This window comes from Streptopelia decaocto, assembly GCF_964273445.1.
Source record: "Streptopelia decaocto genome assembly, chromosome: 10".
NCBI lineage: Eukaryota > Metazoa > Chordata > Aves > Columbiformes > Columbidae > Streptopelia > Streptopelia decaocto.
Window position 1 is genome coordinate 18,352,140 of NC_138665.1, and position 64,229 is coordinate 18,416,368.

General features: G+C 53.8%; 4 protein-coding genes and 1 long non-coding RNA gene across 8 annotated transcripts; 1 reads left to right on the forward strand and 4 right to left on the reverse strand.

Moving 5' to 3' along the window:
* Positions 1 to 19,331: 19,331 nt before the first annotated feature.
* CNGA2 (cyclic nucleotide gated channel subunit alpha 2) lies at positions 19,332 to 26,955 on the reverse strand. Its single transcript, XM_082061841.1, has 7 exons — positions 26,936 to 26,955; positions 25,876 to 26,032; positions 25,575 to 25,685; positions 24,895 to 25,059; positions 22,453 to 22,560; positions 21,908 to 22,014; positions 19,332 to 21,228 (listed from the first exon to the last, which is right to left on the reverse strand). The coding sequence occupies exons 2-7, from the start codon at positions 25,986 to 25,988 to the stop codon at positions 19,805 to 19,807; spliced, it is 2,028 nt and encodes a 675-aa protein (XP_081917967.1). The 5' UTR covers positions 25,989 to 26,032; positions 26,936 to 26,955; the 3' UTR covers positions 19,332 to 19,804.
* A 3,502-nt stretch (positions 26,956 to 30,457) lies between these two features.
* LOC309444314 (mitochondrial fission factor homolog A-like) lies at positions 30,458 to 39,856 on the reverse strand. Of its 3 annotated transcripts, XM_082062024.1 has the most exons (8): positions 39,734 to 39,856; positions 36,540 to 36,768; positions 35,800 to 35,966; positions 34,958 to 35,046; positions 33,873 to 34,034; positions 31,575 to 31,588; positions 31,161 to 31,239; positions 30,564 to 30,697 (listed from the first exon to the last, which is right to left on the reverse strand). In XM_082062024.1, exons 2-7 carry the CDS (start codon positions 36,733 to 36,735, stop codon positions 31,169 to 31,171), a joined length of 699 nt encoding a protein of 232 aa, XP_081918150.1. In that variant the 5' UTR covers positions 36,736 to 36,768; positions 39,734 to 39,856; the 3' UTR covers positions 30,564 to 30,697; positions 31,161 to 31,168. The 3 variants fall into 3 exon arrangements, with proteins under 3 accessions (XP_081918148.1, XP_081918149.1, XP_081918150.1); XM_082062022.1 differs by lacking the exon at positions 31,575 to 31,588 and having other exon boundaries at positions 30,458 to 30,697; XM_082062023.1 differs by lacking the exons at positions 31,575 to 31,588; positions 39,734 to 39,856 and adding an exon at positions 37,352 to 37,530 and having other exon boundaries at positions 30,458 to 30,697.
* Positions 39,857 to 42,544: 2,688 nt separating this feature from the next.
* On the reverse strand, positions 42,545 to 44,634 carry PRRG3 (proline rich and Gla domain 3; the record flags this gene model as incomplete). The annotated part of the gene is made up of 3 exons (XM_082062198.1): positions 42,545 to 43,130; positions 43,647 to 43,807; positions 44,544 to 44,634. The coding sequence occupies 3 exons, from the start codon at positions 44,632 to 44,634 to the stop codon at positions 42,594 to 42,596; spliced, it is 789 nt and encodes a 262-aa protein (XP_081918324.1). The 3' UTR covers positions 42,545 to 42,593.
* A 925-nt stretch (positions 44,635 to 45,559) lies between these two features.
* Positions 45,560 to 51,145, reverse strand: LOC309444040. Of its 2 annotated transcripts, none has more exons than XR_014184911.1 (4): positions 51,082 to 51,145; positions 47,792 to 47,833; positions 46,975 to 47,152; positions 45,560 to 46,154 (listed from the first exon to the last, which is right to left on the reverse strand). It is a non-coding gene; the product is annotated as an uncharacterized lncRNA (long non-coding RNA). The 2 variants fall into 2 exon arrangements; XR_014184912.1 differs by having other exon boundaries at positions 46,975 to 47,588; positions 51,082 to 51,137.
* Positions 51,146 to 55,719: 4,574 nt separating this feature from the next.
* On the forward strand, positions 55,720 to 56,415 carry CLDN2 (claudin 2; the record flags this gene model as incomplete). Its single annotated transcript, XM_082061706.1, has 1 exon — positions 55,720 to 56,415. One exon carries the CDS (start codon positions 55,720 to 55,722, stop codon positions 56,413 to 56,415), a length of 696 nt encoding a protein of 231 aa, XP_081917832.1.
* Positions 56,416 to 64,229: the final 7,814 nt, after the last annotated feature.

The following is a 64,229-nucleotide window of genomic DNA, read 5'->3' on the forward strand; positions in this document are numbered from 1 at the left end:
TGTGGGTGATGGCAGGAGCCCCCCTGAAAGAGGACAACAGAAGAATTTACGAGCACAGCAATAATGAAAGCCAGTTATCCGTGACCATCTTAAATCTTGTCAGAGGTAGGATGAGAGGGGCTGTCTCCAGCGGACAGGTTGGAAGATTTAATGCCGCTGTTCAGCAACGTAATTACAAAATGAGTCCCCCCACACTGGCTGCCACTCTGTGGGCAGGGGCTCATGCTCCTGCCCATGCTTTCAGAGCTGGGTAGGGCCAAGCATCGACCACCACTGTCAGGGGGCCAGCTCTCGGCCAGCTGCAAAGAGAGGGAGAATAACACATAAATCACTGCGGAGAGGCTCAGCATCTCTCCCAAAGACCAGGAAGGGTCAGGACGCCACGAGGCTGCTGCAGCCCAAATGTAGGATGCACCAAAAGGCTCATCTCAAAGGTTCAAAGTACTCAGCTACCGAGGACATCACACCAGTCCTGTCCCCTGGCACACACCAGTGGCCCTGCACATCCTTGCTCCCACAGCCTTGATTAACAGCACTGCATTTCCAGCCACGGGAAAGAGAACACAGCCTTGCAGCAGCTTCCTAGGGCTGGAGAGGGACAGGTCCTGAGACTGTCCTTTTCTCACCAGGACAAGCTGCACATAACCTCTTCCCCATCTCATCTGTCTCTGCATCACAGGGGCGCAGCTGAGCAGAGTCCAGGCTGGAGTGCACACGCACAGCTCTGCCTGCACCCTGCGTGTCCCCCAGCCCCCATCCCAGCCCTCAGCTCCTCACACAGCTTGGCAAGCTCTGGGCAGGGCAGACATGTCCGGTGGGCAGAGCCTTCACAGCAAGGACTTGGGGAGCATGAACTCAGAAGTAAGAGCGCAAACCCAGGAGCCTCCCTGCAAGCCTGAGGTCCACATGGGGTGACTCTCTGCCAACCGTGGGCCAGCACCAGCAGCAAGGAAGGAAGCCCCAGGCTCCAGCCAGGGACCCCAGGGTACGAGGGGACAGGGGAAGAGCAGCCACAGCCACTGCAGCCCCCATGTCCCCAGAGTCCAGCCACAGAGCTGCCTGCCTCCCCTGCCACAACCAAGCAGCAGTGGCATGCTGTCCCTGAGAGAGAAAGAAATCAGGTGAGCGATGTCTACTCCATATGGAGTGGCTGTGATGCTGCCCAGGCTCCAGCTCAAAAAAGTGCACATCTTATGGTATAAATATTTTGGTTTGCCTCCTCCTCTCCAGCCCACAAGCTCCAGCATGAGAACCACAACAGCAGCCCTCATCACAGCCGTTTTGGCAATCTGCTCCCTCTGATCCGCACAGTAACCAATGTTTGCTGCAACAAAAGCCCACGCAAACTCACCTGGCTGGGGCAGAAACCCCCAACCCTACATATAACCCCCCCCACACTTCCTGTATTTTGAATCATCATTCCATAGTTTTGGGATCCCTCAAGTCTGAAACAGCTGTGTATCCAAACTTGTGTTTTATAATGTTGTTGGAATGCTGAATAATTTTGGACAAACCCTCTTCCCAGTTGGTTCTCTGATAAATAGTTCTGGTTAGAATAAAGTCTGTTTGGAGCTTATTGTCTGCCTAAATTGATTTTTGGGGTGGTTTTGCAACACCATTGCTGAATGCAAAGAGGCATGAGCTGCCACCTCCCACAGGTGCACAAGGAGAACTGCGATTAAGCTCAGACGCCGGCCCCAGAACTTTCTTCAAAGACTCAGTGAAGTGCAATACGAATTTGTTGGTTAGTATGGAAAGACAAAGAAATCCATCAGGGGCTTTCTTCAACGAGTCCTCTTGGAACAAGAAAAAGAAAGGGAAAGAGAATTTGTCTAATAACAACAATATTAAAAGCTATTTTTCGCCAGTATATGTATTATGTCTTTTGAAGTCTTGATAAATGAGATGGTGTCCTGCCTCCCTCAGCCCTGCTTTGGTTGTGAATGCAGCCCCGGCCCTTCATCCCACTCCATCTGCACCTGGGGAGAGACCTGGGGCAGCTCTTCAAGCTGCTGCTTTGCCTTCAGACGTCCAGAGCAGGACACTTAACCTGCGGTGATTGCTCAGGCAGCGCCTGCCTGCGTGTAAGCTCCAAAGCTGCACACCCAATGCAAAACCTGAGCTTGGGATCTGCACTTACCTGGGCAAACATTTGTTTTGTGCTCTAATAGCAAGGTGAACACGCAATTCCCGTGTGTAAACATCCACTCTCGAGACATAAGCACTACTGAGCTGTGCTGCACTCCTCTGTTCAAACAGCCACTTTCTAGGTGAAATCTGCTGCATTCTTCTCTGTCAACAGAGTCAGTGCTTGGGGTTATCCTGGTCTCCTCTGAAACGTCCCTTGTCTTGGATGAGAATGGTCCAAAGGTGGCTATTTATCCATGTAAACGCAACCCCTGGTTTTTAGGTGTGCTCTGTTACTTGTGCCATCTCAACAGATGGAGTTTGCAAAGCAGGAGTGGGAAGTAAAGGATGACAAACAGCATAGACACAAAAGAAAACGTTAAAACACATAGTGGGTTCATTCTCTCAGGCTAATGTGATAACTGTCTTCAAAGAGAAAGGCAAAGGGAATAGAGCAATCTTACCTCTCTGGTCTTCGTGCTGATGCTCCATGGGGGATAGTGACCAAAGCAAGAACATATGGGGAGTGGGAGAACCCAAAACTAGCCAAAAATGAGTCCTGGAACAGAAAGAATGAGGCTGGAGGGAAGGTACCAGCAGAGCAAGTTTGTGACCCATACCATTTTTTTCATTTGTGACATCATGCTGATGACTTTTGATGCTGGTACAATGCCAGGAAGCAGCAGGAGCACATGGAGGGTGCACAGCCCATCACTGAGCAGAAGACAGCTTGGAGCCCACCAAGAGGTGGAATGAGGAGCACAGCATGCAAGGCTCAGGCTCCCGAGCATGGGGTTAGGAACAGCTGTTACCATTGCCCATCAAGAGCTCATCAGTTGGGAAGGGCCAAGGAAGAAAATGATCTCATAAACTATGAGTGTGATGGGACCCCAGAAGAAAGAAATGCTTGTCTAGGGGACACATTACAATGCCACTCACAGCAGTCTATGGGGCACTGGTTAGACCCTCAGGAAAACCCTTCAGCACCAACAGATTGGAAAAGTGGCATCACACAAGTTCCCAGCTGCTGTTGTTTTGCCTGGAAAACTTTTTTATCATTACTTTTTCCTCCCAATTTTAGGTTTAAGGCAGGACCTAGGATGTGTTTGGTGACGTGTGGGTGGGTCACCAGCATTCAGCCTACTCTGGATGCTCGTTTGGACTACTCAGCTATTCTGAGACTGCTTGCAAGTCTGGGATAGCACTCATGTCGCATATCACTTCAGTTTATGTTTCTGTTGAGATATAAGTTCACAGAGTAATGAAATGAGCCCTATCCCCATAAAGGACCAGGGCTGGGAAGGAGAAAGCTTCTATACCTCCTACAGCACCTAACCCACCCCATGCCACAGGATGGTGCCACTGTCTTCTCTCTATAGGTGGAAGGAAGGTGAGGTAAGACAAGTGAAATGACTTGCTCAGGGTCACTCACCACGTGGTGGCTAAGCCAGAAGGCTACCCACAATAAAGAAGGTTAAAGAGGAACAGCGAAGGGCTCCTGAGCGAGCTGGTGAACGGAGGGCATATGGTATAAAACGGTATAGAAGAAGATACCTTGCTCAGCTTTGGTAGAGCAAACTGGCAGTGATGTGACTTTTTTCTCTAAAAATGCATCTGCACGATAAACACCAGGGAGGTCAGAAAAAGCTATTTAAGCTGAAGGACAATAGTGGCACAAGAAAACAATCCATATTAATGTTTGCAGAAGGAAAAGAGAAGGTTATGGGGAAAAGGAAGAGAGGAATGGGTGGCTTCAAGGAAAGAGAGGAGATACAGGCAGGATAAACCACAGAGCTGCCAGGCAGGGCCAAGCAGGAGCTGCCTCTCACAGGGGAGGATTCCTGCGGGGTCGATGCCCTTGCAGAGCTCAGGGTCCATGCACTTCCCCCCTGACAAGGTTAAACAGTGAGGCAAAATGAGATGATCACTGCACCAGGTGTGATAAGCGGAGGGGAGGGCAGGAGCAGGGTTATGGAGGTGTTGCAGCAGAGACACCCAGTGCAGGACCTGAGCAGGGAGCACTGGGGAGCTGCTGCCCTGCTCACGGACATGAGGGGCAGGAAAACAAGTGCCTGGGCTCACAAGCCAAGCTGGTACCTCCTGTTCTCATCCCCTGGGCTTTCCATACACACTGGCAAGTGCTGGGGAGAGCCACAATTCCCCTGAGCTGTGCATGGGCCAGCAAGGGGTACAAGTCCCCCAAAATGTCACCAGCCAGTGCAACATCCCCAGCAGATCCCATGTGCTCTGCTGTCCACTTGGCTCGGAAGCAAGAGGCAGACATTGCTTTCTCATTTCTCCTTCCAGGAGCAAGTCTTTGTTATTAGCCCTGTGAATTATTTATTCTATCATAATTAATGCAGGACTGTTAACGGCCACAGCAAAGCTCTGCAGCTCACCCGTCTGCAAACACTGCTCCACTTCTGCTCACCATTTTGGCATTAAATATGCATCAGGACTGATAAATTGCTCCAAGACACTAGTCACCGCGAGCCTGTTGAACAAAGTGCTCTGAGCGTGGATACCTCCCTCGGGAAGGGCTGTGCTGGGGCAAAGCAGAGGCAGCCGGGGAGTGAGGCATCTCCCAGACAGGACAGGCTCACTCACCTCTCACGGCTCACTGTGTCCCTTGCTCTTACCACTGAACAGATACACCTTACCAGAGACAGCATCCGAGCCGTCCTCAGATAAATCAGTCCCCTCAGGCTCTTACTTCACATCTACCCTCTCTCTTTTCAGGTCATGTTTAGAGCAGATGAACCCCTCCAAGTCCTCCTTGCTTTTCAGACCCACTAGGTTTGCAGAGACATCAGCCAGGGTGCAGGGCTCCACGGACAGACACCATGAGACACCAGCATGCTCCAATGGATGGGAGGAGCTGGAGGCTTCTCCAGACTTCCCAAGCCTTGCCACAGAACTTGCAGCCACGTCCCTTTATCATCACTTTCAAGCACTTCTGCAAACGCTTCTTTGGCATGAGAGAGGATCTTGTTCCCCTGTTCCCCCATCCCTTGTCACAGAGGACTTGGGTGCTCCCGGAGCAGCACCAGTGCCAGTCGCTCCACCGCTCCTCACCCTCCCAGCCAGATGCAGGGCAGTGGAGAGAAGCCCACCCCTGCAGAGCATGGCTCACCATCACTGGTCCCCATCCACAGCCGTTATTTTCTGTCTACCAGTCAGGCTGCACATTAGCAGAGCTGGAGGCTGTGGGTCTTCTGCTGTGGAGGAGATGATGGAGAAAGGAGCCTACAAAGCCAGAGAAGATTCTCCATCGCAGCCCCTGGAGGTGGATGTCTACTCTGGCAGGGCCTCCTAGGACACATGAAGAGAAGGGGTGGTTTCACAGGGTTTAAGTAAGTGCCCAGAGAGAAGGAGGAAGATGGGGAGTAGTTGGCCTAATTAATGAAAACAAAAGGAAATTAACAGCTGCTCTGAAGCTGCTGAACAATTCTGCTCCTTTCTCAAACCAGCCCTTAGGAAGTAAAGCAATTTCAGAGTATGAGGCTTTCTCAACCTCAATTGGCTTTTAGGCAGAGACTTGTACTGGGAATACCTGGGCAACTGGGACAGGTATTACAGGATGCCTCAGGGACTCCCCAATAAGCTCACTCATCATTAGGTGAAAAACAAACCAATCCAGATTTAGTGCAACAAATCAGCTTGCCAGGGATCAACACCTGGGAAGCCTTCACTCCCTTATCCATCAAAATCCTCTCCCATTAACATTAACATCCCTTGGTTAGGCTGTGTCCCCAGGACACACTGTACCTGAGCACCCCAGTGCTGCTTATTTTACATTTTTTCTCCTTTTCCAAAATTGCCACTCCTTCCAGTTGGCAGTGTCAGGCTCAAGAGAAAGGCAGGTTTCAGTTATGGCTAAACTGGATTTAAATCTGGAATATGGCTACACTGCACATAGGTTTGATCAAGAGACCATAAGAGCGGCAGTTACACAGCCCAGCTCCATGAGATTGCTCCAAGCAGCCTTTCACTGGCTAAAGTGGTGCCTGAGAAAGGATCTGACTCTAACATGAAGGTCTGAATCCAGTAACTGAAAGTGGGGCTGGAGGAGCTGCTCCATCCCACCACTCAGGGGTTTAAAACAAGGAGAGAAAAAAGGAAACATTAAACATGTATAGTCTGGGCTAATCCTGGCCCAGCAGTGAAGTGCATTTAAAATGACCCTTCTCTAAGCTTCATCTCTCTCATTTGATGTTTCTCTTGTTCAAGGATGTTTCTGGCTGCAACACCTATTTCTCTGTCAACAGCCCTCAGTGCATCTCTCTTGCTATCTTTAGTCTCGGTTTATCGATCTCTCATTCCTATCTATCCAATCTTTTGTGCTTATTTCTGCCTGTCACTCCTTTCACCACAGAATACCTGTCCTGCTTTACAATGTGTAGCTCATGTAAGCCTCCCTTTTATGAGTTCCCCTCTCCCGGTGAGGAGGGACACCAAGCAGGGAACCACGTGGTGCCCACATAGGTCTTGGTAAGACAGACAGAGATGCTTTCTGTCAAGAATAAACTCCCCCTTGGCAGGGCTGGAGCATCCCCTTGACTGTGCTTGGAAAGGGGATAAATACAAATCAGGCAGAGCCACCTGAGCTGTGGTGTTGGACCCTCTGTCCTGCAACTCTGTTGTGACACAGCTTATCAGAGGAGATTAGTCAGAACCTCAATCCTAATGCCGCTTCTGAATCCAAAACACCAGCAGTACCCTTGGAGATAAGGGCATCTTTGACAGCGGTGTCAGCTCTCCGTGCTGGCTAAATCAGGGCAAAGCAGGGAACAGGGAAAGGCAGCTGAAAGGAGAAAATAAAGACTGAGCAAAGGGGGAGGATGGAGGTGTGCCCTCAGAGCTGCTCTTGTTTTATTTTCTCCTTTCATGTCTTTAAAGGTGAACAGGGAACAAAAAAAAAAAGGCCAAGAACAAAGCCCTATCACTTACCCTGGCTTGTTAACTCATTATCATTAATGTGGACCATGCTGTGGCAAGCAGTACAAGGAGCAGGAGAAGGATTTTCTGTCTCAGAGCAGGTGAATAAAGTCCCTCCTTACTCAGCAGGCAGTCAGTTTTCAGAGGGCTTGAGCTGATGGATGGCCAAGCATCCCCTGGCAAGCCTCTCCAGGGCTTGGCAGGGCTGAAACCCTCACAAAGGGTATGGTCCACATTTTCATGCTTTTTTTGGTGGGATGAAGCATGCTGGAGACCCCGTCTCTGGACATGGCCGAAGCACACCAAAGCATATCAATATTGACACCCAAAACCACTGGGATGTCCATCTGCCATGAAGGTTGACAGTTGGAAACTGGCTTACCCTCTGCTAAGGAACTGAGCTTGGAGCACTATCAGGGGCTCAAACTCATCAGTGGCCACCACAGCCACGTGTGGTGGACAAAGTGGGGTTGGAAACCCATGCCCTGGCCAGAAGACAGGTCTGGATCCTCAGCAAGTCTCAGTGTTCTGTGTCTATCACAGCTTTCGTAAGGATGGCTCCTAACTGTAAAGTGCCCTGTTGTTCTCCAGGCAAAGCTAAGCAAGTACATGGACAGAGTGTGGACTCACCTGGAAAGCCAACAGAAAGACTGGTGCCCTTCCTGAGTGAGGCTGAAAATCCCCAGAAATCCCCAAATCCTGACCCCACCAAGCAGTGCCAGGTGACTGCTCCCAGGAGCGCTCATAAAGGCTGAAGTGGGAACATGTAGCTCCATGAAAATATGGCCAAGGGAACATCCAAGACTGACACCCTTCTCAGGAGTGGGGAAGGATACACACCATGGTGATGATATCCAGGAGGACAAAGCCCTGCAGACGTGTCCTGAGTTACAACAGCCTTGTGCCGTAGAAATCCTGGGGCTAAACCTTGGTTACTTCATGGCCCATAGCAGCTCAGGGACAGAAAGGCTGCTGTGCCTATTTCTCTGTCTGAACTACTAGATTTCCCCTGCCTGGGCAAGCAACAACCAAGACACTGATGCAAAGACCATTTTTTGCCCTTCTGCCACAGCCACAAATGAGAGAGATGAGAAAACAACCACCAGTATCAGACAGATATAGAAGATTCATGCCTCCAATAAAAACTGTCCCCACGTTGTAGTCCCAGCACTTCAGCTGGAAATTGCTTTCACAGAAGAAGGATAATAACAGTGAGGCTGCAAGGGCATGTCCTTATTTAAGAAGTTCTGTTGGGTTCTTGGGAAGGTCAGGAAAAAGGCACAGGATGCAAAGAATGTTTATGCTCTAGCTTTGGATACTCTAGTGTAAGACTACAGTCCAGGGCTTCAAAATCAATGGTTCAAATTACTCCCATGCTCTTTGCAAGCTGTGGTCTTTGAAAGTGCATGCTTGGACTTCCTGTGCAGGAGTTTCACCACACCTCTCTGGTGCTCTCCAACATGCTCCTGGGCAAAGAAACTGAGGCCTGGATGGGTGACAGTGTCTGGAGTCCACCATTGTCCCAGAGGGATGCTCCATCCAGGCTTCAGCAGGCTGCACAGCAATGGTTACTCCCAGTACTGCCAGCACTCACCAGACTCCTCATATCTCCTTGGCCTATCGCCAGCAGCAGAGCAAGGCAAGAGGAGCCAGATCCCACCAGGCGCAAGTGCAGGCTCCCCTCCTCCCTTATCTGGCATTGAGCCGCCCATTATTGCACTTTTTCCACTGTAAGCTTGTTGGCACCTCCAGTGTTGCCTTGTGCTGGAGTGGAAAAGCCCTACAGCCTCAGGGCATGAGTCTCTCAGACACATCTCACCTTCTGTGAAATGGTCCCAGCAGCTCTTCCCTGTCCTGCCTACCAAGTTCACATGTGTTAAATGACTTGGTTGTCATAAGTAACCTCCAGCTTCACGTTATAAACACAGCTCTGATGTGGTAGGGAAATCCTTCCAGGATTCCCGAAAAGTGCCAGGTCTTGTCTGAAATAACTGCTGCAGCAGTCAAAGGCTGACACAACCTTAAATCTCACCAGTGCAGAACAAGGACCCTCAAAATCTGAGGCTTTATAACAGGCCCCAGGAGAAAAACAGGATGAGAATAGAAACAGAGCAAGGGGGCACGGAGACTTGCCCCATGATCCCAGCCTCCAGCAAGTTGTGGTCTTGGGGACTTCTCAGACTTGATTTCTTTGGTTTAAAAGCTGCTATGCTCCAACATGGGACATGGCAGTTCATGACCACTGGAAGACCAGGGCTTTTGGGACAGAACATATTAGGGAACCCAATGTTTATCCACACAACAGAGGAAAAGGAAGGAGGAGTGTGGCAGTAATTCAGCCTTAATTAGCCTCATCAGATATTCATCTTGTAATTTCTCTGAATTTACAGAGAACGTTAATAACATGAATACAATTCATTGACTCTTTGAAGACCCTGAAGCATAAAGCTGACCCACTCCAAAACAGAGAACAGACTGGGAAGGAAGGGCATGGGTTTAAGCTGGCAGTCAAGTGCTGTGTGGATGGGAGGCTGCAGGCACTGGGGTTTGCTCCAGCAGGGCTTTGAAGACGCCAGGCTTAGCCCAGGGCCTCCACCTGACATGATCCCTCTGCCCTGCATCCCAGAGAGCTCACCAGTCCTGGCCAGAACTGGGTTTGGGGGTGGCAGCTGAGAAGTTTTCTGGGTTTGGCTCCTGAGATAACGTGACCTGTGCTGATGAGCAGATAGGAAATGTCTCAGCCTGGGGTCTACCAGCAGCACAGCTGCTGTCCTCCTGGTCTGAGACCAAGGTTGGAGAAGGGAAAAGGAGTAATAACCAACTACTCCAAGCAAATAGTTCCATAAATCTGAGTCCTCACAGAAAGCAATAAAGCTAAGGCAAATTTACAGGGAACCTTTGCCATTGCTTTGCAGTAGAAAGATTTCCATAAACTGCTGGGGTCTGGTGCATTTTGTTTGTTTGTTGTTCTGTGGGGTTTTTTCATGAGACATTTTCCCTCAATTTCTCTTTTACAAAACTTTGTTTTTAAAGACAAGCAGCCCACTGGCACCCATCATTCAGGGGGGCTCTGACAAGCCAAAGCAACTGTCAGATCACATTTTGTCTTCTGGCTACATTCAAGGTTTTGCATTTCAACGGTTTTTATTTTCCTAATGGAGTTTTCTCTCCAAGGCCAGCACACTATCAGAAACCAGAGTGCACCAGTACAAGGCAGAACTTCACACAGGAGAAGTCTTCCAATTCAATTTACTGCCAGGGAGATGCTGCAGCGTGTGGCCACAGCAGGAATTCTCAAAGCAGACGTTATCCAGGTAGCAGGATATAGAACAGACCCAAATTTAGGAGCATCCAGATTACGGTGAGATTTGCAGGGATCACAGGGGGTTGAAAAGGAATAAGACCCACTGTGTGCTGGGCAAGCAGGCAGGGGAGAGCATTGGGAAACAGCAGGGCTCCTGAAGCCTTTCCTCAAGGATGGAATGTGTCTGCACCATCTGCGGGCTGCAGAGCAGGCAGGAGAGCCCGGCTGCTGGGTGCTGGGTCCTCCTCCAGCCCTGAGCATGGAAAAGTGGGCACAAGCCATGCCTGGGCGCTGCAGCTCACGCCAGCCCAGATTCAGGAGTGCACTGAGGATGCAAGGGGTGGCCCAGGGACACCTGCTCGGGACAACCATCAGCCAGGGACTGCAGACCAGGCAGAAGGAAGAAGGGACCACCAGAGCAGGAGGGGAGTAGAAAAGGCTCGTTGTGGAGTATAGCAGCTGTTACTCATAACTGTGATACAGAAAAATTATTTTAAAGTCCTTAGTTGAGGTAGGGTGCACTACCAAAGGCCCCGGAATAAGCTGTAGTGGCAACATTATTAGCCCAAGCCCCAAAGATGTGGACATAGATGACACAAAAGACCCCAGAGCCACCCACATCTCATGGGTGGCAATGCAAACTTGGGAGTTGAGCAAAATCTCCCCCAAAGGTAACAAAAACTTCAGGCAGCAGAGGTTACACACATATGCAAGGCGCCAGGTTTAGTCAAGCCAGCTGCAACATGAACTCGCAGACCAGTGAAGAAAGAGCCGACTGTAAGACCTGTTGGAAAACACTTAAAACCAGCCCCAAATGGACTCAAGCAAGAGGAGGAAGAAACCCCCACGCTGAATGGCACATTGCACCTGGCAGAGCTGAGGAGGGTGATGGCTCATTGCCCCCCACCCTGCACCCCAAGGCACCCAGGGGTGCCCAGCGCCAGGGGAAACATCAGCCTTTACTTGCACATCAGCACTGCTGATGGCATTTGTTAAGTATTGACTGAAGAATCAATAGGCTGTCAGTGTTGGTATCACTTTAACCAGACTAACAATAACAACTGTTCATTGCAATTTTGGTTACATTACTAAAAGTTTTAATAAGACTAACAAGAAATTCTTAGTTTGGCATAAGAAAGTGCACTTAGCTTTTGATGCATAACATCCCCCAGCTCGGCCAGCGCATCTCGATCCTGCCCTGCCTCCCAGGGTGGATGGGATGCAGGGAGCTGCCATCCTCCTGGTGGCTCAACACCACCCCCTTCACAGACACACACTCAGGGCAAAATCAGCGCTAATGCCTCACAGCTCTCCCCACTGCAAGCAACATTTGTGGGTCAGGGCACAGATCGTGACTTCTGAAAGCCCCTTCAGCAACCAGCCCCTCCTTGCATCAAAGCAACTGGCACGCAAAGGCACAGTGGAAAAGCAGAGCTTTAATCTCAGTCTGTTGCTGATACCACTGCAGAGGCAGGTTAAGGGGATAAGAGGGATCAGCTCACATCAGCCATGCTCCAGGTGGCTGAGCCCCAAACCCAGAAGCAGCCCAGGTCAGAGGCAGCGAAGTGAGACTTTAAACTCCGGCGAAGGGCAAGTTTGCCCATGGGAGAGTATCTCTATAGCCATGCAGACAGCAGCATGTTACCAGTTTGTACAAACTCCTGAGAGTGTTACACCATGCTGAGCCCCTGTAGCAGCAGGAAGACCTTTGCTCCCGCACACGGGGATCAGCAGGATCCCTTTGCAGGACAAAGAACACCCCCCTGTGGCTGCTGAGTCTTCCCACCTGCAGGCACCACGAGTCTGACCACAGCATTAAGCTGGCTCGGAGCAGGGCTGGAAGGGTGCCGCAGGCTGAGAGAGGGCTGAGTTCAGGTTATTTGCCAGCAAGGGAGAGCTCAGCCCCACACAAAGCCTGAGCAGGGTCCTGTCCTGTTTGCTGCATCTCCTGCAGGATGCTCCTAGGGGTAGATGTGACAGGTACCACCTTGAAGGCTGGAATGGGCCTGACAGCCCCCAGATTCTGCCCCACTGTGCAATCCCAAAACTTGGCATTGTGTGCAGCTGCTTAACCCTGGCAAAACCCCTCCGTGTGCCCCATGCCAGCAACACCTTCTTGGTCCAGAGGCTTTCCCTACCATGAAAACCAGATGGAGGGATACAGAGGAGCTTGGGCACCTGGCAGAGAGCTGGGTGGCTCCAGGTCCTTCATCTCAAGTGGGGACGCTTTGCCCAACTCCCCCCAGCACCCCAAAAGAAGCCAGCAATTTGTCCATTTCCTTTGCAAGCCTCCCACCCACCCCACCCTCCCTCCATTCTCTCAGCCCCTGTGCCAGTGTCTGACAGCTTCCCAGTCCTCCCAGGGGCAAGAAACAGCATGTGCTTACAGCCCACACAGGCTAACAGTTCACCACAACACGCTCACTTTTAATTTGCTTACCCAAGCAATAAAGCAGAAATGAGGAATGGCAGCTAATTAAAAGTATCGATTCATGTGGCATTCAAAACTACCCAGAGCAAGCCAGGGGGGGGAAGAGTGATCAGGAGCCTGGAAGAGGGAATAACAGGGCTGCAAAGCTCCACTTGGGTATATCCTTGCTCCCTGTGATTTCTCACCATGGGGAACACTCTTCTGCTACAACAATCCTGCTCCTATAACACACTGTCCCCAAGACACTGGCTCTTTTCTTTACCAGAGAAGTCTCCAAGATTCCCATTACATCAGGTCCACGTGAACCCTCTCTGAAGTTTGGCATGCCCCACGTATTTTTAAGACTAGCTGATGGTGAGCAGACAAAACCTCTGAAACGGGGGAAAGCACAGCTGGGATGTGTTTCTACAACAATGGCACAGCACACTCAAAGGTTACAGCTTGCAGTGCCCTTTGACCTTCACATCTGCAAAACCCTGTGCGAACACACAAAATATGTTGTCTTTGTGACTCAGGTACATGCAGGACTACGAGGGTGCCTGGGGCCAGCAAATCCAGATTTCCAGTCTAGATGGTCCATAGCTTGCCTGCTCTGCACACCATTGAATCCTCCCTGCTACAACAAGATGGTTTTTAGCACCAAAGTCAGTGCCTAGAGCTCGCATGGGAATGGGAGTGGGGGAGATGGAGGCCATCACCAGGGACTCAGATCTTTTCCGTGGCTAGGTTTCTGTCAGTAGAAACATTCATTTCATTAGATAAGGAAGGTGCTTATGACAAGACAGAAGCTAAGGCTGCCTGTGCCTGGCCAATGTGGGTCTGTCTGGAGAGGAGGGTGGCTGCTGAATCCTCACTTCTCAACAAGAGCAAAAACTTTGAGTCTCAAGAAACTAGCCAAGCGAAGAGCATCTAGACAGCGCTCTGCCAGTGACAGAGCTATGAATAGACTCAGAAGCACCTACAGCCACCCATGAGGTGAGAAACTGCCACTCTCTTGCTCTGCATTATCCATGTCACCATCTCCCCACTCCTCTGCCTTGTGTAGCTACCAACAGCTGTCCTCATGGGGTTGGGAAAGAGCCAGAAACTGGGACAGAAAGCCTCCTCCCATCCCTCTGATCACACACACCAAGCAGATGCCACCATGGCCTAGATTACAAATGGAGCAGGATACCCAAGTGCAGAATCACCATCTGAGGACTCAGAAGCAAGGATGATCCTGCAGGCAAGGACTCCTGCTCTGCATATGCTCCAAAAGCTTCCCGGAGAAGTGCCAGAGTACCTTTAAAATTTCTTACCTTCAAAACTGCCCTGGCAGCCTCCTCAGCAAGGTCTGCATCCACATCATGGTCATGAACCCTGGCAGGATCTTCACCCTCTGCATGGTGTGTTATCAGGTCTTCCTCTGACCTCCAGGGACCTGCACAAGCCTAAGACCTGCTTAGGCTCCTTCTTCTCTGCTTACTCCAGCCTATCTCGTTTTCCACAGACAGCAGCCTTCTCTACTCGAGCTGTTGCAGACCATCCCACCTAGCAAAGCACCCAGGCAGTTCATCCTGGGGCACAGCCAGACATGGGGATGGCCAGTGAAAAATACATCACTTGAGGCAGAGAGAGGACAAGGGTGACTGAAGTCTCAGAGGAAGGAGAGGGAAGAAGACCTGCAGTCTAGAAACATCTCTCCTTGCAGACCTTGGTTCTGCAGGCTCTCACCCTAAACCAACTGCATGGAGGAGACATGCCCCCTACCCCTGAGGCTGGAGGAACCAAACAAGGCAGATACCCACACAGGAGGTGGCAAGCTTACAGGCAACCGGTCCTGTGCCAATGCCACCCAGCCCCATTCTGGATCCTGGCTTCAACATCCAACTCAGACCCTGTCACCATGACCCTGCCAGGGCTGCCTGTCTCCAACACCCTGCACTGCCCTGGCACAGCTTACCTGCACCATGCAGCTCCAAGCGATGGGCAGAACTGCTATGCTCCCCCAAACCTCACTTTGCACCAACTGGTTAACTGACCACCATCTCAGCTTGAGCCTTTCCCCCATGTACCACCAGCCTGAGGGGTTTCTTTTGAGAGACCACTTGCAGGGCAGTGTGGAGGAGGACACCACGGAGACTCCCATGGTGGGGCAAGGAAGCCTTCACCCTCAGGAACACTGAGCTGGTGGGTCAAGGGGGAGAAAGGGTGTTAGGAAAGCATCCCAGGATTTTCCCTCCATCCTTCCAAGCGAGATGGCTGAGGTCGCTTCACCTCCTGCTCACCCATCACGCTGAGCTGCTGCCATGGCAACACACTCCAATTCAGAAAGGAATGGGTACTTCTCCTTGTTTAACCAAAGTGGAGGCAGCACCCTGGTATTTTGAATGGGGAAGGAGGAGGGAGCAAACGAGACAGTCAGCATGGGAGCTCAGAGAGGCTGACCTGGACCTGCACAACACGCAGGTCTGCATCCTCCTGCCACCTGCAAGAGGAGTGCAATGGTCAGCTACTTCAGCTCTGCTCCTCGTGGTCAGGAAACATGCTCGTGGAGATGGTGATATGGCCCCCCACACCACACCAAGAACCCACAAGAAAACAGGGGTGATAGAGGGCTTGAGATCCACAGGACAAAACTGGAACTGACCACAAACAGTCTGTATGACATGTTGGGTGCTCAGCACCAACCTTCCTCTCTAAAGGGCAGAGCATAACTCAGTGAGTCAAGACTCACTGAAACACCTCAGGAAGGTTCTCAGGTACTCATCAGGGGCTGCAAAGAAAACACACATTGTCTAGCACCACCAAAACCCCTCAGCAGTAGCTCTTGTGCTGTTGAGTGGTGGCTGTCCTCACCAACCATCTCCCAGGACAAGCCCCAGGACACAGCACATTCAGGATTGCCCATGGACCATGAGAACAAACTGAGTGTAGACCCTTTTCCTTGAAACCCCACTCATACCTGCAGGAAAAGCAGGCAGTGCTTTGACTCCAGAGCTATTGAATTCAAACGATCACGGGCAAGCCACCCCTTCTCCAGGGAACAGCTGCATGGCAGTCCAGTGACCTTGTACACCACCTCCACATCCCAACCCCTGGAGAATGGGTGGATATCTTGCAGCCCTCCGTGTGCAAGACCTTTCTCCTGGGAAAGCGGTGCCAGCAGCATGCAGGCAGTCCTGGTTCCCTTGGGTGCACAGGAGGCAGGAGCTGGGGGAGGCAAAGCCATCTGGGGAGTGCTCAGAGGGGCCAGTGCTGGGAAGCTCGGGCCTGCATCCAAACTTTCCTGATTTTCAAGAGACTTTGGTCCAGCTGAGCACATAGGAGAGTCAGTTAGAAAGAGCAATACTGGGGCTTGCCCACTGCTTCGCACCACTGAGGTGTTGGCTGGACGGCCAGACCCCATCTTAGCAGTGCAGAGAGGAATCCTGCAGCAACACAGTGCTATGGAGAAGACCATCACCAAGTTCAGCAGCACCAAGAGCAGCTGTGCTGCCGCCCCTGCCATGCCACACACCAGAACCGCCGTCAGAGTGGATACCAGTAACCTATGAGCCAACCATCCCTACAGCCTCTGCATTTCACAACTTTTCCCCCAGCACTGTGTGAACCACAACAGAACTTCTCACCAGGGTGAGTCTGCTGTGCTGCAAGACTCAGAGGCTTCATGCCAGACCCTGGGTTCAAAGCCAGGCCCACTCTGCAAACCCCAGATCCTGTGGTCCAAACTCATATGAACCCTTCTTGCAGCTTGCTGACCTAACCTCCGGAGAAGGGGCAAAGCCAGATGGTCTCCCGTGCTGCAGTCTCCAGCCCTGTCGTACACAGCCTAAGAAGAAGAGGTTATTTTGGGGCTTGCTCACAATCACCAAAATGGCCTCTTCATGAACATCTTAAGAAAAAACTAAAAGCAGGCAGCCAGGAGATCGGAGTTCTCCCTGTGGTGTCCTGGCAAGCTCTCTCGATTTCCCCCAGCTGTGAAATGGGTACTTACATTTCCCAGAGGCTGATGAGGCAGCTTTTTCTGGGTTTCATTCAGCAATTATTATTTTCTTCCTAGAAGCAGTTCTCAGAGAAAAGGAAGGAAGCCCAGTACCACACAGTGCATTTGTAGTTGATTCACCTGAGAATCCCAGCCCTTTTCCTGCAGCTCTGGTAGGGGCAGGTGAGGTCTGAAGCTGCACCCCTTGGTAGCAGTAGATTTGCAGAAAACATCTTTCAGGGGGCTTCCCTGGTCTGATAGTACTGGAGGGGGTGGCTGCCTGGTGAGGCACACACATTTCCCTCTGGTCTGAGCCCTCTGGAGATCAAATATATTTGCTTCATATTTGATGTCTCCCACCCACAACACACAGCTGAGAAAGATTCAGTTGCATAGGGGATTCCTTTTTGCAATGGGAGAGATCTAAAAGAAGGAAATGATAATATACAGACAAGGCAGTTTAACGTGTCCTGATGCATGGGTGGTGTGGATTAACTCCAGCTGGCAACCAAGCACCACACAGCCGCTCACTCACCACCACCCCTAGTGGGATGGGGGAGAGACTGGAAAAAATCTCGTGGGTTGAGATAAAGGCAGTTTAATAGGATAGCAAAGGAAGAGAGAATAATAATAATAATAAAAGAATATCCAAAACAAGTGATGTGCAATGCAATTGCTCACCACCCACTGATCAATTCCCAGCCGGTCCCAGAGAAGTGATTGCCATCCTGGCCAGCTTCCCCAAGTTTATATACTGAACATGACATGATATGGTATGGAATATCCCTTTGACCATTCTGGGTCCTGGCTGTGCCCCCTCCCAGATTCTTTTGCACTATCAGCCTCCTGGCAGAAAAATGCTTGACTTGGTATAAACATTGCTTACCAACAACCAAAACATCAGTGTATCATCAACATTCTTCTCATACTAAACCCAAAACACAGCATTGTACCAGCTACTAGGAAGAAAATTTACTATCTCAGCTGTAACCAAGACAGTGGAGTTCTTCCTTACGGTGTGGACGCTCAGCTTTTCCTCCTGGACACCAATCCCGAGGAGCAGCCTCTGGCCACCCTCGGCTCCCCAGCTCCTTGTGGGGGAAAGGAACATACTGAAAGCACCTGTAAAAAGGGCAGCAGCCAAAGCTGTATCTGCTGTGCCCCACGTCTTCTCTGGCAGGAATTTAGGCAGCCCACAAGGGCAGCTGTGCTGTTACGCGCTTCTCTCCAACATCTGCCTGTCCTGCTCACTGAAAAAAAAATCATGGAGCTGCTGCTAATTTCATTAGCAGGCCTGTCAAGCGGTTCATCAATCTATGATTTCCTGGCTTGCTGCCGTGAGGAAACAAGCGGGATCTGCTCTGAATTCACAAAGCCATCCTCTGGGGTAATTTGTCTGAAGGCTTAAAATTTCCCAAGTGGATTGTTATCTCGGATTAAAACTGGGGGAGGGAGTGGGTGTGGGGTTTTTTTGTTGTTGGCTTCTTTTATTTTTTTTTTTCCTGGAATAAGACAGAATACCCTCTAAGCTGCCAACCCAGAGGCAGGAGTTGCCCTGTCCCAGAGATGGGCAGGGACAAGCAGGACCACAGGCACCCACAGCCCCTCGCTCAGCCCCTCTCCGCAGCAGCAGAGAAGCAAAACCCACAGGTGCCCACCCAGCTGCCCACAGAGAGGGGCTTGGATTAGGTGCGTGGGGCAGGCAAAAGGCAACTGAGAAGTGCCAGAGTGATCAAGAAGGCTCCAAGGAGCTACAGCTCCATTGGGAAGCGTGCAGGACTGCATTTCCAAATGCTGGGTTCCCCACACCTGCCGAAACACAAGTGGCTGTGAATCCACAGCCCTCACAGAGGGTCCCAGCTGCTGAGGCTGCATCCAGCCCCCGTGGCCCCATCCAGACCCATGGCTCCATCCACGACCCCAGTTCCATCCAGCCCCCACAACCCCATCCAGCATCCCAGTCCCATCCAACCCCCGCAGCCCCATCCAACATCCCAGTCCCATCCAGCCCCCGCAGCCCCATCCAGCACCCCGACACCATCCAGCCCCTCCGGCCCCATCCTGCCCCCGGCTCCGGCTGCCGGCAGCGGCGGTTCCGCGGCTCACAGCTCCCTCTCCTGGCTCCATCGCAGCATCCCCCGGCGGAGCCGGGCTTTTGGGGAGGGAAAGGGATGCTCTGCCCGCCCGCACCCCCTGCCTGCCGCAGGCAAAGAACGAGCGGCAAATTCAGGAGCGGTAAATCACAGGAAAGGGGAAAGCTGGGAGCCGGGGCTTTTGGTGTTGGAAGAAAAAGCAAAACAGAAAACACCTCTCTTTCAATCAAAAATCATCTTAGTCATTAAAATAAATGGATAAATAAATAAAGCACCAGAAATCCTACAATTTAATTTAGAGATGAAAAAAAAAACTTCTTACCCTAAATTCTAATTTGGGGAATTTAACCTTCTCTCCCGACCACCAATCACAAAAGGCAAGGCCATTAGTTTTAAATGGAAAATTCTCACACAAAATGAAGGGAGGTAGTGTTACATTGGAAGGAAAAGAAAGGACAAAGTAAATACCCTCTGTTTTCAACCATTAACCTTTCTGGGTTGACACCTCCCCATGCATTATCCCATTATTTTAGCCAAATGACTGGCTGAATTTGTCCCAGAACATTTATTCTTCCAAAATTCTATTGTCCATCAAACATTCTCATCTTTAGAGACCAGTCCCAGCCCACCTCACGGACCCAGAGGGCAGGAGCAGGAGGTCCCAGGTGCCTACACACACGTCAGGACCAGCTACACGACAGAAGGAAGAAATGAGGTTGCATGTGCCAGTCCCAGCACCCGCACAGTACCCTTAGGCATAGGTGGAATTACTGTTCGTGCTGATGTTGCTGTTGTTCGTAGGGTTTTGGTGGCCTTTCCTGTGCTGCAACCCTCACCAAGAAGCTAAGGGCCTGACAGAAGTCCCTGATCACAGGATCTGCTTCGTGAAATAGCAACCACTGTCTCAGCACAAGGCCAGACATCATCTAGCTGACCTCTGTACCCTTTCAGTGCATCCTACCACATAAACCTTTCTCCTCGTCCTCGAGTAGACTGTCTGAGCTATCGGAGAAGAAGTCCTCCAGATCCTGCTGCCTCATCGTGGACTCCAGAAGGGTGATGCGCTGCTTGAGCTTCATCTGAGCATCATTGTACTCTGTCAGGAGCCGGCCAAAGCGAGTATGCAATGTGTCCAGGTTCAAGGCCAGCCTGTCCAGCTTCTCCTCTATGCTTTTCCCTTCTGTGCTTGCCTCCGCAGCCGACTCATCCAGCAGCCCTTCCTTGATCAGGATCTCCCGGCCACGCTCCTCCAAGACCTTTTTGGCATCAGGATACTCTGTGACTGCTTCCATAAGATCTTCTTTTGAGAGGCAGAAGAGATCGGAGTAGCCCAAGCTACGGATGTTGGCTGTGCGCCTGTTGCCCATTTTGCTCCCTTTAATGTTAAGGATGCTGATCTCACCAAAGCAGCCTCCTGCAGTGAGCAAAGCATACTGTGTTATTCCATCATCCGCCACCACAGCCAGCTTCCCTTCCTTGATGATGTACATCTCTTTCCCAATGTCTCCTTTCCGACAAATGTAATCTCCTGGGCTGAACACCTGAAGGCGAAGCTTCAGCACTAGCTCCACCAGTAGACCTGCCTCACAGTCCTGGAAAATCCTCACCTTCTTCAGTGTCTCCAGGTGAACATTGATGGCAATCTCTGCCCTTAACTTATCAGGGAGATTCTTGAGGACTTCCCGTTCATCTACTGCCTTCTTGTTGGTCCATAGGTAGTCAAACCACTTGATGACTTTGGTTTCCATGTCTTTGCTCACCTTGCGGAACTGCATGTAGTGTTTGATGGCATCGATTTTTGCCTGGAACTCTGCCCTGGTGGCATTCATGTTGGATATCATGGATCCCACATTCCCCACAATGGTGGCAAAGATGAGGACACCGATGAGGAAATCGAAGATCACAAAGAGGTACTCTTCATCGCGCACAGGGGGAGGGGTTTCTCCAATGGTAGTCAAAGTCAGTGTAGACCAGTAGAGACAGTAGACGTACTCCCGAGTCAGATACCCATATTCGGGGTCTGTGACATTGGGATAGACCCAGGTGTCCTCTCCAAAGCCTATGGCCTTGGAGATGGCATAATAAATACATGCATTCCAGTGGATGATAACCAGGATGTAAAGAACCAAGTTGCAGATACGGAAGATGTTGGGGTGGCTGGTTCTGGTCTCAGTCCTGTCAAAGAACTCAAACATGCGGGAGAAGTGCAGCAGCCTGTTGAAACGCAATTCAGGGTGGTGCAATCCCACAGCAACATATGCCAGGTCTGTGGGCAGGATGGAGAGAACATCCAGCTTGAACTGCAAGGTGTGGATGTAGTTATCCCGTAACTTCTTCAGGTCCTTAACCAGAAGGCCCTGTTCCAAGAAACCTGAGAAGTAAATGATAGAATTATCGTGACTTCTGTTTGACTCTTCTGCAGGCAGTTCTGAGAAACAGTTTATGATATGCCAAGCACATGTGTGCATATATACACAGGGTCATAAAAATATTACCAGTTCCACCCGATCTACGCAGTTTACAAGCTCGTGTTATCACTCAAACCCCTCATCTGGCAAAAGCCACCTGAATATATCACTTAAGGATTTACTCTGTTGCCACAAAGAAATGGGGGCACAAAGGTTTCCATCCTCCAGATCATGAATTATTGCAGTTCTGACAGAAAATGTAGAGCCACCTGCCGCGTTCCGAGAACATTAAATTCTACCATTTTTCTGTGTAGATAATTCATTAACTGAATTGATGCAAAATCAAGATACAGACCTTCAGCTATGCCCGAATACTAATAGTAACGCAGGTAATTCTGTATAATTATTCAAAGGTGAAGTTGAAAGCTGGGAAGATTAATCTTTCATTCTGAAACTTACTCTGTTTCTCAGATCTTTTAATTAGATTCTTTCTCTGGAGACTGCTTCACACTAGTGAGTGCTAAGATAGACAAAGCCCTCCTCCTAATGGAGCTGTAGATTAGGCCTCTCCCTTGCAGCTCATCTCTACTTTTAGGAGATTAAAGCAAAGCCCTCACAAGCCAGGGTGTTGCTTTTGCTCACCTGTGCGCAGGCGGATCACTATGTCCCCAATGTAGATAGAGTCCGAGATGTAGTCTAACACCAGCCAGAGGACAACATAGGTCTTTTGCAGGTCACTGAAGCAAGCCCTGGAGGAAAGGCATGAGACAGGGTGGTGAGACCAACAAATCTCCATATCATCTCCAACTATTTCAGCTGAATATAGGCTGATTCTGAGACTCCTAACTGCAACAGGGCTTGGCTACACGCCCCTCTTCTAGAAATTAAAACCCCTTTCTCTGAAAAAACTGGCCCACCTTGACCTAGGTAAAATGACATCTTGAAACCACCTCCCAAATGCACCTTGGGACTTTATCCCAAAATCATGGTCATTTTCACTCAGGGCCAGAGGATGGATGCTCTGCCTTTGCACCGCAGAAGTCACAGTGATAGCAAGGGTCCCTTTTCTTTAGGGTCCTGCCAGCCCCAGCACCACCAGTATCAGTTGTGTGGTCCTGGCTGAGCCATGACAAGCAGGTAAACAGGAGGACTAGAGGAGACAGGGACCCTACAACCTCCCAGCTCACCTGGCTACAAGCAAGCACCAGTTATAGAGGACAGGAACTGCAATGACAGCCAGCCAGCGGTAATACCAGTCTCCCGCAGGGTCCACCACAAAGATCTGCCATTTCTTCCTGGAAACAGAGAGAAGCCAGAGCTGGCAATGTATGAATAAAGGGCTAAACACAGAAAATAAGGTTGGAAGGAACCATGTGAGACACATCCTTCATCCTTTGCACCAGACTGCCTCAAACAGAGCTGCAGCTTGAGTGCCATTCTGTGAACTAAAACCAATCCCAGCAGTGCTGAGCAAAAATGCCCAGCACTATTTAAGCTCCTTTATCCCCAAAACTGGGTTCAGTCATGTACCAGAAGAGGAAACCATAGGACAGTAAGTCAGAGCAAGTGGCCTGCATGCACACATCGCTCCAGTGGCAGAGCCAGAAACAGATGTATGGAAGAAGGTGATCAGAAAACTTCTCATTGCATGACTTTGTGTCTCCCAAATGAGGTGTGGATTGGTGTCAGACAGATCTTAAGAGCAGATTAATTAGAGCAGGGAGGAAAGCGTGCTGCAGATCAGCGAGAGCACCAGGAGGGGATGCCCAAGCCCCAGAGCACTGCAAGGCTGCCATCATCATGCTGCTCACAGCTGCCCGCCTGCAGTCTGCTCAGCCCTGGGACCAGCCTTTGAACTGCTCCCAAGTGTTTGATCCTGCCTATCTTGGGACTCTGAGATAAGACATGTGTGCTCCCATCGCCAGATCTCACCAGAGAAGCCGGAGCGTCTGGGCTGATAGGTTTAGCTGCTGCAGCCTCATAGGTTAAAACTCCCTCCTCTCCCTCCTTCCAGCTTTTGAACATGCAAAACTCCCTCCAGTGATAGGAAATGAAAACAACCCACTTGGCAGCAGGTTTCCCGTGCCCACCCTGCTGATTCTGTCAGCTTCAAAAGCAAAATCTCTGCCTTGAAGTCTCCTTCCCCAGCTGCACAGGCAGCAGCACCTGTGGTGCCCCGAGTGTGGGGACTGGCACTCAGTGCAATGCCAGCAGCAGTCCTTCGTGTTTGCTCTAGGTCCTTCACATTTGCTTTGGGTACGGCCACAGAGAAGCACGTTGTCCAACATCCTCATTAAAAGTGCTTATCTTTTGCTCAGAAAGTGTGACTTAAATGTTTTTTGTTGAGAAAGGGACTCTGCTCCCTAGGACATACACTGACTCACCTGCAGCCAGCCAGTACAGTTGTAACACCCACAAACACTAATAACCTCAATAATGGTGTTAATTACATTGGTAATTTCAACTTTAAATCACCAGTACTGCCCACAGCAGGTGGCCAGAATCACTGGCATTACGCTGACAGTGGGACCAGGGCTGGAAAACCAGGGCTCTGGGTTAACCCAGGAAGAGGGAATAACCATCTGCCTCTTCCCAAAGGCTTTGCACCCAATCCTGCAACTGTGGAGGCTCTCACAGCAGTGAACAACAGCTCAGGTTTGGAGTTACCAGACTTGGGGCTCTTCTTACCTGTGCAGCTAAGGACCCAGAAAACAGCAGGAGTTACCATCATCTCCCCAAGAGCCCACTGGCACTGAGCAGCCCTTTCATGGTACGCTTCAGCACCCTCTGAACAATTAACAAGCTCCCCTGAAACCATGCAGGGCAGAAGATTTTTTTCTGTGACTAGTGAAGACCCAGATACAAGGCTCAGATATTTTTCTCCTACAGAAAACAAGTGATTTTTGGTGTTTTAATTACCATATAGAATGGTAGAGTCCAGAGCAGTCTGTGAGCTTTGCCCTTTAATTAGCCAGCAGAAGAAAAGCCAGGTTATTGTTTTTCACAGGGAACGTGAGCTGAGATGAAAGGGCTGGATTTGAAAGAGCCTTTTCAGAAAGCTGCCCTCACAGTGTCTGTACTTCGGGGGGTGTGGGCAGCAAACGCACTCCCTTCATCCTGCAGATGATGAATGAGACCGGCAAATCCCATGTGTTTGTGTTTGCTGTGGTCTCCTGGGTGAAGATCACACATCCCTCGGCTTGTCCCCAGCTCCTCACATGCACAAGCTGAAGGGACATGTCTTCACAGAGCCAAGGCTGGCTCCACGTGCGAACTCTGGTGCTGAACTGCTCTGAAAATGGGGAGGTTTCCTAGCTGTCACAAGCCATGCAATGTGTGTTTGCTACGAGGGCAAGGACCAGAGGAGAGAATACCCCACAGGTGAGGGAAAGGCCAGGTCTTTTCCACGGGGACAGACTACCAAGTCCTGTGTGCCTGCACAACAGCCCAGCAAAGCCAGGCTGGTTGTCTGGACAGGGGCTGGACAGGACAGGAAGGACCCTTCCCACCACTGTGTCTTACCTCCCCCTTTCCCATCCCCATCCGCCATCACTGCTGGGAACCCCCGAGTACCGTGCATGACTGATCTCCAGCCAAGTACAGTTGCAGCCACAGGGAAGGGGACCTACTTTTTGTTTGCCTCCTCGGTCTCTTCGTCCTCATGTCCAGCACCTGCAGCCACTGTCTGGAGCTCAGGGCCCTGGAAGCGCTCGAGGAAGGGGTCTGGCCTTTGCTGCTCCTCATGCAAGCTCTTGCTGGCCCAGTCCCTCAGCACGAGCACCAGCCGGACTATCCTGGACAGGGGAGAGAGGCAGAGTCAGGGGGTGTCTGCAGAGCAAGGAGAAAGCAAAAGCTCAAGAGCAAGCAGGGTGGCTACAACTGAGAAGAAAACTCTCACACCTCCCTCTCAAGCCCAAACATTTCCTTTTTCCCTGCCTTATAGTGATGATGTGGGACCAAGAATACAGGAGCAAGAGAGCCCACCCTGGCAGAGTCCCACTGCTCCTTCCCCAATCCTGCTGCCATTCCCACAGGGACACGAGGAATGTGTGGGTGGCTGAGGCAGAGGGAGGCTGCCTGCAAGGGAAAGGAGCCCCAAGCCCTCCCAGGGTCCCAGAGGTGAGCCATCCCCTCCCACATCCCTTCCCATGGGCACCAGCACACACAGAGCAGCATTCGCAGGTGCTGGTCCCTGCAACCCTTGCATGCCATGCAGCAGGAGGGGACGGTCACCCCATGCCCGTCCCCAGTGTCAAAGCCAGGCACAAAAGGCTCAGGCTCACCCAGGCTCAACAGCACACAGAGGTACCTGGCCAAGGCTCCCCTGCCTTGGAAAGTGGGGGCAGCCAGCTGCTCCCCCCCATCTGGGGGATCACCTCTCCGCAGCTCTGAGGAGGTGTCATTCTGGGTTGAGCAGGTCCTGCAGTGGGGAAAAGGCGAGATCGCAGCCACAATGTGCCACCATGGCACCTGCCCACAGCCAAATGAACTGGAGGCAGCAGGCAGCTAAGTTTGGCATCACAGCCCTGCCCACATCAGGTCTCTGCAGACACAGGGAGCTGGCCCTCCCCTCCCCTGCCTCCCTCAACCAAACCGGGGAGCAGCCTGACCTCCTGGTGCTGAGCCCTGTCCCCTCCGCATCACGCTCCACTGGGGCTTGGGCAGGCGCGCAGGGGTGGTGGTTGGCCGGTGAGCTGTGCAGACCATTACTCTTGGCTGTCATCCTCCATGTGAGGAGACCACGGGCACACACCCCGTGTCAGAGACCTGCAAAGAGCAGAAAACAGCCCTAAGAAGAGCCATGCATCGTGTGGTTTGAATCCAAAGATACGGCATAGCATAGGGAGAGGGTCAAACCCCATGGGATGTGCTCATCCTGTGTTTTCCACCACTGGCCAACACTAAGAGTCCTGCAGAGCATTTCACCCTCCCCAGGAGATCCTACATCTGCCCACGGCCCATGAAAGACGCTCTCCTCATCATTCAGGATACTCAGCCATTGCTGAGGCAACAGCATCCCCAGCGAGCAGTGCCATAACAACGAGCCCACAGCTCTCGGCACCACTACCATCCCAAGGACAAGAAAAGAGACTCATAAGGGTTGTAAACAGGAGGCCAGCCCTGCCAGGGAGGTGCTGTCGTGCAGCAGCACGGAGTAGACTTTACATGTACAAAGCTGCTTGCACCCAAGCAACTGCTGTCCTTCCCCAGGGCACTGCAACCTGCTGGTGCTCTGCCCAGGAAACCCCACCTCTCATCACTACAGAAATCTCCCCTGAGCTGGAAACTGAAGTTTGCTGTTTAAAAAGAGCCTGGCTGAAGACCGTGCTGGCAGGAGCTACCATCTGGTTTCAGAACGCAGCAGAGAAGATCCTACATTAACACACGGAGACTGCTGTGGAGCTGTTAAGTGTGGGATTTCATCAGGAATTGTTTATCTAATAAGCAAGAGATGCCTGCGGGGCTTGCCCATCTCCAGCATCACACGCAGCCCTCGCTGTTCTGCTGCACCCTAGTATGGACCACACCATGCAAAAGCACCTCACAGAAACACAGATTTGCTCAGGCAGGGAGGCAAAGCACACAGGCATTGCCCAGCCCTACCTAGATCACTTATTCCCACCCTGGTCACCCAGCCTGCTCCCCCAGGGCACAGCACACCCTCCATACCCGCAATGCACAGATGAGGCAGGTTCCTGGAGGCAACACACTTGTGCTCTGACACGGTGCAGCCCATGGCCAAGGCTCTGCTTGAGAGAAGGCAAAGCCTTGTACACCTTTACCAGCAGGCACAAAGTCTACATCCACAGCGCACACCCAGGCAAGCCACTGCCCCAAGGCAGCTGAGCTGCTACTGAGAAGCCACCACTGTCCACTTACGAGCCTGGTGTCCCCCGAAGCCTTCAAGACTTGGCTGCTGTCTGGTGCGCACTAGCGGGGGTGGCTGGGGAGCATCCCTCCCCCAGGAGACTCCCAGGCTGTCTCTGGAGCATTCAGGCTTTTCATATGTGTGTTGAGCTGCGAAGCAAACCCAGCACAAGTGGAGCTGCCTGCAGTCCTGCCCAAGCCGAGAAGCAGGCCAGGCAGCCGGGCAGCGCCCAGGCAGCGGCAGAGGGGCTGCCGCGGTGCACTGGGAGGGTGCACACGCGCGTGTGTCTCGTCACCACAACACACCCATCCCCTGAGCATCCTCAATGCCCTGAGCAGCAAGGCACACTTCAAGAGGAGTTAACTAGCAGCTGGCTTTGTGTTTGGGAGATGAAAGGGGAGGAGGCAAACATGCTGCTCAGGGATGCTCCATTTCCCTACCCATGCATCCCCTTCTCCTCCAGCCACCACTTCAGTGGCTGGAGGGACCCGAGGCATCTCTCAGGGCAGAGATCGCAGCCATCCTGAGCAGCTCTGGGTCCAGTGGCTCCCGAGTACCTGGCAAACCTCAGGGAAGGGTGATGGCCCACCCGGGGACAGGCACAGCCGGCAGACCCCGCTGGGCTCAGGTCTTGCCGCACAAGGGGATGCGCTGGCACTGCCTCCCAGGCCGCCTGCTTCTGCTCCTCTCCCAGCCCCCTGCCCTAGGGAAAAACAAAGCTGGAGACTATTTCCCTGCTTCACAGGCTGTGCCACTGCTAATGCTATGATGGAAAACTTGCAGAAGCAGCCACATTTGAACACTCTCCCACCCTGCTACCTCTTATCACGCTTGGGAAGCAAAACACCGAATTTGCTGCTCTGCAGTCGCAGCAAAAAGAGCTGCAGAGTTTGAAGGTGATCATGAAATGTATCTTCCACAAACTTCCGCCCTTGTACTTGGTTGACAAAGCCATTCCAATAACCAGTTAGCAAAAAATTTGTATCCCCAAAGCAATAAGAAAGACAGTAATTTTTACCCCCTTCCTTTAGCATCCAACTACTTGCAGTAGCTGAGGCTGGATCAGTCCCTGCTGTGCACAAGGAGTCCTGCACCGCTCACAGGGCTGATCTAAAAGCATCAGCACCAAGACTCCCTTTGCTACCTAATATTTACCCTTTTTTTTTTCTGCTACAAAGCCTTGAATTCCAGTTACTCTGATCTCAGTGAAAACCTGGGTGGAAGGGAACCCAAAAGAAGAAATGGAATTTTTGCAGCCTTGGCCAGGGCAGCTGGTGGTGTTGGGTCCCAGCAGCAAGGGACACATCACCCTGCTCTTGTTCCCACACGACAGAGCCCGGCACTGGGGACAGCTCACAGACCAGGAGCACCAGCACGTATAACCCCCCCTCCACCGCTCCTTTTGCTCCCTGCCTGCAGCTGCCTTCAAAAGGAACACGGGAACCCCAGTGCCTGATAAAATAAGCATGCGTGGCTCATACATCCAGCACCAGGTCAGCATCCTGCTGCCAAGGTAATAAAACTTACCCATTCCCATCCACTGGGATACCAGGATCAGACTCCACGGTTGGTAGAAGAAACAAATCCAGACCACACAGAGATTATTAAAATATACATTTTATGGGGCAGTGTTTCAAGACTTACATAAAAGACATATTGCATCCCCTACAAGCTGCCAATAACTAGCCCTTGAGAACAGACAGTTCGATCACCTCTCCTCCAAACACCTTCTAATCTACGCTTTGAAGGTGGCGTGTCCCCCAAAGGGTCAGCCCTTCTCACCTTAAAATACAGCTTAAAAAAAACAAACAAAAATATAAGCTTCCTCCAAAACACATTTTCACCTCTCAGAGAACGAAAACCAGTCAAACAATTTACCTCCTTTCCTGGCACGAGTCCCAGCAGCAGCCCCCATGTACAGGCCCATTGTGTAAGGTCCCCTGGTCACCCTGGCCGCAGCCTTGAGCCAGAGGAACCAGCCCTGCACCAGTGCTCCCATTCCTCACACACACCCAAGCCCACCACACCATCCTGGCTCCCACCGGCAATAAATCTCAGCACTCTCCTCAGTTCATCTATCAGGCACAGGTTCAGATCTGCAATTACCTGTGGGACAGTTATTTATTAGTCGATGCCTGGCTGCCAGATTTACAGTCACAGATGCTTAATGCAGTTGCAGGCAAGAAACACCCAAGCATCCGTGTCTGTAAACAAGCCCTTGGGACATCTGGATGACCTGTAGATCCAGATACAATTACTTATAGGTAGAACAGAGAGGTCCTGTTAGGCCATGCCAAAACCTGCCTCCAGAGCCTTGGAAGCACAACTCCAGCAGATGTGCTAGAAGAACCACCAAAAGCAACCCAAAGGCAGCTCACACCCAGGTGTTACTGAACTCCACAAAAGGAAAGAAATGGCAAAGCTGTTGAACAGGGTTTGTTTTTAGCTAAAGAGAATCTGGGCCAATAATTCCCCTCACCTGTGTTCTGGCACCATTGCTGAAGTTACAGCTTGGCAGCAGAGCTGGGAGCCATCCTGCCCTCTGGCCCGGGCAAACTAACAAATACCTACTGCTGCCCAATGGGCAATTTTCCACAGCCTGTCTGGTGCTATCACTGTTGGTGTGAGGTCTTATAATCCAGAGAGTCCCCATGAGGAGGTTTCCTATTTAAATCAATCTGGGAAACAGCCAAGCTCCTGAATAAGCCCAGATCTCAGCAATGATCTTACAGCCACTTTGGATCTGAGTATTTGTAAATCTGCTGTTGAACTGGCTCAAGCAGGACGGGAGCGGAAGAGATGGTGGCACAGCAGCAGCTGCAGGGATGGGAGCATCTCGGGCTGCATGTCTCCTAGGGAAGGGGCTACGGCACAGGAGAACCATCAGGGCTACTTCCACCAAAGAGCAGTTGTGCAAGGAAGAAAAGAAAACCTACCAGCAGTTTAAAATCACTCAACCACTCTACACAAGTTTTTTGCGTGGAAGATGAGGAACAGATCACAGCAGCTGGCTGAGAACTTTTATTGGGTCAGAACTGAGTTGTCCAAGCTGGGACATGGTCAGGGGACTGAGCCCACCACAGGCTAAGACTGTAACCAGACCCCATGTCCACGAACACCTAACACCTTGGTTTTGTGCCTCCTCTAGCAGGCAGCCCAAGGGCCAGAGGGTCTCCCATTACTTTGCACAGGACAGACACCTCCTGTCCAGCTCCATCGTTTCCCCCACCCACCTCTGATGGGAGAGGGATGGCATCTTCATTGTAATCACGGCCTAAAGCACACAAATCCTCAAGGGCCTGCAGTGCAAAAAGCAGGTCAAGTTAAGAAGAAACACATAGTTTTACTGTTTACAAGTACACGAGCAAGGACTCTCCCCTGCCCTCACCCTCACTGCCGGGGTTGGGCAGGGGAGATCAGGGCACAGGAAATCATCTCCTCAGCCAGAGCCATGTGTTGATGAGGCAGGCGGAGATCAGCACGGAGTAGACCAGGGCTTCCTTCTGCCGCCAGGCGTTGCACTGCTCCTCCAGCACGCGAAGCCTCCCCGAGATCCTCGTCAGCTGCAAGGGAAGCGGTGGGGCCACTGTCAGCCCTGCAGCAAAGTGCAGGACACTTGCTACACCCCAGAGGTGTGGGACAGCAACGGATGGAGGGATGGGAACTGCTCTCTCCTTCACGTCCTCTTTCCTAGAGCAGCAGTTATCTTTGTTTGGGAGAATTAGCAGCTGTAGCTCAGCTCCTGAGCAGATGCTTCAGCAAAAGGTCCTTCCCATCAGAGGAGCATCTGAGCCCTTTACCACCAGCAGATGGAAGGGTCTGGCTGTCTCCTGTAGCCCTACAGCCACTCAGGGCAGGAGCTTGATGAGTCAATACACATGTAAGTCCTCCCCTGCTTCTCCATTAGCTGGGACCAGTTTGGCAAGGCCAGCTCAACAGGGCCAAGCAACAGACCCCCAGAGCCTCCTCGCCCACCCTCCTACAGCTCTCCCAGAAGACATTTGCAGCCCTTCACCCCCATCTTACCTGTTTTCTCATTGCTGCCATCTCAGCCACCCCAACCTCCTCCAAGGTGCCCTCCAGGGCTGGGCCAACCTCCTGGGAGCTGAGGAAGAAAAACAGAGATGCAGACAGACAAACACCAATCAAGAGGTGCAATTACCTTCCCTCACACACGGCATCGCCACGGGAAGCCGAGCCATGCAGGTAGCGTGTGATGCCCAGGATGGGCTGTCTGGATGCAGCATCAGGAGAAAGGAAATGGCACCTGCACAGCATCTACTCATCTCCTCTTAACCCTCATCATGCATATTTATACCCCTCCACCATGCACCCAGTAGTGTCACAACAAAACACACAGCACATGCCATGACAGGCAACAGGGAAAACGCATGCTTGTATTTCCTTAGACAACCATCAGAGAGAAAACAAGATATTTACCGAGCATCCGTCCCCTGTAGTCAGAGGAATTCATTGAGGGTTAAATAAATCATCTTTAGAGCCAGTCAGGTAAATAAGTATCACACGGCCAATACCAAAATGGAAGGATGACCTCATTTACATCAGCAGGTGAGGATCCCACAGGTGGGAAGCAGCCATCAACTGAGGGAAAACTATATAAGCAAGTGCATCAGCCAGCAGAAAAGGGTCCTGTGGTTGCTGACACATGGATTTGCTCCTCTCTGGTATCTCCAGGTACCCCAAGCTCACTTTCCCTGTGCCCTCAACAACAACAATAACAAAAAAGTATCACTGTTTGCTCTTCTAGCAAGTTTTACCTGCAACTTGAAACATAAACAAGCCACCCACGCATGCACCACTTTCTTCCACCCCTGGAAACAAAGGGGCCACCACTGGGATTAGCGGCTGCACTGGCAGAGGCAACACAGACCAGGGAACTCCAGGGCATCCCCTGGGGAACCAGCCTTGCTGCAGGGCCCACAGCACCGAGACACACAAAGAAATAGATGCACAGTGAGAAAAATCAAAATTGCCATGTTCAGTCTGTTGTTCCTGTCATCATAGGCTAGGTTTGCACCAGCTCTTCTATAACCAAACCCCCCTGTGCACACCAATAACTTGCATAGGCACTTGATACTGTGCAGTTAATGAGTGTCTAACACGGCTCCTTCAGAGACCTTGGGGACAGGAGGGTGTTTATTCCTGTTTGCAACATGATGTTGATCTCACTGAAGACAAGCCAGAACTGCATGCAGAGATTCAGTGAATCTGTCTGAAAAATACATTTGTGAGATAATACCTCCATGTAATGTGGCTGCAGTGTAAAATGAAAAGCATAACAGAAAGAAAATCCAAATTCCCCCAGCACAGAGCCATTAGGAAAGGACACATCCTGGGGCTTTTGACTGAAAAAATCCCAGCTGATACAGGTGAACACCCTTTAGAGGAGAGACTATAAATTACTTTCTGATGACTCACACCCTTCAAGAGGTAACCATATTCCAGTCTGTCCAAGACCAGACTTTACTTTATTAAAATTTCAGGACAAACAAGTCAGCTTGGTCATTTTTTATTTTTATTGTTGCATAGAGGTACAAAGTTGTTGTATCTAAGAGGTACTGTATGCATCTCAAGTGATGCAAAGTACTAAGAAGAGGCATTTCAAGGGGGTTGGTTTCAAAGGGAGACTGAGACCTGGCGAGAGGCCCAGGACTCAGCCCACTGCGCTACAGCAGCTCTACAACGTACCACCTCTCATGGTACCACGGCCTAAACCTCCTTTACTGCTGATGGAAGGAGGGAGAAGGCCTTATACAGTCACTAACTAGATCTGTTGGCATGCCCAGACTCCATTTAAAATTAAAAAAAAAAAAGAAAAAAAAAAGCAACATTTGAAGACAATCAGCCTTCTGTGGCTAAAAGCGGGGACATCACTTTGCATTGTCTGCAGGCAGAAGCCAGCTCTGCTCCTGCACCTCCGTGCCAGCTGGGGAGGGAAGGCAGGATGTGCTGCGGATGGCACTGATGATGGATGCTCACTCTCCTTCCCTTTCCTCCTGGAGCCTTTGTTCAAGGAGAATTAGAAGTATTTAGACACTCCTCTGGGTGTTCAGCAGCCTTAGAGCGGTGCGGACACCTTAGGGCCACAATGACGTCTTTGAACATGTTAAATTCACTGGACTTGCACACATAAGAGTGTGGTGGAGATAGTTACTCCAGCCCATCTGGAGAGACTGAGGTCATTGCATACCTGCTCCAGTGTGCACACCGGCACACTGCACTCTGGCCAGAGACACTGGCTATGCGGTTGGTACCTCGGTGCACCCAGTTTGTGGAAAAAGTTAATTAATAGCAATTAAGATACAGCCAAGGGTGCTGGGAGCCTGCAGGAATGGGTGTCTCACAGATAGGACCTGAGTCAGGCCATCTGCTCTCAACTTTGATTCCTTTCACACATTGATCTCCATCAAGCTATCAAAGCATGCAGAAAAATTAGCACTTGCTTAGCAGTGAAGAGCATGTGAAAAACCAGCAACGTCACAGGCAGCATTTGGTCGCTCAGGGCACCCAGTGTTAAGCTGAGCAGGAGACAGGAGCTGGGCTGGGTTAGCAGGGACTGCTGCACCCAGGACAGGCGAGGAGGAGAGTCTGGGGCAGCCATGCAGGACCAGCCTGCTCCTGTGGTTTGCAGAGCTCACGCCTGGCTCATGCCTTAGAAAAGCAAAGGCAAGTCCTGGCAGAGTGACACAGAGGTGGCTCAAGATGAGCTGAAGTCACCTGGACAGCACTGGGTCTTGCAAGGAATCCTGGAAACGGTGGTAGAGCACCTGGCCCAGGTGGTACATGGTCTGGAAGATGTTCTGCATGGAGTAGATCCTGCCCGTCTCCACGAGGAGGGGGACCGGGACCCTGTGCGCAGGTAGGGGGCACGTGTCCTCACTGGGGTGCACACAGAATCACACCTGTTATTTCCTGGCCTGGTACAGTACGGGCACATACAGGCATTTCGAAGTGCCCTTCATTCCTTCAAGAGCTCCAAGCACCTCTGGGCAATGCCATGGGCACCCAGACCCCCACATCACCGAGTAGGAGAACCCCCTCCAGCAGCCTCAGAGGCAGTCGCCTGACTCCTCCAAAACCACCCATGGCTGTGTGACACCCAGACCTTCACCAGCCGCTCTCACAGGGGTTACAGAAGGAAGCTCTCCTGCCACCCACGACAACCCTGGACTTCCAGGAGGAAAAGTGGCTCTGCTCTGGGATTAAGTTAGAGACCATTTCTCCACCAGAGGGACTCTGGAGCCCAAGACCATGAACAGAAGATCACTATCACCATGCTGCTGCTCACAAGCTACACTCAAAGAGCTGAAAAGCAAGTGTGGTCTAAGCCCACCCTATCTGTAAGGCACAGGCTTCAACAACCACTGCATAAACCCAGTTAAGCCCTGGTGCCTCCTTTGCCAGTGGTCACCTGCCCGTAGCCCCCAGCGCTCTGCCGTGCTGGTGCTGGAGCAGGAGAGCACGTTGCAGAGCGCCAAGGGGAACATGGGCACAGCCAGAGCAGGCAGCAAGGTCTTCCGGGCCCAATGGCCAGGCAAGGACGGACAGCACTCCCAGCGTGCTGGAAGACGAGACACGTGCATCTCAGCAGAGAGCTCATCACCCTGGGGACCAACGCAGCTGCCTTCAATGCTGCCTGGCACAAAGCTTCTCTCATGCCAGGAGCACAAGTAGGATATGCCAGGTGCTGCCTTGCCCCAATCTGGATACCCCCCACCTCAGGGCACTGACAACAGAGGGCATCAGATCAACAGAGGATGCTGATGCCCACCCACCCCAGACAGCTCTGTGCTCTCGCTCACCGCTCATGGTGCTGTCCCGGACTGTGCAAGGCCAGCTGGGCACAGTCATTTGGAGTCCTCTCCCGCCGCGACCTGCTGCTGTGGTGGCCCTGTCAGCATCAAACACAACTGCTTTAGGGCGGAGACCCCACACAGGGCGAGCCCAGCCCCGTGCCCTGCAGTGCCAGGAGTCCATCCATGGGGAAAGCAGTCAGTGGTGGGAGCGCTACATGGACTCCAAACCTGGTGAGCTGATGCTGGAGCAGGTGGAGACATGCTCAGAGCAGGGAGATGGGCACCAGCAACAAACCTGCTGGTCTAATCTCTATTCAGATCAAAAATCCTGTACCCAGCACATCTGGGAATGGCTCTTGAATCTCAGGGAAGTGAAAGCACTTGAGAAGGCAGATCAGCAGCTCCAGCAGCCACACCAAGCCTTGGCCTGCCTATGTCTCTGGATTAGTTTCATACAAGGTTAAAATCTGCTCTAAGTTCTGACGCCAGAACCCTTTACACTGCAATGAAAAACAGCTCCTCCTCATACTTCATCCAGGACAAACAGAGACTTCAAAAGTAGCAGGAGGTTGTGGGGGGACTGCATCTACCTCAGCCCATCTCCTGCTCACAAAATGTAGCAGGAGACCTGGCTGAATCCATGTCCCAACACACAGGTGTGTACTGGTTATGGGACAGAAAGAGATCCCACCACCCCTACGTCCTCACTCCTTGGACCTCCTGGAAGGAGAGAGCACTCTGTAAGATACATTCTGGCTCAGGCTGATAACAGACCTCTGGAGAAACCCAACAATGAGATTGCTCCCCTTTCCCGCCACAGGCAATCCCATCCGTTCTCAATACGGTACCAATCGTTTGCGTTTCTGGGAGCTTGATCTGCTGGCCACGTGCAGATAAGGGAGGTCCCCGAGGTGGGTGGGCTGCGCAGCGGAGTCTGGGGACACATGCACCACAACAGAGGGGACCTTCCTTTGCTGGTTCAGCAGGATGGGCCTCAAACTGGCATCTGACATTTCTACAGAGAGGAGAGAGAAAAGAATTAAACCAAACTCAGTGCCCTCAGGACAGGAGAGAAGAGAGATCCACCCATGTAGGAGACCCAACCCTCTGTCTGGTGTTACCAGATGTACATCAAAAGCCATGTGCCACAGATGTGAGTTGCAGGACAAGCCAGAGAGGCGTGGACTGGAAAGCAACCGGACAGGCTGTTCTGGAAGAGTGAGGTTTGGGAGCAGTTTCTCAAAGAGAACAGGGCCATATGTCTCTGCATCCCAAAGCAGGCAGCCTACCAAAGGCCCAGAGGGAACTGTAAGAGATGTGGAAGGAGATGCCTCCGCACTTTGCTTCTTACTTTTTGGAGCTAAGAGACCCCTCCTGCCTTCTGTTGGTCACCTTTTCCCACCTCTCCCCAAGCATCTCTCCCCCATCCTGTCCTACCTTCCAGAAGAAAGCTGACTACAACATCTGCCCCTGTCCTCTCCCCTTGCAAAGCAAACCACTGGGGACTTCATAAAGAGATCCTACTCCCTACCACATAGTAGAGCCCCATCAACCTTCAGCCACCCCAAAAGACAACCCAGGACATTACCTGCAAGAGAAATCCTATCAGGGATGTGCATCCGAAAGGAAGGAGGGATGTCCTCTGTCACTGGCTCCTTGTCCACAGGGCTGAAGCTATCTGCCACCTTCAGCCTGTTGGGAACCTGCATCCTTTGATTGATGGCTTCTGTGAAGAGCAGGTCACAGCGCACTCGGTTAAGGTCCAATCCCCAAAACGGCCACATCTTCTTTCTATTCCCTCAGATTGCTCGAGCACCCTGGGGTTTCACACAGAGGAAAAGAAAGCTGAGCGAAAGCAGGAGCAAGGAGCTCTTCAAACCGGCACCTGCACACATGCTGTAAGACAGCTAAAATATAGGCAGAAACAACCCAAAAGATAGACCCCGTCAGAGTCATCCTGGAGAATGGGGTGTCCCATGAAGCTCAGCTGATGGGGACAAGGGCACGGGGCTGCTGCACCTGGGAACTCCTGATCGGCAGAAAGAGAAAGGAGAAAACTCCTACATGTCCTGGGAGCAGAGCATGAGCTTCGCACCTATTACTTCAATTGATAGCAAGGAAAAGCTGTGGGAGAAGAGCAGTTCAGTATACCCTAAAAACTAGTGAGTGAAAACAAACAAAATAATCCATCCAGAAGTCATTTTTTTTGGAGGGCTGGGCACACATTTTTGTGTTCATACACCTTCAAGGAAAAAAAAGAGGTCTTGTAGAAAAAAACAAAACGTTTTGGTGATAGGATTCCAGGTTACCACAGAAAAAACAGAGCACTAAGCTCTTTCTCCACACACACTTTCGCTGTAGCAGGCCCATACCCCATTCCACACCCCGTCCAGCACCCACCTTCTCAAGTGACTCATACCAAGCTGAACAAGATGGACTTTGCCCCAAGCAGAGCTGCCAGATGCTGAACCATCCTCCCAGAGGGTAAGGAAAAGCACAGGTCAGCATCCTCTTGGCTTTCTCCCAGGAGGGGACTGGCATGGAGGAACAGTCTCCAGCTCTCACTGCTCCTGGGGGCAGCCTGAACAGGACAAGGGACACAGATACCATCCGGGGCTCTGCAGCTGCTCAGAACACACAGAGGCCCAAAAAACACCTTCCTGGCTCCCAGCATATGCGCTCTTCATTATTTCCCAAAAAGCTGCAGCTGAGGAGAAAACCCCAGCAAGTGAGGGCTGCTGATGCTGGCACATCCCAGTTGGACCCCAGCACTGTCCCAGCATCCCAGACACGCCACACACATGCACAGCCTCTCTGCACCCTCCTTGCTGCTGCCCTTGGAGTTTTCCACACTCAAAAAGCTCCCAGTTTGCTTCCAGGTCAAAATCTCCACCACAAGACAAACTGCTGCTCCACCACAGCATGAACAACCAGAGGAAAGAAAGGTTTTCCTCTTCGAAGCTCAAGGGGGAAGATGAGAGGAGGCAGCTAATAGGAGCACGCAGGGGCATTGCCTTCTTTGATCACATCCAGGGACTATATTTAGCAGCTGGGTGTCTGACGCTGCGTTTCCAGCCCACCAGGCTGCTCCCAGCTGACAGCAGCCAGGGCTCCCCACCTTGCTGCTGCTTCTTTGGACCCTCTCGCCTGCCCCTGCCCGCCGGCACCCCCAGGATACCACCCATGGCAAAGGAGCAGGGGGAGATCCCTGGGGAGCAGCACTGCCCAAAGCATGAAGGACCACGGGAAATGTGGCCACTGAGCCACTGATCCCGTCCCCTGCAGCAGACAGGCCCTGCAACCCCATCTACGGGAAGGCAGCAGAACCGGCTCCGTGTCTGCAATAACCAGCGCTTCAGTGATCACCTGCCTCGCGCTGCTCTCTCCTCTGTCATTAAAAACCTTTTAATTGAAGAGATAGAAATTTGCCCAGCATCAGCAGCAGGGATTTCCTGTTTCCAGCTGTGCAGAGATGAGATCCCCGTCCCTGCAACTCGGGCTGCCCCAGAGGCACTGCTGGAGACACGGGGTGTGGGGGCACAGCTGCCCCCACCTGCCCCACGCCTTCTCCACCACCCTGCCCAGACCCAATGCTGGCATGGGTGACAAAACCCTTGGGTGTCAAAACACACATGCACCCTGCTTGTCCCCCAAACCTCAAATAAAGTGGGTTTTTGCAGGAACTCCCCCACTCGAAAGGGGGGCAATAAGTCCTGGGACAGTCCTAAAGTGGTATCAGTCCCACAAGAGAAACCTGTGTCAGACGCCCAGCCCCACAACCACGGAGACAGGTTTCTCCTTCACATTTCTGGTGCTTTAGAGGAGTGAACACTGTTGCTTTCTCAGACTGCTCTCTGGGAAACCAGCATATATTAATAACAATAAATCCGGAGAGGGCAGATCAGTTCATTTTCTAATCACCCCTGAAGCTGCTGCAGCTCCCAGAGAGCAGAGGGATAAGAGGGCAGTGAGAAGCAGGCTCTAAGAGACCAAGCTATTAAGAAAAAACAAAAATCTGCTGTCAAAACCCGTAAGAACAAAACGCTTAACTGGTGGGATTTCCTCTTTTAACTTTCTTTAGGGCTTTTTCTAGCCATTGCCAAGCAACCCCACCTCGCCAGCGGAAGAGGATTCCTTCTGGGCCTCTGCTTTGGCACTTCTTGCATGTGCAGCGACAGGGAATTTCCAGCACACTAAGCCTGTGAGCGGGTTTAAGTCCTGCAAGCCTGGAAAATCTGCCCTGTGGAAGGAAACCCTACAACCTTCCTCTCTCCGTCCCTCCCCAGCCCCGCATGCTCCATACAAGGCAGGAGGGGGTACCAGGATGGGGTGCAGGAGTGAGCAGCCCTCTGCTAGAGGAGCCGACCTCGCTCACAGCTCTGCCCTGCAGCTCGGAGCTGTGCCTTGTCACGGTAGAAAGGGGCTAAACAAGGAGGGGAAATGGGTTTTGTCACCTGCCACGGCCACGCAGAGTGACCCCACGCAGGGTGACCCCTCTGGCCCCCGCGTCCCCCGCCTTAGGGATGCGCTGGGGAGAAAAGGGCTTCGGGGATCCCAGACACAGCAACCCGGGGGGGCTGAGGAACTCAGGCCACGGGACACGCGTGAGAAAAGCCGAACACCCGCGGGGGTGGGAGGCGGGAGGGGTCCCCCAGGGCCTCCACAGCACCGCCGCTGCCGGACGCGCTTCCCCGCCAGGGCTGCCCGCAGAGTCCCGCCCCGTCCCGTCCAGTTCCCCGTACCCACCGGCTTGCACAGGCGGGGGGAGTGCGGGACACTTACTTGTTTTTGCAGCCCAAAGGAACTCCCGGACCTGTAAACAGCCGCACCCGCTGACCAGCCGGGGCGGGGGCGGTAGCTGCTGGAACAACCCGCCCCCTCGCCGCGCTTAAAGCCGCAGCCGGGGTAATTAACGACTCATCAGCGCAGCGCCTCCCCGGGGACAGCGGGCACCCCCAGCCCGGCCCCCCCGCCCGCAGGTCACCCTCGTCCCTCCCGCGAAGTAAAAAGTCTGCCGGACGGAAGGGATCGCTCTTGCCAGGGGCAAAACTGGGGGACAAAGGCAAACGCGGGAGCTCCACCCCGTCCCAGGCACACGCTGCTCAGGGGTGGCTGCAGGCGAACCGACCCACGGATCAAGGCCAGGGGACCCCAAGGCCAGGCAGCCCCAGCCCCAGCTGAGATGATCCAGCACAGGACCGGGCAGGAGCAGGGACAGTGGCCATCCCAGCACCGAGCTGTGCCACAGCTAATCTCGCCTGCCTCTCAGTGGAGTTTGCAGTGATAAAAACGATCCGTTTGGGATGAATGACAAGTTTTAAGCATTTCTGAATGGAGACAGAGTCCAAGATCGGACCGTAAAATCTGGTTTTGAAAGGGCTTAAACTAAATCCTATGCTGCCCTACTCTTGCTATTTAAAGGGGATTATCTAAGAGGTTTAGGAGCACATAGAGGAATAGCAAGAAACCTTGTGCACCTAAATCCCCTCAAAGACCTTAGGAAGTCGCTCCGCACTTCACCTACCAACTGGTCAGGGCTCACAGGACACACTCCGGCTCTGAGAATTGCATCTCATGCCCAGGGAAGTCAAAGGCTCCAGTCCTGGCGTTGGGTTCACTCCCAGCCCCACAGCAGCACACACCTGGTCCCCAGAGATGGTCCCCAGAGATGGTCCCCAGAGATGGTCCCCTCCTGCAGCTGTGCCCAGGGTGGGTATCAGTGCCACAGCTGCCTCCATTGTCCTGCAGAGCTGAGCCCCAGGCACCCTCGCGAGATGGAAATCCAGCTGCACCCCCCCATGGGAAAAAGTCACTCTGTGCCACTCAGACCATGAGGGTTTTTTAATAAATACCTTTTTTAATTTTTTTTCACAGAAATATACCAAGTTTTACAGAATACAAACTGCAGGGATAATGACTGAGCATCAAAGACAGAGGATGCAGAGTGCCCTTCTGTCTCCCTCCAATCTTTTCCAGGCTCTGACCCCAATGCTCGCTGTCAGGTCTTCCCATAAGCCCAATTTGCTAAGGCTGAAAGGCAGAGTAAAGGCCTGGGAGGGGACAGACAAGGTGCCAGCAGCTGCAAACCCATGTCCTGCCCCAGGAACAGCCCCGCTGGGCAAACCTCAGCTCTGGGCTGAGGGCACCTGCAGCGAGAGCATCGTTGGGACTGAGCAGGTGCAGAGATGTACAATAGCCTTTCGGTGCTGGTGGAGAGACTGGTATGGGGGTGAACACCAAGGAGTGGCAGTGCTGGGTGTTTGTGGGCTAGTCCTATGGCGCAGGTGAACACAACCCCCTTTCTAACCCATCAGACATGACTGGGAAATGACAGCCCCATTGCTTGGACCCCAAAAACAGCTGCCCAGGAAAAGGGGACACTGGTCCCACAGCAAAGCACCTGGCTTTGCCGTGGCACCACAACCAGCCAGTGGTCAGGTACAACAGGGTCTGGCTCTACTCCCGACCCACTGGCATTGCTGGGTCACGGCATGGTCAGCCCTCACTGCTGCAGCCACCTCTGTCAGCTCCGCACCATGGCCAGGACCACCAAGCACTCTGCCCACCAGAGTGGTGGGCCTGGAGGAGAGTGGGCTCTCACACTCCCCTTAACCTGCTCCAGAGAACAAAGAGCACCAAAGAGAGGGGCCAGGCAGGACAGAGAGGTTTGGGGTACAGAGCGCGGAGGTTTGGCCTGTCCAGTCTCCCTGTGCCAGCATCCCACCTCTGGTGCAGACACCAGACAGGCGCCTTTTTTCCAGGATTCTCCAGGAAAAAGAATCATCCCCAGCGCTTAAAGCCACAGGACCACGCTTGGCCTGAGGTCAGAGATGAGCCCATCAGGCAGCTCTGACATAGCCAAAGTTCCAGCTTCCTGGCACCCCGCAGGAGGGAAGTGGAGAGCATCAGGAAAAGGACCTGCTACTCCAAAGTCACTTACCTCCTGTACGAGACCACCACGAGCCCTTCCCCCTTTCCAAAGGGACCTAGGAGATCAGAGAGTCCCTCCCTGACTGCTCCTCCTGATCTCTGGACAGTGAATATCACTACAGGCACCGCAGGATGGACCAGGCTCCCCATTCCCCCCTGGCAGCAAATCCACACAAGGGAGGCACTTTATCCCCAAACACAGTGTGGACACCGACTGCGGGGATGGACAGAAATTCACCACACACTTCCTGCATCCCCAACTCCTCATCAGAGCCTGGAGCAGCAAAACGGGGCCAGATGAGGATGTGGGGTAAGGCTGAGCAGCAGCCCAGGGAGGCAGTGAGGCCATTTTAATAATGGGAAATGTTCTATCTATTCAAGGGGTAAGTAGGGGATCAAATGCACCATGGGGAGACCCCTGCGTTGAGCCAGGAACAAGCTGCCACTCTGCTCTGGCTGCTACAGCACTTATGTGAGCGGGGAGTGAGGGGCAGGGGACAGCTGGCTGGCTCAGAGCCATCCCTGCAGCCCAGCCTCACCCCACCTGGGGACAGCTATTTTTGGTTAGAAGGGTAAGGCTATTGTGTGATGGCACCAGCTTGTACAGGTGAGATGGGGTGCCAACTGGCACCCAAAAGGGGTCCTGGGCACGGCAAAGGGTTGGGCGGGGGGGAGTGTGAGTGTGTGAAGAGGCAGGAGGGAGGCAGATCCGCTATTTGCCTGCAACGGGGGCAGCGGCCACGATCTCTTCATACTTGGGTGGTGGGTCATTGTAGGAGACACTGGTCTCTTCCCCGCTGCTGCTCTCTGGGTGGCCTGTCACCTCCTCGTAGGAAGGTGGAGGAGTGGCACTAGACAGTCTGGAGAGGACAGAGACCGAGTGCTCTGGTGGGTAAAGGGTGTTGTCTTGCTGGGGGGTGCCCCCAGCTCTGCTGTCTCCAGCCACCCGGTTGCTCGCTTCTCGCTGGTATTGGGTTTCCCCTTGGCTTTGCGACCGCTCTCGGTACACCATGACCCTGGGGAGGCTGCGTCCCGTTCGGCTGGCCAGGTAACGGTTCTGGGCGTAGGAGGGACGGTGGCGGGTGGCCTTTTGAAGCTGGCACCTCCAGATGATGAAGAGGGCGATGACTATTAGAAGAGCCACTCCCAAGAGGGGCACCACCACATACATAGCGTCTGAGCGCTCCGTGCTGTGCCCGGGGTCCTTGACGGAGTAGACAGAGTTCGTGTAGCCCTTCCAAAACTCCATCTGTGGCAGAAACAGAGAAGCAACCGTCATATGCTGCAGGTGGGGCAAGCACTCCTTGACCAATAGTCACTGCCCTTCCCAGGCCCACAAGAGGCAGATTTTTGGCCATCCCCCACAACCCTCACCAGGGCTGTCAGCACCTGAAGTGCTGCTGGGAACCAATATAAAAGATCAAGGGAACATCCCTCAACAACAGCCTCCACACCATGCAGGGAGGAATTCAGCTAACGCCAACCCCAGCCTGGAGCATCGAGGACAACGGCACAGATTTCCCACACGGGAGTGCCAGCGTGACCTGTGGCTGTGGGCAGAGTGTCCTGGCAATGCCAACGTGAGGGCATTGCCTGGGAAGGGAAAGTCATGCTGGAAAGTGAGTCCACAGCATGCTGCCTGCAGACAGACGAGGACAAAGAGAACAGGAGAGGCTGTTCCCTCTGCGCTTTCCTTCTCCACCCCCAGCTTGCTAAGGCGTAAGCTCTCACACATCCACTGGGGAGCAGGGCAGGACAAACACACCGTCTTCTCCTTGTTCTCGAACACTTCCTTGACCTCCTCATAGCTGCAGACCTCCTCGATGCACTCCCGCTCGATGGTGCCCTGCCGGATCTCCTCCAAGAAGCCGTTGGCTCGGGGAAAGCGCTTCAGGACCGAGTGGGCATTCCTGGCCCCCAAGAACACTGCAACACACAAGGCAGAGATAGGCTGAGCAGGGACAACCCCACACGTGGCCTCTGCCCAACCAGGCTTTCCCACAGGATTTTGGTGATACAGGCATCCCGAACAGCAAAAGCCCAGGGCTACAATTCCACTGCACAGCAGAGTGCCCAGTGAGAGGGAGCACACCCAGAGCAGCACAGGGCTCTCAGGATCTGCCCAGAGACACACAGCACCAGGAGAATCCTTCCAGCATGGCTGAGATGCTAGAGACATCGCAAGCAGCAGCTGCAGACCATACAGGGCAACTGAACAAGAGACAGAAGGCTCCAAAAGTACTTGTTTTCATCCTTCTGCCCTCAATGGGATTTGACCTTGCTGACTCTTTGCTGCAGGGCAAGGGAGATCTCACCAGGCAAGCAAGACCCCGCAGGGCTGGAGAGCAGAGCTGGGCCTCTCTACCAAAACACAGGGCCAGCACTGAGATGGACTCACAACACATAGTACATCACACATCATTGCACAGTCCCCCCATGCATCACCCTAGAGCCTTCTCTCTTGCTTCACACCTCCACAGCCCCGTGGAGGAGGGCAGAGCCTGCTGGACGCTGGTGTCCCTGCTGCCAGTTGCTGTGGGGTCACGCAAGCTCAGGTGGCTTCAGAGACTCTGTTCAGGTCCCAGAAACACCACTGTGCACAGGGGCAGCACAGGGGGTCACGAGTCAGGTACTGAAAGAGGCCTGAGCAACGTCTCCTCACATGGCATCACATTCTCATCCCTACTACATTTTGTCACAGAGGCCTCACAAACCTGCCTCTGTGGTTTGCCAGGAGACTCCAGGTTGCCCATATCAGATACTCCCACAGAGCTTGCAGGCAGGCAGACTGAGCAGGAACAGCACCTTCCTGCCTGCAGGACACACAGCCCTTTCAAAGCCTCTCCCCAAATATTCTGCAGGAGGGAGATCTCCATGGGGTGCAGGAAGCAAGTACCTACCAGAACCTGCAGTGCCACAGGAGACACAAATGAGTTGTTGCCTGGAAAGCAGAAACTCCACACAAACCACAGCCCTTCCAGGATCCGAACATCCCATGCACACGTTTCATAAGAGAGTGTTTCCATTACGCTGCTCAACACAGTTGTAGGCTGGCACCACCTCATCCCACCAAGCCACATAATCATGCTGCTCCCCTTGAGGAGGATGAATCGATTCACCTGGCTGATCCACAGAAACCTATTTACCCCCTTCACCCTCAGGCCCAGTCTTCCATTGGATCAACCAGATGAACCAGCTCACACTGCAGCAACATCAACAGCTGCAGGACAAGGAGGCACTGGAACAGCTGGAGCCTCCTTCCCATTGTTACAGCTTGGCTGTAACACAGAGATATTCCTTCCGTAAGGAGCATGGTGAAGATCAAACATAACAGTTAGTGAAAAGCTACCAACTTCATTCATTAGAAGTCCTTTACCAGAGAGACCAGCAGGTTTCCTTCTGCTTTACCTTTCACGTATCCTGATCCTCAAAACAATACAGCAAGGTATTTGTGGAAGCATTTGTAAATGTCAAGGCAGGGACAAGATCATGGTGTAAGCAACTACTGCTGTGCTATGCCATCCCATGCTTGGAGGCACTGTGCTCTTTTTGTGCTGTGTGGGTGCATTTTTCCCCTGTGATTTATTAATGGCTTGCTTCAGCGAGAGCTTCTGCAGAGGCCTGAACCACTGAGGTGTGAATGAAGAGCAGCATGAATGATGTGAGTCAGAGACTTCCCCTCAGAATCAACTTTATTATGCAAACCTCTTTTTTTGTTGTATTTTTTTCTGTTACAAGGAACAACCAAAAAAGCATTTTCAGGAGGCACAGACGGCATCTCGCAGGAGGGCAGGGATCAGCTTGCCTTGGCGTTTGCAGCTGAGGAGGGCTGTCCTGGCTGGAGAGGGAGCAGACTGCCAGGCCACCCTTCTCTTGAGCCTTTCCAGAATGAGAAGAAACTTTACACAGACACTGTCCATTCCGCAAATGGCCCATCCTTTGCTGGAGAAGTCTGGCCTCACCTTCTTTTGCCTCCTGCCTTGATCAGGCCGAAGTATCGACTCTCCTCGCCTCAGCACTTGAGTCTGAGCCTCTTCCTGACTTCCTCAGCACACCTTGGAGCAAAAAGCTTGGCCGCAGGCCTCAGTGTCAGGGTGTTCCATCCCTGCAGACACCAGTCCCTTGACCAGTCCCTGCTTTGCCGTGCTGAACTGGCCACTATGGTAGGAAATAAAAACACACAGGCAGGCAGGTATCCCGAGCAGTGTCCTGACTGAAAGTACGATGCGACAGAGGTGTGTGCTTCTCCCCATATCCAGTTATCCTCAGGGACCTAGAAATGGCAGAAGAGCAGAAACTAAGTCACTGCTACCCCAGGTTCTTTTACACAGCAAGTGCAAAGAGCTCCCATGTGCCTGGGGACCAGGGCAGGAAAACCACTGGCTTTCAGGAAACAAGAGCTTTGCTAACTCTCATCTCCAGCCTGGACAGAAAGAGCAGACAGCTGAGCAGGTACTGTCCCCAAACTGCAGGGCAGAGGGGACTTCCCAAGGCCCAGCAGCCTCAGTACTGACCCCTTGTGCCTCTCCAAGTCTCCCCACACCAGCTGGAGAACCGGTGCTCAGGAAAGATCAGAGCTTTAGGCAGGGGGAGCAGGAGCGCGGGCTAGGTTCGCTGCATCCCTGCCGGGTTTCCCGAGGTGCTGCTGGCCCCTGGTGGCAGGCAGGCTTGGTCACACCGCCACCCCTCAGCTCTGTGTCCGGCTTGTGGGGACACCCCCGGGGCTGCTTCTCTGCAGTGACATGCGGCTGTGTCCGCGGAGGGACAGACAGGGCTGCATGATGCTGCTGAGGAGGGCGTGATGGTGAACACAATGACCACCACAGCCCTCTCCTGCATGTCAGGGTCACATAAAGGGGACTGGCCAGCGGGGGACACTGCCACCACAGGGGACACCTCCCACAACCAGTAAGTGCTGGTGAGCCAGCACCTGAGCTCTGGGAAGGAGAAAAGGCAACAGTGGAGGAAGGCAGGGACCTAGCCAGGTACCTTCCTCATTAACAGAGGATTAACACTGCCTTCTAAAAGCATTGCCTCAAGATCACTGCTCCCTCCCCCACCTAGCACCACACAGATAATGAAAGAAGACATACCTGTCACCCCTGGGGTCCTCCTGCTGCCCAGCGTGGCCACTGCCTCCAACTCCATAGCGGGCTCCAGCGACACCCCGAGCAAATCCCGAGATCCCAACCAGATCTCTGCATCTCCCTGTTCACAACCACCGTCTTCCTCGAGCTCCCACCACGTCGCTGTGTGCAGCCCCCGTGCAGGCTGCCCAGAAGAGCAAGGACGGAGGGTTGAGTCCAGCTCTTTACAGACCATACACCATCCTCCACCCTCACCAGACTCAGCCCAGCTGTAGCCACTGGCCCCGCGTGGCCACATCTCCCATCCTGCAGACGCCGAGGGGCAGCGAGCTGCCAGCGGAACAGAGTTAGGTGGCTGCCCAGACCTCCAGTGCCGCTGGCCACACAGGCTACAAGGCAGTGTGACCCCCAGGACAGGCAGCTCGTGGGAAAGCGAGTCATGGGCCATGAAACAAACCACTGTTAGGAGATGTCGGTGCAGACCAGCAGTCCCTGCAGAGGGGCCAGTCAGTCTGCAGAGCCTCAGGGAGGCCTGTCTTGCACAGTGGGCATCAGGCAAATAAAGAAACGCTGCAGCGTACGAGGAGGTCAGCCCTTCAGCACCTCCTCTTGGCTCCCACCTTCCACAGGGGAGAGAGAAGCACAAGTCAGGCCGGACCTCAGACTTCATCCAGGGATAAAAGCCAACGGCATCTGCTCCCCACAGAGAATAACACCCCCCAAAAAGCACAGGCACCCCTTCCTTGAGAACTAGCTGCCAAACACCCCCCTTCTCTCCTCCAGCACCACTGCCACCTCTCCGTCTTGACAGGGGAACACTTACTTGCCATGCTGCCTCACTCGGCTAGAGGGGGCTCCGGTCTACCTGCAGAGAAGAGAACAGGAGAGTCACTAACAGCTTAAATTTCACCCCCTGAAGCCCAAGCCCTCCATTGCGCGGGGTCAGATCCGTGCAGAAAGCAGAGTGCTGGCTGTGGGACCCACAGCAGCTCCCAGCCAAGCGGTGCCTCTCCAAGAGCCCAGGACTCGCGCTGCCTCCCGCTCATCGCGTGGCTGGAAGGGCTGAGGGCACCCTGGGCTCTCCAGGAGCCTGGGGCAGGTCTCTGTGCCACACCAGCCCAGGGAGGCCAGGGCCCTGCCCAAGGAGCCCAGAGGGCTGCAGACAAGCCAAGTAGGAAGGGAAGAACTGGATGAAGGAGAGTCCCTGTATCTTATGAGCAGACAAGATGACCTGCATGGCAGAAGCTGCTGAGAGCAGCCTGGTGCTCCTCCTTTCCAGAAAGGATTGATGGACACAAGTAAAGCAGTCACCCTTTTTTAAATCAACTTCCCAGCCGTGCCAGTTCTCACTTCTGCAAGTCCTACCCACAATCTGCAATAAACAGGGCCATACTGTTTTCTCCACTGCCATAAAGCCAACTACACAGCAACAAAGCATAGGTATGGCATCTTCTAAAGGTTGCTGGGCCAAGCTAAGTGCAGCAGCAGGAGTGACAGAGCTCCCTGCATAGCCAGGACAACAGCTCTGCAGCTGGAAAAGCACATTTTGTGCTTCAAAAGCAAAACTAAACCAAACAAAACCCCAGAAGAGTGAAACAAAGTCCTGCAGAGGTAGAGTATACCCGTCTCTGCTCGCAGGAGTTTCACTCACTTGTTTTTCATGCTTTGCCTTCTCCCTGTGCTTGATGTCCCACCAAGATCAGACTGCTCTGGGCAGACTCATCTCCTCTTGCCTTGTATGACACCTTGTTGTGGCAAGGCCACAGCTCTGTCAGGAGACAGAGGGGACAAGACTAACCAGCCCCTACAGGGATTTATTGCAGATGAAGGAGCAAACACAGAAACAGCAGGAATGAAACCGCATGCTTTATCTTAGGTCCGGGACTTCAGATATTCGGAGTTATCCTAAAAAGCACTTGAATCTGCTCAGCTGGAGCAGGGTCAGGGATGGCACAGGGTTGTCCACGGGGTCAGCAAGGCTAGAAATGCACTTCTCATTTCACGTAAAAAGCGGGAATTCAGACGCACACCCCCACAGCAGGCTCTACCATACCCCACCAACAGCCGCCTTCTTGGTAAATCCAGCACCTCTCCCTGACAACATCAGGTTTCCCGTGGTTTCTGGGTTTTCCTGGGGTTTCTGAGGTTCCTGCACCAAAAGTGGCAAAAGGCCAAGCAAGCCTGGAGCTGTCTCCAGAGGCAGAAAGCAGCTCCTTTCCAACAGCTCGTGAAACTCAGATTGCAAACCTGTGTCTGGAGTTTAAGCAGGAGTGAGGAAAAGCAGCAGAGCACCAGAATTACACAGGAGGGGTCTGTTGCCTCCTGCACCCCACAGCCCCCACCGGGAAGCCTTTCCTCAATAAACTGTGTACCCAATCCTGCTTTTCTGAGCCGTTCTGGGGGATGTGAGGGCAGCTGAGAGGCTTCCAGACCCGTGCATTCCCCCACAGGCTGCATCAGCTCTGAGCAGGGACTACCTGACCTGCTTTTGTTGTCATCAGTTTTTTACAAAGAGATCTAAACCCACAGGATAGAAAAACGCATGGCATGGAAAACTTGCTACAGCTTCCACACAAAAACTCTGTATTGCTGCTCGTTACAGGCATTCCCACCCTTTAATAGACAGGAGAACAGAGACACAGAAACAGGGATATTCAAGACCAGATTTGTCAGGATCCCCAGCTCTGTAATCTACATCACACATTGGACAACACATTTAATGCATCAGAAAAGATTTATCTTTAAGTTTTTTCCAAATATCTGTGCCAACGCACCCAGCGTCAGAGCTCAGAGATGGTTTATTTCAGTACAACAATAAGCCAAGTCTACACAAGCCTACAAGCACGAGCGATGCCTGTGAGAAGGGCAGACAACCCAGATGCTTATTTTTATTTCCGTGCACAAATTCCTAACCATCTCCTCCGGCTGCGATGAGCAGGAAAAGCTGAACCACCGCGCACGCTGACGCCAAGGCGAGCAGCATCCCTCCTGCCTCCGCACAGCCACGCAAGCCGAGAGAAGCCTGAAGCTGGAAGCTGACCGAGCAGACGCCCACCCAGTCCCAGTGCCCCCCCTCCGGCTTCCCAACACGCGTCTGCCTCCTCTATAAATACCCCATCGATAGGAGGTTGCTAAGGCAACCATGAGGAGGCGCGAGGGATGCAGCCGTGAGAGTGAGGATGCTGCAGTCGCGCATTTGTGTCTCCCCCGGGCTCCCCCCATCTCCGCCCCCGCTCCCGTCACTGATGCCAAAGGAGGAAATCGTGCTGGGGAAATTTGGTGGGCGCGTGGTGCCGGGCCCCCGCTAATCTCCAGCGGGCACGGGGGGGGATGTGGGGGAGACAATGGGAGCTGGCACCTCCTCACCAGGCTGGGGGGCACAGGCACGGGTCAGGGGGATCCATGGACACCAGTGACGTGCCACCGCACGCAGGGAGGCTGCCAGCTCTCCTGGCATCACGTAGCCACGGCTGCCAGCCGCTCACCGGGATCCAAGCAATATTTGGGGTTTTCCATGCCAAGATCCACAGCAAGGAGATGCGGCTGCACTTGCTCCGCTTGCCAGGGGCCGTGGGGTCCCTGGGGCTGCCAGGACCCCTCGCTCTCCCAAACAGCCTCCGGACCCCGTCCCACCCCACACGGCCAGTCCTCCCGCTTCCCCAGGCCAGCCCCTGCCCCAGCCCCTCCGTCCCGGCACCGGCCCTGCCTAAACCCGGCTCCAAATTATTCCCACCGCCCATCAGATTCTGCTGCGACCCCACAGCAGGGTCGTGTCCCCCCCCACCCCAACTCACCACCAGCCCAAACGCGAACCTGCCCAACCCAGCGGGGCTTTCTGGTCCCAGATGAACCCCGCCACCTGCTCACCCCCTGTCACCCCCCGCCCCACCACGCATCCCCGCTCCGCCGCTCTCCTCTTGCCCAAACGCCCAGGAACCCCGCGCCAGCTCCACCGCTCATACGCCCCCAGCCCCTTTCCCCCCACCCCAGCACCGCACACACGGCCCCTCAGCTCCCGCCCACCGCCCCACGGCCGCCCACCGCCCCACGACCCTCCCCGCGGCTCCTGCCACCCTCGCCCCGTAGCCGCCGGCAGCGCCGCCCCGCCCGTACCTCATGGCGGCCCCGGCGCTCCGCTCCCTCCCGCTGCCGGGAGGGGAAGGCCCCACTGCCGCCCCGCCTCCTCCCGGCCCGCCTCCTCCCGCCCAGCCAATCGGACCTCCCGCAGCCGGCGCGCACCGCCTTCTTCCAATAGAAACGCGGAGCGGAGGGAAGTGGGCGGTGCTACTCGCTCCTCCCCCAACCCGAGAGAGACTGGAAGCCAATGAGAAAGAGCTACAGCTTCCGAGAGGTGCCGCAGTGGCTGCTGGTAGTTGTAGTGCCCTGCGCTCCGAGCTGCGGGCGGCGCTGCGGGGCCGGGTTGTGAGGGCTGGTGACCCGGGCGGTGTGGGCGGTGTGGGCCGTGCCCGCCGCCGGGCTGCCTGCACACGGGCTGCCCGCACACGGGCTGCCTGCACCGTTCTGCTGCCGAATCTGCCGTCGCCTGCTGCACCGCTCCCTCACACCGTCCTGCCAGGGTTGTCTGGACCTGCCGCCATGTCCCCTGACTCCTCTTCCTCTTCCTCCTCTTCTTCTTCTTCCTCCTCCTCGCTGCCCGACTCCTCATAGAAGCAGATGGTGGCTTGCACCGGGAAGTTCTCCAGCAGCTTCTCTCCCACGCCATACAGATAGTCAAACGACTTGGACTTGGGCCAGAGGAGCCTGCGGGGGCACAGCCGGGTGAGGGCCCTGCCCACCGCCCTCAGTCCCGCGTGGGGCAGCGGGGAACGTACCTGACGGGGTGGTGGAAAAACGCCAGCGCTTTGTCGGGGCCACCGTCCGCCATCGCCTGGCGAGGCCACGCCTGGGGAGACACAGTGGGGATGGCACCTGCCCTGGGGCTCCCGCCGGCCCCTCCACCTGTCACAGCGTGGGTCCTGCTGGCAGCAAGGGCAGGGACCTTTCTGTCCCCTTGGCTGGGGTGATGCCCCACACGCCCAGCAGATCCCCCCAGGGTGAGCCTGCCCTGAAGCCAGCGGCTCCCCCCTTGTCTGCCCCTGGGTTTAGGTCCTCATGCCCCTGCAAAGGCAGCTGGCATTTAACCCTCACCCCGATGGGCTTTTTGCCAGTGTAATCTCCCGCCCGTGCTCCAAAGCTCGTGCCCAGGCATCCTGCTAACCCCCTGAGGAATGCCCGCCCGGCCTGGGAGCAGGCAGCCCCGTGGCTGCCCGGGGGAGTCTGCCTGGCCCTGCCCCACGCGGGGGGTGCGTGCGGGGAGGTGGACATGGCACTGCCCCACAATAGTGCTGGGGGTGAAGGACTCGGGGACGAGAGGCTGGTTTTCTGCCAAACACGGACCTCACCCCTGCCAGTGGGAAACTGGGGTTGTAAAACTCACCGTGTCCGTCTGTTCCCTCCTCTGCCCCGTTCCCTCCTCTGCGCGGGGCAGCCATGGTCTCCAGAGAGGCAGGAATCTAGGTGCGGAGAGCAGGTTTAGTGTGATGGCTGCCCATCCTGACCCACTCCACCCTTGCCTTGCTCCCCGCCACCACAGCCATGCACCCCCAGCCCCACAGTCCCACCCACCCTCCCCAGGTGCATGGCTGGGGTGCTGGGCACATGCAGGTGCACTTGTCACCTCAGTGTCAGTTCTCCTCACCCTGCTCCAGACCCACCAACACCCCTGGGAGCAGCATTGCTCCCAGGGCTCTGCACACTCTTCTCCCACCTGCAGCTTCTGGCATCAGAGGGGTCCCCATCAGAGCAGGGAGCCACGCTGTCTTCACCCAAACCCCGCTGGATCCTTCCCCATCCCACCTCCCACACACTCCCTGCCCTCCCCATCCTTCCCAGTCCCCCAGGTACCTTCGCTCTTGCTCCAGCGCCGGGGCTGAGTGGCCGCCGGCTATGGGCTCTTGGAGCTCACAGGGAGGCAGGCAACAGGCAGCAGCTTCCATGGTGGCAGCGACCGTGTCCCCTCTGACACTGCAGACCCTTGGCGAGGACACCTTTATAGCCCTGCCCTGGCTGGTGACTCACAAATTCTTCAGGGCAGGGGCAAGGGAAGGGGATGAGGGTCTGGGGGTGTGGGGACGGCTGTCCCCGGGGTGTGAAATTTGCCCCAGTTGTGTAAACAGAGAGTCGGGGGTAGGCTGGGGGCAGAGGGGCTGCGAACTCTGGTGGAAAAGCAAAACACAGAAGGGAAAAGTTAGACACCGTTTGTGAGAAAATCCCCAGGGGGGAACAGTGGAGGGCAGATACAATTAACAAGGATGATTAAGTGCTCTTTGTAGCCATTTGCATAAGGGAGGGGGGACTCAAGGAAGGGATGGGGAGTGCCAGGGCAGCATGATAGGCATGAGATGGGGACTGTGCAATGGCCATGTGATGGGGACAGTGTGGTGGGCTGCAGTGTTGGCAAGTACAAAGCAAGCAGGAGGCTGATACTCGAGAGAGGACAGGGAGGAAAGATGAATGGCAGGGGTGGGCTTTTTGAGATGTGGACCATACCAGGAGGTACAGAAGAATCTCAATATGACAGTGCAAGGCTCATTCCCCCCGCACTGCCACGCATCCCATCCCTGCTCCCAAGTGCTTCAGGCAAGGTGCTGCTGGCAGAGCGGTCACCTCCCGCTCCCGGGAGGGTTTCAGTTTGGGACAAGGAAAGAAAATAGCAAATGGTCCCTGCTGTAGCTCTGCTATCATCATCCAAACACCCCTGTCCAAACGCCAGCCAGACCCTGCTCAGCCCCAAGCACAATTTGTCACCAGGGGCCCTCTCTGTCCCTCTCCATCTGCAGCAGCTGGCGAGCGGGAGGGGGCACGGGGCCAGCTCAGCTCTCATTACCGTTTCCATTTGCTCCTCATTTGGGCCAGGAGTCTTACAACAACAAACCCCGCAGAGGATGAGCAGGGCTGGGAGGAGTGAACTGAAAGCTGGAGTTTGTCCTGTGGGCACAGGGAGTTCAACCTGTCCGTATTTCACCACCTCTCCGACCCCAGCACTGGTGATGCAGCCCAAAGCAAGCACATGGACAGTGGCCCACAGTCACCTGCCAGCCACCAAGGCTGGACAGAAAGGTGACAGCAAGCCACAGACCTGAGCCGCTTAGGCAAACCTACTCTGATAATTAATAGACAACAAGCAAAAAGAGACATCCCAGCTCCCCGGTCCTTCCGACACTGAAAGGGTTTAATTCTGATCTGCAATAAGCCTCTGATGCAGGCTGAGATTTGCAGGTGGATTTTGCAAAGCCGTAGCTAAACAACTCACAGCCCCTGATCCCCGGGGCCCCAGCCGCTCGCTCTACCCCGACCAGCCACCTCCAGTCCTGGGTGACCCCCCAGCCACAGCCACCCTCGGTCCCACACTGCGTCTGCAGCCACCTCCGTAAGTACCGCAGAACTGCGACATGACCCTCCTGTGCCTTTCTGCCAGCACCCTGAGCATCCCAGGTGTTTCTTTTGCAGCAACACCTCTGATACAGAGCAGGGGGTCTTGGTTAGTGCACAGGAAAAGAGGCAGAAAGTTGGGAAACTTTAGTACCAAGCGTTTGAGGAGCTGGGGAGGGGACAGGGAGAAGAGCAGAGGCGCTGGGTGGTGGCAGCACCCTCAGCTGGAGCATTCCCAGGGCAAGAGGCCACTGGCTGTGGTGTCAGCACAGGTTGGCATGGGCTCAGTCCGGTTTCGCAAGACACCGCAGGAGGGGGAATTTTGAAACACGCAGAGGGAAAACAAACCACCCCACTCCACTGCCTCTGCCAAACCCTCCTGCCTGTGTCCAGGGCTGCAGGCAGGAGAGGACACCAGCAGGAAAAACCCTGTTGGTGGCAGCAAGCATGAGCTGCACCCCGGTGTGCTCACCCCACCGAGGGACGGGTCACTCTGCTCAGCCGGGCGCTCCTGAGAAGCACCCCCGAGGCACTGCCAGCGTGCTTTGCGCTGATGTAATTCTGCCCTCTGTGTACCTCTGGGCTCTCCTGGGGATGCAGACATCACTGTCACATGCATCCTTCTCCTCCATTGTCCCCTGGCAGCATGGAAAGGCTGATAACTGTGGTTCAGCCTCAGCTGGGTGCATCCCATTGTCCCACTAGAGCCTCAGCAGCTCAGGGTGGGTGGTGGGTGGCTGCAGATGCCTTGGGTGAGCCCTGTGCAGATGGGAACAAGGTGCAGTCCCCCTTCTTCAGCTGTCAGAGCCTCAGGGCTACCATGTGAAATCACCTCCGGCAGGTCCCAAATAACACGACGCAGCCATAGCTTCCTTGGCTCGGGACGTCATAGAAAACAGGAGACCCCCCAGGAAGGCAGCAGGCACTTTCCCCCTGCCAGTGGCTGCCTCTCCATCCCTGCCTGCGTCCCCGGTGCAAGGGAAGGCTTGGGTGTCCTTCCCTGCGGCGCTGCTCTGCCTCTGAAGCCTGGCTGGGGAGATAGCGGAGGTGAAACGACTCTTGGCGTTCCTCCACGGGCTTGGGTCAATCGTTAATCAGGGAGGGATTGCTTTCCACTCTTGCAGGTAACCTCTCCTCCCCCCGGACTCCCACCCACGCGCCGGTTCCTGCACAAAACCAGCACCCCGGGAGCGGGTGGAGCTGCGGCGCAGCGAGCGGAGCCTCCGGCAGGGCCATGGGAAGGTAAGCGTGCGGGAGCGAGCTGCTGGTGAGCCAGGTGAGAAGCCACAAGCCCTGGGGAGGTGACAGCCAGCCCCCACCATGGTCTCCATGGGCCTCCAGCTGCTGGGCTATGCCCTGGCCGTCCTGGGCTACATCGGCACGCTGACAGCCACACTGCTGCCCAGCTGGAAGACCAGCTCCTACATCGGCTCCAGCATTGTGACAGCTGTGAGCTTCACCAAGGGGCTGTGGATGGAGTGCGCCACGTACAGCACGGGCATCACCCAGTGTGACATCTACAGCTCCCTGCTCAACCTCCCCACTGACGTCCAGGCGGCCCAAGCCCTGATGGTGACCTCCTGTGCCGTCTCCTCCCTTGCCTGCCTCCTCACTGTTGTGGGCATGAGGTGCACTGTCTTCAGCCAGGGCTCGCCAGGCAAGGACCGGGTGGCAGTGGCGGGCGGCGCAGTCTTTACCCTCGGGGGGCTGCTCTGCTTCATCCCAGTGGTGTGGAACATCCACGTGGTGCTGCAGGATTTCCGCAACCCCGTCCTCCCCGACAGCATGAAGTTCGAGCTCGGGGAGGCGCTTTACCTGGGCATCACCTCCTCTCTCCTCTCCCTCATCGGTGGCTTCATCCTCTGCACCTCTTGCCCTGCCCGGGACCCAACGGCAACCTACGCAAGCACCTACCAGCACCGGCTGCTGGCAGGCAAGAGCTCCCGGCCCTCCGTCAGCCAGACGCAGAAGACCAAGAGCGAGCTCAACTCCTACAACCTGACAGGATACGTGTAGCAGCTGCAGGGGGGAACTAGGCTGGCACCTCTCCTGCTCCCCAGGGCATCCAGGCTGGCCCTGAGGGAGCATGGTAAGAAGAGAGAATGCAGCAGCATCTCCCGTGCTCAGCCCTCTCGCTCACATACTTGGGGGTTTGACCCCATTTTCTCCATGGGGATCCTGAAGGTCCTGTGACTGCTTAGAAATCTCAGCTGGTGGCTGGGTGAAGGACCCTGAATCCGGCTTCTGTTCCCTCGTCTGTGCTGCCAGCCCACAGGCAGCCCCTGGCACAGCAGCACTCCAGCCTGGAGCTCCACTAAGCCTGCCTGGATGGGGTGGGTGGGCTTGTGCCCCCAGGGACCAGCCCGGGGGCCATGGAGGCTTCACAGGGTGGGTCAGGTTGTCTGTGCAGATCTGGAGTCACCTCTGGGTTGGTTGAGCACTGGTTGCAAACCGATGTCACAATAAATCTGTGTTTCTAACCGGGCTGTGGCTGAGCTTTCCTCTGGCACCAGGGGACCCTGGCAGCTCCCCAAGAAGGGTGGGTTGTGGGAGGGGCTGCACTCGCCTGCCTGGCAGGCCCATAGTGCAGAAGGTACCCGCAGCACTTGCTCCGGCCTGTCTCGTGTCCCCACCACGGTGGCTTTGCCACCCAGGAGCCCACACAGGTGGGGGCACAACAGTGGGAGTAGCAGGGGTCACTCCCTGCAGTGTTTGTCCCTTAGCACCATGCTGGGAAGTTGTCATGTGCCATCACTGCAAGGGTGCCAGCAGCAGCTGGGGGCAGGCAATGCCCGCCCAGCCCTGCTCACTGCTAAGGGTGCAGGTATCACTGGAACTGGGATTCCTATGGGGGGATTCACTGGCCCAAGGTGCATGTAACACATCAAGGGCCCCAGGAGGCAGGGAGAGTCCTGGCATCACTGTATCTCCATCCCAGGATGCCATGAGCATCAACATCCAAGAGGGAACACGGTCCTGAGCACCCAAGGCAGCTGCTGGCCACAGCTGTAGATAGGTCTCACAGGTGGCTCCTGAGCTCAGGAGTTTTGGAAGGAGTAACACCACCAGGGAGACATCAACAAGCCATAAGGGATGGGCAGGCAGTGGCCAAGTCTGCTCCACGCAACCCTTCAGCTGCAGCAGGATGTGCTGTATGGTTGCAGCCCTGCACAGGTTGCTGGTGGCACTGCGGGATGCTCGTTGTGTGCTGGGGCACAGCAGGAGGAGAGGAGGCACGGGCAGCCATGCAGCCCACTGAGGAGCAAGTACCTATAACCGCTGTGCCCCTTCTGACCTCCCACTGCCAGAGGTGACATCACCCCTGCGTTGCTGTGCCACACAGCACAGGGCTGCCCAAGGACCCTGCTGCCCTGGATCCTTGTCCCCCGGGGAGCAGGAAGCTTTGGTCTACCTGCTGGCCTCTCGTAAAGCACTTTAAATTTTGTCCCAAAGAGGAGGGATCCATGTTGCCTGCTCAGGCGTCACCACCGTTACCCTTGCATCAGCAAAATCATGTTTGCTGTGGGGTTAACACGCTCCTGGTAACACTGAGTCACACTTCCTCCACTCCTCATGGAGCAAGGGGCCACCTGAGGGCCCATTCCCAGGGTGACACTTGCTGGAGACGAGCAAGGTGGATTTCAAGGCAAAGGCCAGTCACCCTCTTTCCATGGCCAAAGGACAAAGCCTTGCCCCAGCCCAGCTGAGTTACTTATTGCTGCCCTGGATGCAGAGGAAAGCATGCAAGGGGCTTTGCCTGCTGCCTGCAGCCCCCCAGGAGATACCACGAGTTCACTTAAGTCCTTCAGCCACAAATGTTTTGTTTCTTGGCAGCTGACACAGAAAGGAGGCAAGAAAATAGTTGGTACAAGATGTTGCGCCTCTGAAGAGTAGAAATTTCTGGGTGCTGTGTCCTCAGCCCTCACCTCCCACCCTGGGCTGCGCGGCCGGGCAGCACTGCCTGTGTCTGTGGGCAGAGGCGCCGCTAATTAAACAAAGGGGCATTTGAAACACTTGATCCAGAGTTTGCTGCTGGGTTTATTAACACTTTAATTCAAACAGCAGAAGGGAAGATTCCTGGTTTTAGAGGAGTCAGTTTTTGCATAGCTTCCCCTCAAAGGAGAGAGGCAGCCAGCACAGGAGCTCAGGTACAGAAACACCCCTGCTTTGGACAGACAAGCGCAAGGCAGAGGAACTGCAAGGGGCTCCAATGTCCCCAACAGCCCCTCGGGTTTCTTTCTCCCTTGTGCAAAGCCAGACCCCCGTTCCATGGGTGCAGCACAACTGCTTCAGCTGCCGCACGGCCAGAGAGGAGCTGACGAGCATTTCCACAGCCCCCCTGCCAAGAGAGAGCCCCTCTAGTAAGTGTGGGTGCACACAAGGAGGGGAAGATCTCTGCCCTCCTGTTTTCCTGGCCTTTAGCTTGAATGCACCCTAAGATGTGAAACTTGGCAAGGCAGGTTGAAAAGGATTTTCCACTTTACCAGCAAGAGCAGAGGATGGGGAAGGGAAGGCCACCGAGTGCACAAGTGCAGTGGCGGTGGTTATCTCTGTCTTGTACAATATGCCACGTTCCCTGTTATCGATAAGCCGGGTCCTCGAGGGCAGGTTGGCAGCAACCCAGCCTGGGGCCAGGGAGGTCGAGAGCCCAGCCTGTCCCAGGAGCCAGCCCCACCAACAGTGAGCGTGAGCGGCACGATGGAGCCGAGCCAGCCTGTGGGGCACAGAGCCAACCCATGGGGCACACAGAGCCAGCCCGTGGGGGGCACAGAGCCAGCCCGTGGGGCGCACAGAGCCAGCCCGTGGGGCGCACAGAGCCAGCCCCTCGCATTGCCTCTTGCCCCTCACCAGCTCAGTGGGAAAAGCTGAGGGTGCTCCAGGTTTTCCCACATGAAAGCCATGGAGGAGCACGGCCCCAGCTCAGGATGGGCGGCCAGGGGGAAAGCAGAGAGGAGCGGGAAGAGGGCTGGTGGGGAACGGCTCCCTCTTGAGAGCTCCCAGGCTGGAGCCCTCACCCCGCAAGTGGAGCAGGGAGCCTTGCAGCCCCTCTCTGGAGGGCCAGGCTGCAGCAACTAATCCCCCATCACACAAAAATGAGTCTTTCCCATCTCTTCTTCTTGCTCTGGATGGTGCCTCAGATGGAGAAATGGGGCAGCAAAATACTAACATATCCTTTTCTCCAAAAGCACTATAAATGCCCAGCACACCCAGCACCAAGGGCCGCAACCTCATCAGATGGTCATGAGAAACATGCATAAAGTACGAACTAATTCTTCCAAAGAGGGAATGATACCTGCTCATCACCAAAACCTTTGCAGCCAGCCCTTGCCCACCAGGCACCCCCACCACAGCACCCTCGCCAAATCACCCTCCTGCTCCCCTGGCAAGTGGAGCCTCTTCTCATGCAGAGAAGAGGGGGAAAGGGGCACAGGTTTGTCCCAGACCTGGCCAGATCCCACACCTCCTGCATCCCCGGAGCCCTCCAGGCAAGCAGAGCTCAGCTCCTCCTGGCATCCCCAGCCTGCCTCTGTTCCTGCCTGGCACAGCTGATCTGAAGCAGCAGCAAATACTCAGTGGAAGCTCCCTGAGGAGTATCAGGCCAGGTGCTGGGAGAGCCTGTCTCTGCCCGCAGCCCCGGGAAGTCCTCAGATACCAGTTGCAGGAGGGGGAAGAAAATTCAGGCCAAGTTTCCTGATGGGCTGAGGCACTTGGAAAGCGCCTCCACATTCCTCCACCCTCCTCCCAGCCCCTCGGCAAGCCACAAGATGTGGAAGAGAACAAGCTCTTCCTACCCATGGTGTTACAGCAGCCTTTGCAGGAACAGCAGAACATGTGCTATAGAAAGGGGCTGCTCTCATCCCATTCAAATCCTGACTCTTGGGCTGGGCTAAGCTACAGCACAAGTCATGGACCGTGCTGGTGGGAACAGGAGATGCGCTCGCCACCCCAGCCATGCCACAGCTCCCACCCGATGTCCCTGCTGGTGGCCACGGTCTAAGCCCAGGAAACAACCTCATGGTTTCATCTCGGGGTGTCTGTGATGCTTTTCTGGCAATTGCACTCACACTTTGCCTCCAACGGCTTCCTGCCCTCCCAAAACCCAAGTGACAGCCCCCTCTGGTGTCACACAGCCAGGACACTGCCAGGAGACCACTGGTGCCTGGCTCTTCTGGTTTTAATGGGAGACATTGCAACGGAAGTGAGGGGCAGTGAGAAACCGGCTCCTCTTTGGAAAACACCTTCACTCAGAGGAAAAGTCTGTCCATGAATTCATGCCTTTCCGTAGCCTTTTGGAAGAGACCTGTTTAAAGGTGCTTTGAGGGATCTTTTGGTCTCTCAAGAAAGATATGAGGGAAACAGGGTGGAATGAACTCAGTGGCACTGCAGGGCACAGAGACCTTCAGGCGTACCAGAGGTTACTTCTGGAAAGCACCTTCCTGGCTGTGTTTGAACAACAGCTCAGAAACCTATTGGAAGAGCAATAAAGAGTGGTTCTCTCGGAAAACCGTGACACCTGTGAGGATGATACAGAGCTTTGAACTTCCAGGCATTACATTGACACCACAATCAGATTTCTCCATAGTTTGAGTGTAATCTATTCAGGTTAATGATGTCAGCACGCCCAGCACACATGCAATCTGCAGCAGTGAGAACAGGCTTTATCAGTAGCACCTACACCAATTTAGTGAGTAAAGTAAGCTTTATCAGCAAGACACCCTTTTGTAGGGGTGTAAACTTAAGGTCTTTCAGAAATTTTACAGAAATATCTGTGAAAACAGACTCAATCTCTAGTCAAAAATCTGCCCTGGAGAACTGGCCTAGAGAACTGAAGGTAAATTGTCCTGCACCCCCATCAGCTCCACTGACAGCTGATGGTTAATACAACACAGCACTGCACTGAAGAAATGAGGACCAGAGGATCACAAACACCTTTACATGGACAAACTGAGCTGCAATCACATTAACCAGTCTGCAGATTCACCCCAAGCAATCCAGTCTACCAGCCTGTCACCTCCACGCTCAGAGTATGCTTGATGGCATCAACACTTTGGCAGCTGCTAACCCAAGTTCATACCTAGAAGATGCTCAGTCCCCAGACACCGCTGAGCCCCTCCAAGCTCTCTGCTGTGCACCAGGAGTCTGGGAGAAACAAGAAGTCACCGTGTAAGCAGAGAAACCAGGGAGGCTTCAGCAGCTCTGGGGTTGCCCCTTATCTCTGTTCTGGCTTTCAGGGGAAGGGTTTGTTTTGATGAAGCTTTTCCCCCACCAGAGAACTAATCTCTCCTCAAGGCAGGTTCCTTTTTTCACAGAACTTACAACACCATCTATTTCTGGGATGTCCAGCCTGCTAAAAAGGGCTAAAACCAGGACAAGACCCGTGTCGCAAACAGCGTGACTGCCTTGAACTCATTTTCTTAGAAAATCTCTCTCTCTAGGTTTCTCGGGTCACTGGAGCAAAGTCCCACACCACCAGCTATACTGACAGATGCATTTTCATTACCTGAATTTTTAGCCTTTTCCTTTTGGCTCGAGGGAGCAGGAGGGTGGGAACAATTCCAGCCTTCAGTATTTTCCAAGGCATAGAGAAGCCCAGGGACTCTGCAGGTGCTAGAGAGCTAAGGGCAGGCTGCAGCCATCGCTGTCTCCACAACCATGATGCTCCCATACCCTTTGAGCTATTCCAGCACCATTTTACAGGAACAAGGGCACTGCCCTTTGCCTCTGGATTTCCTCTGGCTACAGCAGAGGCCAACACCGCATCTCACCAGGTGTGGGGGTTCGAGGGGACAATTAACCTCTGATCTCCCCCGTGGCTGAATGCTTCCTCATTGGCCTTCTGCTCTTCCTAACCCACCTTTCTTTTAATGGCATTTCCATTAAAACCAGCAGGTTGTTTCACCCCAGGCCAGGCTGCTGGGGCTGCTCTCTCCACCTCTGCGCAGGCAGAGGAGTCACAGGCTGCCTGTGCTGGTGGGAGGTGGCAGGCAAGAGGATGGAAATAATAACTAGCTGCTTGTTTTCAATGCAAGGAGAGCAGGTGCGTCAGGATCAGGGACCTTCCTTGGCAAGGGGAAGGACCCCTCTGCTGCAAAGCAAAGCCCCTGGAAGGGGAAAGTGGCCCCCAGCACAAAGCCCCCAAAGCTCAGCCCCAGGGGGTGAGATGTGAAGAGCTGCGGCTGCCAGGAACCAGCTGACACACATTGAATTTCCACCTGTTCCCGATGTCCCAGGGCCTGCTCACAAACAAGGGTCTTGCTCTGAGTTACAGTCTCCTTCACAAAACAAAAACATCCCCCATAAGCCACATGGGTCAATTTCTGGCTTGTAAATCTGCAATTGAAAACAGGTACGTTTTACCACAACACACAGACACAGCTAATCTGCCCAACTTCATTACTTTCAGCTGAGTAAAAGGCTCAGGGGGGAAAAAGGGAATAACCAGGGCAAAACACTCTGTAAAGGCAGCCAAGTCTTATATAGAGAGACATATTTATCCTCAGCTGTCCCTGAGCGCAGCTGCCCTTTCCCATGGGAGATCTTTGCACAGCAGAGGGAGGCTGCCCACAAAATACAGCACTAGAGCTCCCAGCTCAGCGGTGGGACGCAGGGACCCGCACCGCTGGCAGCAGCACGAGCCCAGGAAACACGGCTCCGCTCTTCCCTGGCTCCTCACATCACCCACCTGCTCCTGCGAGTCTCCCACAGGACAGGCTGGGCTCCCCCGAGCCCCGCCAGGTCTGCCAGGACTTCACAGCACTGACAGGAGGACATGGAGAGCTCTGGGAGGAGAAACCTTTGCCAGGCAGCCTTATCTCCGAGATGTTTTCCTGACCTCCTCAACTGCAATGGGTATTTATCTTCACTACACAACTCAATCCCCCCAAACTACTATGGCATCAACCTTCTGGCACAGGCACTGTTGAGCAAGCTTTGAAAGATACAGGAGAGAAGTGCCAAGTTTCAAAATCAGGTACTTTGATACCAGCTTATCTAAATAGATGAATAGCTGCACTGTTTGCCAAGTTACATCAATTTAGGAAACAGTCACAGAACCACTTTGTGTGTTATTTCTTTATACTGAGGAAAACAAGTCAGCTCAAGAAATGTCAAAAGACCCACGTATTGCAGTAAGGAACATCTATTTTGCCTTGCTGGTAATGCAAGACACAGCAAGGTGAGAGTATGAAGCCTGGTAACTGTTCACAAGCTGTTAAACACTTCCACGGGCTCATGGATCCCTGCCGATCGATGCTTGCATCAAAGCTGCCCTTTGCTCACCACCTCCTCATCCAGCAAAGCCCATTCCTATCACTACCGTCTGAGCGTCTGTTTTCTGTACATCAGGCAAACACGTTCTCCTTTCCCTGGGTGGCAGGAATTAGCCAAGAGGAGCTCTGAGCTGTGCAGATTGTGCCACAGATCCCCCCTGGAGACAAGGTCTAGCTTGAGGGCTCCACACGGGATATGACAAGCATTGGGGATGTCTGTGAATAAAAGAATAAGGCCAAGTAGTATTAGGGATAAAGTTCAGATCCCAGAGCTAGTTATAATGGGATGGAATAAACAAGATGCAAAGAGGAGCAGCAGCATCTAAGATTACTAGCTCAAGCCATATGTGCTGTGAAGAGCATTGACATCAAGCCTGAAGGAGGTGTGGACGTTTCCTGCTTTAGAAATAGCTTGGGAGAAGAAAATAAAGGTCTGTCTCTTCCCCTGCCCAGGGTGGATGCTTCAACGGATGGATGGCTTTGGGGATAAAACTTCCTACCATGATCAGAAACATAACAGCTCCCCAAGGCTGCTGGCTGTTTTGCACCTCAGAAACCATA

What these genes read in the sequence shown, in the direction of transcription:
- LOC309444314 (XM_082062022.1), bottom strand. Translation starts at nt 36,735, where the DNA reads ATGTGGCCGTTTTGGGGATTGGACCTTAACCGAGTGCGCTGTGACCTG. An exon ending in TGATAGGATTTCTCTTGCAG is followed by an intron (nt 35,967 to 36,539) that starts GTAATGTCCTGG and finishes TCCTCTCTGTAG; the next exon opens with AAATGTCAGATGCCAGTTTG. An exon ending in TGGCAGCAATGAGAAAACAG is followed by an intron (nt 30,698 to 31,160) that starts GTAAGATGGGGG and finishes CTTCCCTTGCAG; the next exon opens with CTGACGAGGATCTCGGGGAG.
- CNGA2 (XM_082061841.1), bottom strand. Translation starts at nt 25,988, where the DNA reads ATGACAGCCAAGAGTAATGGTCTGCACAGCTCACCGGCCAACCACCAC. An exon ending in ACAGGGCTCAGCACCAGGAG is followed by an intron (nt 25,686 to 25,875) that starts GTCAGGCTGCTC and finishes TCCCCACTGCAG; the next exon opens with GACCTGCTCAACCCAGAATG. An exon ending in GGCAGGGGAGCCTTGGCCAG is followed by an intron (nt 25,060 to 25,574) that starts GTACCTCTGTGT and finishes TCCCCTGTCCAG; the next exon opens with GATAGTCCGGCTGGTGCTCG.